Below are 72,089 nucleotides of genomic sequence, written 5' to 3'. Positions count from 1 at the left end.
GAATTTTTTCTTTAGGAATTTAATTCCAAAATTATTTTTTAAGAGTTTTATTTGTGGGAAATTCCTTTTACGAGTTTTACTTGTTTTTGAAGAAAACAAAAAACCTAACTTGATTTGCAAGTATCTCATCCTATAAATATGACTCGAAATTCTGTTTTTAAAAACACACAAGCAGCGACTATCTCTAGGTCTACTTTTCTTCTTCTTATATTTTGTGCGGCGTTTTGCTTCCATCCCTGTTGCTGAGTTCAAGAGTGGGTAACTCAGTCTTATCCTGGGCAAAAATACATATTTTGACCCATGCGATATACGCGTATACCATGCACCAAGTCCCTTTCCTACACGGATTTATTTTTGGGAGAATTTTTTCTTTAGGAATTTAATTCCAAAATTATTTTTTAAGAGTTTTATTTGTGGGAAATTCCTTTTACGAGTTTTACTTGTTTTTGAAGAAAACAAAAAACCTAACTTGATTTGCAAGTATCTCATCCTATAAATATGACTCGAAATTCTGTTTTAAAAACATACAAGCAGCGACTATCTCTAGGTCTACTTTTCTTCTTCTTCTTCTTCTTATATTTTGTGCGGCGTTTTGCTTCCATCCCAGTTGCTGAGTTCAAGAGTGGGTAACTTGCGTTGTGCTAACTCAAGTTATATCGGGCAGTCTTATCCTGGGCAAAAATACATATTTTGACCCATGCGATATACGCGTATACCATGCCCCAAGTCCCTTTCCTACACGGATTTATTTTTGGGAGAATTTTTTCTTTAGGAATTTAATTCCAAAATTATTTTTTAAGAGTTTTATTTGTGGGAAATTCCTTTTACGAGTTTTACTTGTTTTTGAAGAAAACAAAAAACCTAACTTGATTTGCAAGTATCTCATCCTATAAATATGACTCGAAATTCTGTTTTAAAAACACACAAGCAGCGACTATCTCTAGGTCTACTTTTTTTCTTCTTATATTTTGTGCGGCGTTTTGCTTCCATCCCTGTTGCTGAGTTCAAGAGTGGGTAACTTGCGTTGTGCTAACTCAAGTTATATCGGGCAGTCTTATCCTGGGCAAAAATACATATTTTGACCCATGCGATATACGCGTATACCATGCACCAAGTCCCTTTCCTACACGGATTTATTTTTGGGAGAATTTTTTCTTTAGGAATTTAATTCCAAAATTATTTTTTAAGAGTTTTATTTGTGGGAAATTCCTTTTACGAGTTTTACTTGTTTTTGAAGAAAACAAAAAACCTAACTTGATTTGCAAGTATCTCATCCTATAAATATGACTCGAAATTCTGTTTTAAAAACACACAAGCAGCGACTATCTCTAGGTCTACTTTTCTTCTTTTTCTTATATTTTGTGCGGCGTTTTGCTTCCATCCCTGTTGCTGAGTTCAAGAGTGGGTAACTTGCGTTGTGCTAACTCAAGTTATATCGGGCAGTCTTATCCTGGACACATCTTCGCACGTTGGGGTTTAGCATTACTTCAGAGTATACCCGCGAACTAATGTGTTAAGGACAGCTTGTTGAACCTGTGATTCTGCCCTCATCAATTTGTTCGTGGTAGAGTTGTTTGATACTGTTCTTTATATTTATTGTTTGATACATCTGACGTTTCTTCAATTGTTGCAAGATTCCAACAATCTTAACACATTAGTATTCATTGTAACAATGGGAAAGAACGATGTTGAAAGACCACAGAAGTTTAACGGAAAGGATTTCAAGAGATGGCAATCCAAGATGTTATTTTATCTAAGCCATCATGAACTGGATTTTGTACTTGTTCCACATGCTGAATTGATGAATGCTGAAGGTTTAACTGAGGAGGCGATCGAGTATAACAAGAGGTGTAATTTTCTGGCGAAAAATCATATCATGAATGGTTTGGAAGATGCGATGTATGATTTTTACAATGCTAAAGAAAATTTCAGTGCTTATGATATGTGGACTGCGTTAGAAGCAAAGTATCAAGCGGAGACTGCAGGGAGCAAGAAATTTCTGGTGGCGAAGTTTATGGACTTCAAGATGACGAATGATAAACCTGTTGTTGAACAATTTCTCGAATTTCAACAGATCATTAATGAGATTCTTGCTGAAGGTATGGTCATTGATGAGACGTTTCAAGTATCTGCGGTAATTGAGAAGTTACCATCTCCTTGGTCTGAATACAAGAAAAAGCTAAGACATGAAACTGCTATAGCTTCTGTCCATAACCTACAGATACATCAAATGGATGTAAAGACAGCGTTTTTGAATGGTGAATTAGATGAAGAAATTTATATGGAACAACCCGAAGGATTTGTAGTTAAAGGTTGTGAGAAGAAGGTTTGTAAACTGAAGAAATCTTTGTATGGATTGAAACAAGCACCTAAACAGTGGCATGAGAAATTTGATCATGTGATGATTTTTTCTAGTGGTTTTAGAATTAATGAATCTGATAAGTGTGTTTATACTAAACTTGTCAAGGATGCCTGTGTGATTGTATGCTTGTATGTTGATGATATGCTTATACTAGGTACAAACATGGATGTTATTAATACCACTAAGAAAATGTTGAATGAGAACTTTGACATGAAAGACTTAGGCCCCGCTGATGTCATATTAGGGATGAAGATTAGAAAAACTTCTAATGGCTATAGTCTGAGTCAGTCTCATTATGTTGAATCCATACTTAAGAAATATAATCAGTTTGACTGTAAACCTGTTTGCACTCCATATGATTCTTCTTGCAAACTCATGAAGAATAAGGGTGTAGGTGTTAACCAACTTGAATACTCGAGAGTCATAGGAAGTCTGATGTATTTGATGAATTGTACGAGACCAGACATCGCTTATGCTGTGAGTAGGTTAAGCAGGTATACTTGTAATCCAGGGCAGAAACATTGGGATGCACTTAATAGAGTGCTAAAGTACTTGAAGTACACAATGACCTTTTGTTTGAATTACGAAGGGTATCCGGCCGTCCTTGAGGGATTTTGCGATGCGAACTGGATAGCAGACTCAGAGGAGTCTAAGTCTACGAGTGGATATGTATTCACTCTAGCAGGTGCGTCTGTATCTTGGAAGAGTTCCAAACAGACATGTATAGCTCGCTCAACTATGGAGTCGGAGTTTATTGCGTTAGATAAAGCAGGAGAGGAGGCCGAATGGCTAAGAAACTTTTTAGAAGACATTCCTCTCTGGCATAGGCCTGTGCCAGCTATATCTATACATTGTGACAGCAAATCTGCAATAGGTAGAGCTAAAAATAGCTTCTACAATGGAAAGTCTATACATATGCGTAGAAGACATGATTCTTTGAAATTACTAATCTCAACAGGCGTTATTTCCATAGATTGGACAAGGTCCAAGGAGAATATCGCGGACCCTTTGACGAAAGGCTTGTCCAAGGAGATAGTTAGTAAAGCATCGAAGGGGATGGGGCTTAGGCTCAAATAATTAAACTTGCCATGAAGGATACTCAACCTTGCTGACTGGAGATTCCAAGATCAAGGTTTCGAATGAGACAGCTAATTTGTGGTAGTTAAAGGTAAACACTATCAGATAATTTTATTATCTGTCCCTTCCCTATGGTGTTGATGTGATAGTATGACTGCATGTGGAGGATGATTTTTAATTAAGTCTTAATGAGTTCTATAGTTTCAATTTAAGATTGAAGTGGGGGTGTAGCAGTAAACACTCTTGATGGAACTCACCTATCTGAATGAGGAAGTGGGTCGCTTCCTATGAGAATGGATCCAATTATTTAGAGCATTCTGAGAAACAGGATATGTCCAGGGCCAAAATGGACAAAACGGCAAGAACTTAGCAACACTTGGAGGATATCATGCGTGGATATTATTTGAACTACACCAAACGCTAGCAGTTCAAGACATTGCGTTCACTGTTTAGCTAGTAGTTCCGGTAACTTCTCACTAAGCAAGGTTCAAGACCTCATGGACACCTTTGCCTAAATGGTATTTTCCTTACTCTGATTTTTTCGTTTTCCGACATTTCATTCATGTGGGGGATTGTTGGAGAAAATGAGTTTTAATTAAAAAGATTTTATGGTCTTGGTATGGTTTGATCTAATGACCTAAGGGTCTAAGGATACTCACTCATTTTTGGGTGAATGAAGTGGAACCTTTAGTCCCACATTGTGGAAAACTAAAGAGGAGCTCCACTATATAATCATACACTTATGTATGAATTGTAAAACGTGGGTGGAGCGGGTGGGAAAAAATACATATTTTGACCCATGCGATATACGCGTATACCATGCACCAAGTCCCTTTCCTACACGGATTTATTTTTGGGAGAATTTTTTCTTTAGGAATTTAATTCCAAAATTATTTTTTAAGAGTTTTATTTGTGGGAAATTCCTTTTACGAGTTTTACTTGTTTTTGAAGAAAACAAAAAAACTAACTTGATTTGCAAGTATCTCATCCTATAAATATGACTCGAAATTCTGTTTTAAAAATACACAAGCAGCGACTATCTCTAGGTCTACTTTTCTTCTTCTTCTTATTTTTTGTGCGGCGTTTTGCTTCCATCCCTGTTACTGAGTTCAAGATTGGGTAACTTGCGTTGTGCTAACTCAAGTTATATCGGGCAGTCTTATCCTGGACACATCTTCGCACGTTGGGGTTTAGCATTACTTCAGAGTATACCCGCGAACTAATGTGTTAAGGACAGCTTGTTGAACCTGTGATTCTGCCCTCATCAATTTGTTCGTGGTAGAGTTGTTTGATACTGTTCTTTATATTTATTGTTTGATACATCTGACGTTTCTTCAATTGTTGCAAGATTCCAACAATCTTAACACATTAGTATTCATTGTAACAATGGGAAAGAACGATGTTGAAAGACCACAGAAGTTTAACGGAAAGGATTTCAAGAGATGGCAATCCAAGATGTTATTTTATCTAAGCCATCATGAACTGGATTTTGTACTTGTTCCACATGCTGAATTGATGAATGCTGAAGGTTTAACTGAGGAGGCGATCGAGTATAACAAGAGGTGTAATTTTCTGGCGAAAAATCATATCATGAATGGTTTGGAAGATGCGATGTATGATTTTTACAATGCTAAAGAAAATTTCAGTGCTTATGATTTGTGGACTGCGTTAGAAGCAAAGTATCAAGCGGAGACTGCAGGGAGCAAGAAATTTCTGGTGGCGAAGTTTATGGACTTCAAGATGACGAATGATAAACCTGTTGTTGATCAATTTCTCGAATTTCAACAGATCATTAATGAGATTCTTGCTGAAGGTATGGTCATTGACGAGACGTTTCAAGTATCTGCGGTAATTGAGAAGTTACCATCTCCTTGGTCTGAATACAAGAAAAAGCTAAGACATGAAACTGGCGAGATCAACATGGTTGAATTAGGAAAGAAAATTCAAGTGGAAGAGATGCTGTGCACCAAGGATAAGAACGTGTCTTCTGCAAGGGACATGAGTAACAAAGCTCATATGACTGAACACAGATCTTCCAAAGCTGGAAAAGGTGAGAGTAACAATCGTAACTCTAAGCGTGGTCCTCCCAAGAAAGGTATGTTTCGAAAACCAGAGTCTAGCATTACTAAAATTAAGGGTGCTTGTTATACGTGTGGAGTTACTGGACATATGGCAGTTCACTGTAGATATCGTAAGGACAAAAAGGATAGTGCTAACTTGGTTGAAAAGAACAAGGACGAGTTTTCTGCAGTAGTGTCTGAAGTTAATTTGGTGACCAATGTGATGGACTGGTGGGTAGACTCTGGAGCTACCAAGCATGTTTGTGGGAACAGAGACCTGTTCACCTCCTACCAGAGGGTAGGGGAAGGCGAGAAACTCTATATGGGTAACTCATCTGCATCAGAGGTTGCAGGAAAAGGAAAGGTCGGTCTGAAGCTCACATCTGGCAAGACTCTCACATTGAATGAAGTTCTTCATGTTCCAGACATCTGCAAAAATCTTGTTTCTTGTTCTGTTTTAGATGATAAGGGTTTTAAAGTTTCAATTGAGTCTGGAAAACTTATAGTAACTAAGGGCAATGATTATGTGGGTAAGGGTTATAAGACTGGGGGTCTTTACAAACTTAATGCAACCTGTCCTGAAGTGAAATTGAATGATTCTTCTGCTTACATGTGTGTGTCATCGAATGTTTGGCATGGTAGACTTGGTCATGTAAATTACAAATCAATGCATAAACTGGCTAGCGTAGGCTGCATACCCAAATTCACTTTAGATAAAAGTCATAAGTGTGAGATTTGCGTAGAATCTAAGCATGCTAAGAAATCATTCAGGAAGAATGTCCAGAGAAACACTAAACCCTTAGAATTGATTCATTCAGACGTAGTTGACATGAAGTCAGTTCAAACTAGAGGTGGTAAGAAATGGTTTGTCACTTTTATAGATGATTGTACGAGGTACTGTCAGGTTTATTTGCTTAGAGGGAAGGACAACGCCTTAGAAGCCTTTAAGATATATAAACGTGAAGTTGAAAACCAATTGAATGCTACCATTAAAACTTTTAGGTCTGACCGTGGTGGTGAGTATCTAATTCCTATTGGTGATTTCTGTGAAGAACATGGCATAATACATGAAACTACAGCCCCTTATTCACCTCAATCCAATGGTGTAGCTGAACGAAAGAACCGTACCCTTAAGGATATGATGAATGCCATGTTGATTAGTTCAGGATTACCTTCGAATTTGTGGGGGGAGGCTATCCTCTCAGCCAATTACATCCTGAACAGAGTACCCTTTAAAGGATCAGATAAAAGTCCATATGAGTTATGGAAAGGTAAACAACCATCTTATGATTACTTCAAAGTGTGGGGGTGCTTGGAAAAGGTGGCCATCCCTCCTCCTAAGACAAATAAGATAGGACCCAAAACCGTTGATTGTGTTTTTATAGGGTATCCTGAGCATTCTAGTGCTCATAGGTTTATGGTTGTGAGTTCTGAAATTTCTGACATAGGGTTGAATACTATCATGGAGTCTAGGGATGCTGAGTTCTTTGAGAATGTTTTTCCTATGAAACGTGATTCTCGAAAGAGATGTTTAGATGATCCCCTAGAATTTACATCATCCAGTCAGTCATTACCTTTAGAGGAAGATGAACCAGAAATAGAACCTAGAAGAGGTAAAAGGGTTAAAACTATGAAAACCTATCCTGGTTGCATTACATACCTAGCCGAGTCTGATCCTCAGACTTATAAAGAAGCCATGACTTGTACTGAAGCTCCATGGTGGAAAGAAGCTTCAATTAGTGAAATGGATTCCATTCGAGAAAACGGTACTTTTGAACTTGTAGATTTACCTCCAGGGTCTAAGGCCATAGGTTGTAAATGGATTTTCAAGAGAAAACGTAATATAAATGGAACTATTGAAAAATACAAGGCTAGGTTGGTAGCGAAAGGCTATAAACAGATAGAAGGTATAGACTTCTTTGATACATATTCACCAGTAAGTAGAATTAGCTCCATTAGGATGTTAATTGCTATAGCTTCTGTCCATAACCTACAGATACATCAAATGGATGTAAAGACAGCGTTTTTGAATGGTGAATTAGATGAAGAAATTTATATGGAACAACCCGAAGGATTTGTAGTTAAAGGTTGTGAGAAGAAGGTTTGTAAACTGAAGAAATCTTTGTATGGATTGAAACAAGCACCTAAACAGTGGCATGAGAAATTTGATCATGTGATGATTTTTTCTAGTGGTTTTAGAATTAATGAATCTGATAAGTGTGTTTATACTAAACTTGTCAAGGATGCCTGTGTGATTGTATGCCTGTATGTTGATGATATGCTTATACTAGGTACAAACATGGATGTTATTAATACCACTAAGAAAATGTTGAATGAGAACTTTGACATGAAAGACTTAGGCCCCGCTGATGTCATATTAGGGATGAAGATTAGAAAAACTTCTAATGGCTATAGTCTGAGTCAGTCTCATTATGTTGAATCCATACTTAAGAAATATAATCAGTTTGACTGTAAACCTGTTTGCACTCCATATGATTCTTCTTGCAAACTCATGAAGAATAAGGGTGTAGGTGTTAACCAACTTGAATACTCGAGAGTCATAGGAAGTCTGATGTATTTGATGAATTGTACGAGACCAGACATTGGTTATGCTGTGAGTAGGTTAAGCAGGTATACTTGTAATCCAGGGCAGAAACATTGGGATGCACTTAATAGAGTGCTAAAGTACTTGAAGTACACAATGACCTTTTGTTTGAATTACGAAGGGTATCCGGCCGTCCTTGAGGGATTTTGCGATGCGAACTGGATAGCAGACTCAGAGGAGTCTAAGTCTACGAGTGGATATGTATTCACTCTAGCAGGTGCGTCTGTATCTTGGAAGAGTTCCAAACAGACATGTATAGCTCGCTCAACTATGGAGTCGGAGTTTATTGCGTTAGATAAAGCAGGAGAGGAGGCCGAATGGCTAAGAAACTTTTTAGAAGACATTCCTCTCTGGCATAGGCCTGTGCCAGCTATATCTGTACATTGTGACAGCAAATCTGCAATAGGTAGAGCTAAAAATAGCTTCTACAATGGAAAGTCTATACATATGCGTAGAAGACATGATTCTTTGAAATTACTAATCTCAACAGGCGTTATTTCCATAGATTGGACAAGGTCCAAGGAGAATATCGCGGACCCTTTGACGAAAGGCTTGTCCAAGGAGATAGTTAGTAAAGCATCGAAGGGGATGGGGCTTAGGCTCAAATAATTAAACTTTCCATGAAGGATACTCAACCTTGCTGACTGGAGATTCCAAGATCAAGGTTTCGAATGAGACAACTAATTTGTGGTAGTTAAAGGTAAACACTATCAGATAATTTTATTATCTGTCCCTTCCCTATGGTGTTGATGTGATAGTATGACTGCATGTGGAGGATGATTTTTAATTAAGTCTTAATGAGTTCTATAGTTTCAATTTAAGATTGAAGTGGGGGTGTAGCAGTAAACACTCTTGATGGAACTCACCTATCTGAATGAGGAAGTGGGTCGCTTCCTATGAGAATGGATCCAATTCTTTAGAGCATTCTGAGAAACAGGATATGTCCAGGGACAAAATGGACAAAACGGCACGAACTTAGCAACACTTGGAGGATATCATGCGTGGATATTATTTGAACTACACCAAACGCTAGCAGTTCAAGACATCGCGTTCACTGTTTAGCTAGTAGTTCCGGTAACTTCTCACTAAGCAAGGTTCAAGACCTCATGGACACCTTTGCCTAAATGGTATTTTCCTTACTCTGATTTGGAGGCGATCGAGTATAACAAGAGGTGTAATTTTCTGGCGAAAAATCATATCATGAATGGTTTGGAAGATGCGATGTATGATTTTTACAATGCTAAAGAAAATTTCAGTGCTTATGATTTGTGGACTGCGTTAGAAGCAAAGTATCAAGCGGAGACTGCAGGGAGCAAGAAATTTCTGGTGGCGAAGTTTATGGACTTCAAGATGACGAATGATAAACCTGTTGTTGATCAATTTCTCGAATTTCAACAGATCATTAATGAGATTCTTGCTGAAGGTATGGTCATTGATGAGACGTTTCAAGTATCTGCGGTAATTGAGAAGTTACCATCTCCTTGGTCTGAATACAAGAAAAAGCTAAGACATGAAACTGGCGAGATCAACATGGTTGAATTAGGAAAGAAAATTCAAGTGGAAGAGATGCTGTGCACCAAGGATAAGAACGTGTCTTCTGCAAGGGACATGAGTAACAAAGCTCATATGACTGAACACAGATCTTCCAAAGCTGGAAAAGGTGAGAGTAACAATCGTAACTCTAAGCGTGGTCCTCCCAAGAAAGGTATGTTTCGAAAACCAGAGTCTAGCATTACTAAAATTAAGGGTGCTTGTTATGCGTGTGGAGTTACTGGACATATGGCAGTTCACTGTAGATATCGTAAGGACAAAAAGGATAGTGCTAACTTGGTTGAAAAGAACAAGGACGAGTTTTCTGCAGTAGTGTCTGAAGTTAATTTGGTGACCAATGTGATGGACTGGTGGGTAGACTCTGGAGCTACCAAGCATGTTTGTGGGAACAGAGACCTGTTCACCTCCTACCAGAGGGTAGGGGAAGGCGAGAAACTCTATATGGGTAACTCATCTGCATCAGAGGTTGCAGGAAAAGGAAAGGTCGGTCTGAAGCTCACATCTGGCAAGACTCTCACATTGAATGAAGTTCTTCATGTTCCAGACATCTGCAAAAATCTTGTTTCTTGTTCTGTTTTAGATGATAAGGGTTTTAAAGTTTCAATTGAGTCTGGAAAACTTATAGTAACTAAGGGCAATGATTATGTGGGTAAGGGTTATAAGACTGGGGGTCTTTACAAACTTAATGCAACCTGTCCTGAAGTGAAATTGAATGATTCTTCTGCTTACATGTGTGTGTCATCGAATGTTTGGCATGGTAGACTTGGTCATGTAAATTACAAATTTGTGGGGGGAGGCTATCCTCTCAGCCAATTACATCCTGAACAGAGTACCCTTTAAAGGATCAGATAAAAGTCCATATGAGTTATGGAAAGGTAAACAACCATCTTATGATTACTTCAAAGTGTGGGGGTGCTTGGAAAGGTGGCCATCCCTCCTCCTAAGACAAATAAGATAGGACCCAAAACCGTTGATTGTGTTTTTATAGGGTATCCTGAGCATTCTAGTGCTCATAGGTTTATGGTTGTGAGTTCTGAAATTTCTGACATAGGGTTGAATACTATCATGGAGTCTAGGGATGCTGAGTTCTTTGAGAATGTTTTTCCTATGAAACGTGATTCTCGAAAGAGATGTTTAGATGATCCCCTAGAATTTACATCATCCAGTCAGTCATTACCTTTAGAGGAAGATGAACCAGAAATAGAACCTAGAAGAGGTAAAAGGGTTAAAACTATGAAAACCTATCCTGGTTGCATTACATACCTAGCCGAGTCTGATCCTCAGACTTATAAAGAAGCCATGACTTGTCTGAAGCTCCGTGGTGGAAAGAAGCTTCAATTAGTGAAATGGATTCCATTCGAGAAAACGGTACTTTTGAACTTGTAGATTTACCTCCAGGGTCTAAGGCCATAGGTTGTAAAGGATTTCAAGAGAAAAACGTATATAAATGGAACTATTGAAAAATACAAGGCTAGGTTGGTAGCGAAAGGCTAAAACAATAGAAGGTATAGACTTCTTTGATACATATTCACCAGTAAGTAGATTAGCTCCATTAGGATGTTAATTGCTATAGCTTCTGTCCATAACCTACAGATACATCAAATGGATGTAAAGACAGCGTTTTTGAATGGTGAATTAGATGAAGAAATTTATATGGAACAACCGAAGGATTTGTAGTTAAAGGTTGTGAGAAGAAGGTTTGTAAACTGAAGAAATCTTTGTATGGATTGAAACAAGCACCTAAACAGTGGCATGAGAAATTTGATCATGTGATGATTTTTTCTAGTGGTTTTAGAATTAATGAATCTGATAAGTGTGTTTATACTAAACTTGTCAAGGATGCCTGTGTGATTGTATGCTTGTATGTTGATGATATGCTTATACTAGGTACAAACATGGATGTTATTAATACCACTAAGAAAATGTTGAATGAGAACTTGACATGAAAGACTTAGGCCCCGCTGATGTCATATTAGGGATGAAGATTAGAAAAACTTCTAATGGCTATAGTCTGAGTCAGTCTCATTATGTTGAATCCATACTTAAGAAATATAATCAGTTTGACTGTAAACCTGTTTGCACTCCATATGATTCTTCTTGCAAACTCATGAAGAATAAGGGTGTAGGTGTTAACCAACTTGAATACTCGAGAGTCATAGGAAGTCTGATGTATTTGATGAATTGTACGAGACCAGACATTGCTTATGCTGTGAGTAGGTTAAGCAGGTATACTTGTAATCCAGGGCAGAAACATTGGGATGCACTTAATAGAGTGCTAAAGTACTTGAAGTACACAATGACCTTTTGTTTGAATTACGAAGGGTATCCGGCCGTCCTTGAGGGATTTTGCGATGCGAACTGGATAGCAGACTCAGAGGAGTCTAAGTCTACGAGTGGATATGTATTCACTCTAGCAGGTGCGTCTGTATCTTGGAAGAGTTCCAAACAGACATGTATAGCTCGCTCAACTATGGAGTCGGAGTTTATTGCGTTAGATAAAGCAGGAGAGGAGGCCGAATGGCTAAGAAACTTTTTAGAAGACATTCCTCTCTGGCATAGGCCTGTGCCAGCTATATCTATACATTGTGACAGCAAATCTGCAATAGGTAGAGCTAAAAATAGCTTCTACAATGGAAAGTCTATACATATGCGTAGAAGACATGATTCTTTGAAATTACTAATCTCAACAGGCGTTATTTCCATAGATTGGACAAGGTCCAAGGAGAATATCGCGGACCCTTTGACGAAAGGCTTGTCCAAGGAGATAGTTAGTAAAGCATCGAAGGGGATGGGGCTTAGGCTCAAATAATTAAACTTGCCATGAAGGATACTCAACCTTGCTGACTGGAGATTCCAAGATCAAGGTTTCGAATGAGACAACTAATTTGTGGTAGTTAAAGGTAAACACTATCAGATAATTTTATTATCTGTCCCTTCCCTATGGTGTTGATGTGATAGTATGACTGCATGTGGAGGATGATTTTTAATTAAGTCTTAATGAGTTCTATAGTTTCAATTTAAGATTAAGTGGGGGTGTAGCAGTAAACACTCTTGATGGAACTCACCTATCTGAATGAGGAAGTGGGTCGCTTCCTATGAGAATGGATCCAATTCTTTAGAGCATTCTGAGAAACAGGATATGTCCAGGGCCAAAATGGACAAAACGGCACGAACTTAGCAACACTTGGAGGATATCATGCGTGGATATTATTTGAACTACACCAAACGCTAGCAGTTCAAGACATCGCGTTCACTGTTTAGCTAGTAGTTCCGGTAACTTCTCACTAAGCAAGGTTCAAGACCTCATGGACACCTTTGCCTAAATGGTATTTTCCTTACTCTGATTTTTTCGTTTTCCGACATTTCATTCATGTGGGGGATTGTTGGAGAAATGAGTTTTAATTAAAATATTTTGGTCTTGGTATGGTTTGATCTAATGACCTAAGGGTCTAAGGATACTCACTCATTTTTGGGTGAATGAAGTGGAACCTTTAGTCCCACATTGTGGAAAACTAAAGAGGAGCTCCACTATATAATCATACACTTATGTATGAATTGTAAACGTGGGTGGAGCGGGTGGGCAAAAATACATATTTTGACCCATGCGATATACGCGTATACCATGCACCAAGTCCCTTTCCTACACGGATTTATTTTTGGGAGAATTTTTTCTTTAGGAATTTAATTCCAAATTATTTTTTAAGAGTTTTATTTGTGGGAAATTCCTTTTACGAGTTTTACTTGTTTTTGAAGAAAAAAAAACCTAACTTGATTTGCAAGTATCTCATCCTATAAATATGACTCGAAATTCTGTTTTAAAAATACACAAGCAGCGACTATCTCTAGGTCTACTTTTCTTCTTCTTCTATATTTTGTGCGGCGTTTTGCTTCCATCCCTGTTACTGAGTTCAAGATTGGGTAACTTGCGTTGTGCTAACTCAAGTTATATCGGGCAGTCTTATCCTGGACACATCTTCGCACGTTGGGGTTTAGCATTACTTCAGAGTATACCCGCGAACTAATGTGTTAAGGACAGCTTGTGAACCTGTGATTCTGCCCCCTCATCAATTTGTTCGTGGTAGAGTTGTTTGATACTGTTCTTTATATTTATTGTTTGATACATCTGACGTTTCTTCAATTGTTGCAAGATTCCAACAATCTTAACACATTAGTATTCATTGTAACAATGGGAAAGAACGATGTTGAAAGACCACAGAAGTTTAACGGAAAGGATTTCAAGAGATGGCAATCCAAGATGTTATTTTATCTAAGCCATCATGAACTGGATTTTGTACTTGTTCCACATGCTGAATTGATGAATGCTGAAGGTTTAACTGAGGAGGCGATCGAGTATAACAAGAGGTGTAATTTTCTGGCGAAAAATCATATCATGAATGGTTTGGAAGATGCGATGTATGATTTTTACAATGCTAAAGAAAATTTCAGTGCTTATTTGTGGACTGCGTTAGAAGCAAAGTATCAAGCGGAGACTGCAGGGAGCAAGAAATTTCTGGTGGCGAAGTTTATGGACTTCAAGATGACGAATGATAAACCTGTTGTTGATCAATTTCTCGAATTTCAACAGATCATTAATGAGATTCTGCTGAAGGTATGGTCATTGATGAGACGTTTCAAGTATCTGCGGTAATTGAGAAGTTACCATCTCCTTGGTCTGAATACAAGAAAAAGCTAAGACATGAAACTGGCGAGATCAACATGGTTGAATTAGGAAAGAAAATTCAAGTGGAAGAGATGCTGTGCACCAAGGATAAGAACGTGTCTTCTGCAAGGGACATGAGTAACAAAGCTCATATGACTGAACACAGATCTTCCAAAGCTGGAAAAGGTGAGAGTAACAATCGTAACTCTAAGCGTGGTCCTCCCAAGAAAGGTATGTTTCGAAAACCAGAGTCTAGCATTACTAAAATTAAGGGTGCTTGTTATGCGTGTGGAGTTACTGGACATATGGCAGTTCACTGTAGATATCGTAAGGACAAAAAGGATAGTGCTAACTTGGTTGAAAAGAACAAGGACGAGTTTTCTGCAGTAGTGTCTGAAGTTAATTTGGTGACCAATGTGATGGACTGGTGGGTAGACTCTGGAGCTACCAAGCATGTTTGTGGGAACAGAGACCTGTTCACCTCCTACCAGAGGGTAGGGGAAGGCGAGAAACTCTATATGGGTAACTCATCTGCATCAGAGGTTGCAGGAAAAGGAAAGGTCGGTCTGAAGCTCACATCTGGCAAGACTCTCACATTGAATGAAGTTCTTCATGTTCCAGACATCTGCAAAAATCTTGTTTCTTGTTCTGTTTTAGATGATAAGGGTTTTAAAGTTTCAATTGAGTCTGGAAAACTTATAGTAACTAAGGGCAATGATTATGTGGGTAAGGGTTATAAGACTGGGGGTCTTTACAAACTTAATGCAACCTGTCCTGAAGTGAAATTGAATGATTCTTCTGCTTACATGTGTGTGTCATCGAATGTTTGGCATGGTAGACTTGGTCATGTAAATTACAAATTTGTGGGGGGAGGCTATCCTCTCAGCCAATTACATCCTGAACAGAGTACCCTTTAAAGGATCAGATAAAAGTCCATATGAGTTATGGAAAGGTAAACAACCATCTTATGATTACTTCAAAGTGTGGGGGTGCTTGGAAAAGGTGGCCATCCCTCCTCCTAAGACAAATAAGATAGGACCCAAAACCGTTGATTGTGTTTTTATAGGGTATCCTGAGCATTCTAGTGCTCATAGGTTTATGGTTGTGAGTTCTGAAATTTCTGACATAGGGTTGAATACTATCATGGAGTCTAGGGATGCTGAGTTCTTTGAGAATGTTTTTCCTATGAAACGTGATTCTCGAAAGAGATGTTTAGATGATCCCCTAGAATTTACATCATCCAGTCAGTCATTACCTTTAGAGGAAGATGAACCAGAAATAGAACCTAGAAGAGGTAAAAGGGTTAAAACTATGAAAACCTATCCTGGTTGCATTACATACCTAGCCGAGTCTGATCCTCAGACTTATAAAGAAGCCATGACTTGTACTGAAGCTCCGTGGTGGAAAGAAGCTTCAATTAGTGAAATGGATTCCATTCGAGAAAACGGTACTTTTGAACTTGTAGATTTACCTCCAGGGTCTAAGGCCATAGGTTGTAAATGGATTTTCAAGAGAAAACGTAATATAAATGGAACTATTGAAAAATACAAGGCTAGGTTGGTAGCGAAAGGCTATAAACAGATAGAAGGTATAGACTTCTTTGATACATATTCACCAGTAAGTAGAATTAGCTCCATTAGGATGTTAATTGCTATAGCTTCTGTCCATAACCTACAGATACATCAAATGGATGTAAAGACAGCGTTTTTGAATGGTGAATTAGATGAAGAAATTTATATGGAACAACCCGAAGGATTTGTAGTTAAAGGTTGTGAGAAGAAGGTTTGTAAACTGAAGAAATCTTTGTATGGATTGAAACAAGCACCTAAACAGTGGCATGAGAAATTTGATCATGTGATGATTTTTTCTAGTGGTTTTAGAATTAATGAATCTGATAAGTGTGTTTATACTAAACTTGTCAAGGATGCCTGTGTGATTGTATGCTTGTATGTTGATGATATGCTTATACTAGGTACAAACATGGATGTTATTAATACCACTAAGAAAATGTTGAATGAGAACTTTGACATGAAAGACTTAGGCCCCGCTGATGTCATATTAGGGATGAAGATTAGAAAAACTTCTAATGGCTATAGTCTGAGTCAGTCTCATTATGTTGAATCCATACTTAAGAAATATAATCAGTTTGACTGTAAACCTGTTGCACTCCATATGATTCTTCTTGCAAACTCATGAAGAATAAGGGTGTAGGTGTTAACCAACTTGAATACTCGAGAGTCATAGGAAGTCTGATGTATTTGATGAATTGTACGAGACCAGACATTGCTTATGCTGTGAGTAGGTTAAGCAGGTATACTTGTAATCCAGGGCAGAAACATTGGGATGCACTTAATAGAGTGCTAAAGTACTTGAAGTACACAATGACCTTTTGTTTGAATTACGAAGGGTATCCGGCCGTCCTTGAGGGATTTTGCGATGCGAACTGGATAGCAGACTCAGAGGAGTCTAAGTCTACGAGTGGATATGTATTCACTCTAGCAGGTGCGTCTGTATCTTGGAAGAGTTCCAAACAGACATGTATAGCTCGCTCAACTATGGAGTCGGAGTTTATTGCGTTAGATAAAGCAGGAGAGGAGGCCGAATGGCTAAGAAACTTTTTAGAAGACATTCCTCTCTGGCATAGGCCTGTGCCAGCTATATCTATACATTGTGACAGCAAATCTGCAATAGGTAGAGCTAAAAATAGCTTCTACAATGGAAAGTCTATACATATGCGTAGAAGACATGATTCTTTGAAATTACTAATCTCAACAGGCGTTATTTCCATAGATTGGACAAGGTCCAAGGAGAATATCGCGGACCCTTTGACGAAAGGCTTGTCCAAGGAGATAGTTAGTAAAGCATCGAAGGGGATGGGGCTTAGGCTCAAATAATTAAACTTGCCATGAAGGATACTCAACCTTGCTGACTGGAGATTCCAAGATCAAGGTTTCGAATGAGACAACTAATTTGTGGTAGTTAAAGGTAAACACTATCAGATAATTTTATTATCTGTCCCTTCCCTATGGTGTTGATGTGATAGTATGACTGCATGTGGAGGATGATTTTTAATTAAGTCTTAATGAGTTCTATAGTTTCAATTTAAGATTGAAGTGGGGGTGTAGCAGTAAACACTCTTGATGGAACTCACCTATCTGAATGAGGAAGTGGGTCGCTTCCTATGAGAATGGATCCAATTCTTTAGAGCATTCTGAGAAACAGGATATGTCCAGGGCCAAAATGGACAAAACGGCACGAACTTAGCAACACTTGGAGGATATCATGCGTGGATATTATTTGAACTACACCAAACGCTAGCAGTTCAAGACATCGCGTTCACTGTTTAGCTAGTAGTTCCGGTAACTTCTCACTAAGCAAGGTTCAAGACCTCATGGACACCTTTGCCTAAATGGTATTTTCCTTACTCTGATTTTTTCGTTTTCCGACATTTCATTCATGTGGGGGATTGTTGGAGAAAATGAGTTTTAATTAAAAAGATTTTATGGTCTTGGTATGGTTTGATCTAATGACCTAAGGGTCTAAGGATACTCACTCATTTTTGGGTGAATGAAGTGGAACCTTTAGTCCCACATTGTGGAAAACTAAAGAGGAGCTCCACTATATAATCATACACTTATGTATGAATTGTAAAACGTGGGTGGAGCGGGTGGGAAAAATACATATTTTGACCCATGCGATATACGCGTATACCATGCACCAAGTCCCTTTCCTACACGGATTTATTTTTGGGAGAATTTTTTCTTTAGGAATTTAATTCCAAAATTATTTTTTAAGAGTTTTATTTGTGGGAAATTCCTTTTACGAGTTTTACTTGTTTTTGAAGAAAAAAAAAACCTAACTTGATTTGCAAGTATCTCATCCTATAAATATGACTCGAAATTCTGTTTTAAAAATACACAAGCAGCGACTATCTCTAGGTCTACTTTTCTTCTTTTCTTATATTTTGTGCGGCGTTTTGCTTCCATCCCTGTTACTGAGTTCAAGATTGGGTAACTTGCGTTGTGCTAACTCAAGTTATATCGGCAGTCTTATCCTGGACACATCTTCGCACGTTGGGGTTTAGCATTACTTCAGAGTATACCCGCGAACTAATGTGTTAAGGACAGCTTGTTGAACCTGTGATTCTGCCCTCATCAATTTGTTCGTGGTAGAGTTGTTTGATACTGTTCTTTATATTTATTGTTTGATACATGACGTTTCTTCAATTGTTGCAAGATTCCAACAATCTTAACACATTAGTATTCATTGTAACAATGGGAAAGAACGATGTTGAAAGACCACAGAAGTTTAACGGAAAGGATTTCAAGAGATGGCAATCCAAGATGTTATTTTATCTAAGCCATCATGAACTGGATTTTGTACTTGTTCCACATGCTGAATTGATGAATGCTGAAGGTTTAACTGAGGAGGCGATCGAGTATAACAAGAGGTGTAATTTTCTGGCGAAAAATCATATCATGAATGGTTTGGAAGATGCGATGTATGATTTTTACAATGCTAAAGAAAATTTCAGTGCTTATGATTTGTGGACTGCGTTAGAAGCAAAGTATCAAGCGGAGACTGCAGGGAGCAAGAAATTTCTGGTGGCGAAGTTTATGGACTTCAAGATGACGAATGATAAACCTGTTGTTGATCAATTTCTCGAATTTCAACAGATCATTAATGAGATTCTTGCTGAAGGTATGGTCATTGATGAGACGTTTCAAGTATCTGCGGTAATTGAGAAGTTACCATCTCCTTGGTCTGAATACAAGAAAAAGCTAAGACATGAAACTGGCGAGATCAACATGGTTGAATTAGGAAAGAAAATTCAAGTGGAAGAGATGCTGTGCACCAAGGATAAGAACGTGTCTTCTCAAGGGACATGAGTAACAAAGCTCATATGACTGAACACAGATCTTCCAAAGCTGGAAAAGGTGAGAGTAACAATCGTAACTCTAAGCGTGGTCCTCCCAAGAAAGGTATGTTTCGAAAACCAGAGTCTAGCATTACTAAAATTAAGGGTGCTTGTTATGCGTGTGGAGTTACTGGACATATGGCAGTTCACTGTAGATATCGTAAGGACAAAAAGGATAGTGCTAACTTGGTTGAAAAGAACAAGGACGAGTTTTCTGCAGTAGTGTCTGAAGTTAATTTGGTGACCAATGTGATGGACTGGTGGGTAGACTCTGGAGCTACCAAGCATGTTTGTGGGAACAGAGACCTGTTCACCTCCTACCAGAGGGTAGGGGAAGGCGAGAAACTCTATATGGGTAACTCATCTGCATCAGAGGTTGCAGGAAAAGGAAAGGTCGGTCTGAAGCTCACATCTGGCAAGACTCTCACATTGAATGAAGTTCTTCATGTTCCAGACATCTGCAAAAATCTTGTTTCTTGTTCTGTTTTAGATGATAAGGGTTTTAAAGTTTCAATTGAGTCTGGAAAACTTATAGTAACTAAGGGCAATGATTATGTGGGTAAGGGTTATAAGACTGGGGGTCTTTACAAACTTAATGCAACCTGTCCTGAAGTGAAATTGAATGATTCTTCTGCTTACATGTGTGTGTCATCGAATGTTTGGCATGGTAGACTTGGTCATGTAAATTACAAATTTGTGGGGGGAGGCTATCCTCTCAGCCAATTACATCCTGAACAGAGTACCCTTTAAAGGATCAGATAAAAGTCCATATGAGTTATGGAAAGGTAAACAACCATCTTATGATTACTTCAAAGTGTGGGGGTGCTTGGAAAGGTGGCCATCCCTCCTCCTAAGACAAATAAGATAGGACCCAAAACCGTTGATTGTGTTTTTATAGGGTATCCTGAGCATTCTAGTGCTCATAGGTTTATGGTTGTGAGTTCTGAAATTTCTGACATAGGGTTGAATACTATCATGGAGTCTAGGGATGCTGAGTTCTTTGAGAATGTTTTTCCTATGAAACGTGATTCTCGAAAGAGATGTTTAGATGATCCCCTAGAATTTACATCATCCAGTCAGTCATTACCTTTAGAGGAAGATGAACCAGAAATAGAACCTAGAAGAGGTAAAAGGGTTAAAACTATGAAAACCTATCCTGGTTGCATTACATACCTAGCCGAGTCTGATCCTCAGACTTATAAAGAAGCCATGACTTGTCCTGAAGCTCCGTGGTGGAAAGAAGCTTCAATTAGTGAAATGGATTCCATTCGAGAAAACGGTACTTTTGAACTTGTAGATTTACCTCCAGGGTCTAAGGCCATAGGTTGTAAATGGATTTTCAAGAGAAAACGTAATATAAATGGAACTATTGAAAAATACAAGGCTAGGTTGGTAGCGAAAGGCTATAAACAGATAGAAGGTATAGACTTCTTTGATACATATTCACCAGTAAGTAGAATTAGCTCCATTAGGATGTTAATTGCTATAGCTTCTGTCCATAACCTACAGATACATCAAATGGATGTAAAGACAGCGTTTTTGAATGGTGAATTAGATGAAGAAATTTATATGGAACAACCCGAAGGATTTGTAGTTAAAGGTTGTGAGAAGAAGGTTTGTAAACTGAAGAAATCTTTGTATGGATTGAAACAAGCACCTAAACAGTGGCATGAGAAATTTGATCATGTGATGATTTCTAGTGGTTTTAGAATTAATGAATCTGATAAGTGTGTTTATACTAAACTTGTCAAGGATGCCTGTGTGATTGTATGCTTGTATGTTGATGATATGCTTATACTAGGTACAAACATGGATGTTATTAATACCACTAAGAAAATGTTGAATGAGAACTTTGACATGAAAGACTTAGGCCCCGCTGATGTCATATTAGGGATGAAGATTAGAAAAACTTCTAATGGCTATAGTCTGAGTCAGTCTCATTATGTTGAATCCATACTTAAGAAATATAATCAGTTTGACTGTAAACCTGTTTGCACTCCATATGATTCTTCTTGCAAACTCATGAAGAATAAGGGTGTAGGTGTTAACCAACTTGAATACTCAAGAGTCATAGGAAGTCTGATGTATTTGATGAATTGTACGAGACCAGACATTGCTTATGCTGTGAGTAGGTTAAGCAGGTATACTTGTAATCCAGGGCAGAAACATTGGGATGCACTTAATAGAGTGCTAAAGTACTTGAAGTACACAATGACCTTTTGTTTGAATTACGAAGGGTATCCGGCCGTCCTTGAGGGATTTTGCGATGCGAACTGGATAGCAGACTCAGAGGAGTCTAAGTCTACGAGTGGATATGTATTCACTCTAGCAGGTGCGTCTGTATCTTGGAAGAGTTCCAAACAGACATGTATAGCTCGCTCAACTATGGAGTCGGAGTTTATTGCGTTAGATAAAGCAGGAGAGGAGGCCGAATGGCTAAGAAACTTTTTAGAAGATATTCCTCTCTGGCATAGGCCTGTGCCAGCTATATCTATACATTGTGACAGCAAATCTGCAATAGGTAGAGCTAAAAATAGCTTCTACAATGGAAAGTCTATACATATGCGTAGAAGACATGATTCTTTGAAATTACTAATCTCAACAGGCGTTATTTCCATAGATTGGACAAGGTCCAAGGAGAATATCGCGGACCCTTTGACGAAAGGCTTGTCCAAGGAGATAGTTAGTAAAGCATCGAAGGGGATGGGGCTTAGGCTCAAATAATTAAACTTGCCATGAAGGATACTCAACCTTGCTGACTGGAGATTCCAAGATCAAGGTTTCGAATGAGACAACTAATTTGTGGTAGTTAAAGGTAAACACTATCAGATAATTTTATTATCTGTCCCTTCCCTATGGTGTTGATGTGATAGTGTGACTGCATGTGGAGGATGACTTTTAATTAAGTCTTAATGAGTTCTATAGTTTCAATTTAAGATTGAAGTGGGGTGTAGCAGTAAGCACTCTTGATGGAACTCACCTATCTGAATGAGGAAGTGGGTCGCTTCCTATGAGAATGGAGCCAATTCTTTAGAGCATTCTGAGAAACAGGATATGTCCAGGGCCAAAATGGACAAAACGGCACGAACTTAGCAACACTTGGAGGATATCATGCGTGGATATTATTTGAACTACACCAAACGCTAGCAGTTCAAGACATCGCGTTCACTGTTTAGCTAGTAGTTCCGGTAACTTCTCACTAAGCAAGGTTCAAGACCTCATGGACACCTTTGCCTAAATGGTATTTTCCTTACTCTGATTTTTCGTTTTCCGATATTTCATTCATGTGGGGGATTGTTGGAGAAAATGAGTTTTAATTAAAAAGATTTTATGGTCTTGGTATGGTTTGATCTAATGACCTAAGGGTCTAAGGATACTCACTCATTTTTGGGTGAATGAAGTGGAACCTTTAGTCCCACATTGTGGAAAACTAAAGAGGAGCTCCACTATATAATCATACACTTATGTATGAATTGTAAAACGTGGGTGGAGCGGGTGGGCAAAAATACATATTTTGACCCATGCGATATACGCGTATACCATGCACCAAGTCCCTTTCCTATTCGGATTTATTTTTGGAGAATTTTTTCTTTAGGAATTTAATTCCAAAATTATTTTTTAAGAGTTTTATTTGTGGGAAATTCCTTTTACGAGTTTTACTTGTTTTTGAAGAAAACAAAAAAAAACCTAACTTGATTTGCAAGTATCTCATCCTATAAATATGACTCGAAATTCTGTTTTAAAAAACACAAGCAGCGACTATCTCTAGGTCTACTTTTCTTCTTCTTCTTATATTTTGTGCGGCGTTTTGCTTCCATCCCTGTTGCTGAGTTCAAGAGTGGGTAACTTGCGTTGTGCTAACTCAAGTTATATCGGGCAGTCTTATCCTGGACACATCTTCGCACGTTGGGGTTTAGCATTACTTCAGAGTATACCCGCGAACTAATGTGTTAAGGACAGCTTGTTGAACCTGTGATTCTGCCCTCATCAATTTGTTCGTGGTAGAGTTGTTTGATACTGTTCTTTATATTATTGTTTGATACATCTGACGTTTCTTCAATTGTTGCAAGATTCCAACAATCTTAACACATTATATTCCTTGTAACAATGGGAAAGAACGATGTTGAAAGACCACAGAAGTTTAACGGAAAGGATTTCAAGAGATGGCAATCCAAGATGCTATTTTATCTAAGCCATCATGAACTGGATTATGTACTTGTTCCACATGCTGAATTGATGAATGCTGAAGGTTTAACTGAGGAGGCGATCGAGTATAACAAGAGGTGTAATTTTCTGGCGAAAAATCATATCATGAATGGTTTGGAAGATGCGATGTATGATTTTTACAATGCTAAAGAAAATTTCAGTGCTTATGATTTGTGGACTGCGTTAGAAGCAAAGTATCAAGCGGAGACTGCAGGGAGCAAGAAATTTCTGGTGGCGAAGTTTATGGACTTCAAGATGACGAATGATAAACCTGTTGTTGATCAATTTCTCGAATTTCAACAGATCATTAATGAGATTCTTGCTGAAGGTATGGTCATTGATGAGACGTTTCAAGTATCTGCGGTAATTGAGAAGTTACCATCTTCTTGGTCTGAATACAAGAAAAAGCTAAGACATGAAACTGGCGAGATCAACATGGTTGAATTAGGAAAGAAAATTCAAGTGGAAGAGATGCTGTGCACCAAGGATAAGAACGTGTCTTCTGCAAGGGACATGAGTAACAAAGCTCATATGACTGAACACAGATCTTCCAAAGCTGGAAAAGGTGAGAGTAACAATCGTAACTCTAAGCGTGGTCCTCCCAAGAAAGGTATGTTTCGAAAACCAGAGTCTAGCATTACTAAAATTAAGGGTGCTTGTTATGCGTGTGGAGTTACTGGACATATGGCAGTTCACTGTAGACATCGTAAGGACAAAAAGGATAGTGCTAACTTGGTTGAAAAGAACAAGGACGAGTTTTCTCTGCAGTAGTGTCTGAAGTTAATTTGGTGACCAATGTGATGGACTGGTGGGTAGACTCTGGAGCTACCAAGCATGTTTGTGGGAACAGAGACCTGTTCACCTCCTACCAGAGGGTAGGGGAAGGCGAGAAACTCTATATGGGTAACTCATCTGCATCAGAGGTTGCAGGAAAAGGAAAGGTCGGTCTGAAGCTCACATCTGGCAAGACTCTCACATTGAATGAAGTTCTTCATGTTCCAGACATCTGCAAAAATCTTGTTTCTTGTTCTGTTTTAGATGATAAGGGTTTTAAAGTTTCAATTGAGTCTGGAAAACTTATAGTAACTAAGGGCAATGATTATGTGGGTAAGGGTTATAAGACTGGGGTCTTTACAAACTTAATGTAACCTGTCCTGAAGTGAAATTGAATGATTCTTCTGCTTACATGTGTGTGTCATCGAATGTTTGGCATGGTAGACTTGGTCATGTAAATTACAAATCAATGCATAAACTGGCTAGCGTAGGCTGCATACCCAAATTCACTTTGGATAAAAGTTATAAGTGTGAGATTTGCGTAGAATCTAAGCATGCTAAGAAATCATTCAGGAAGAATGTCCAGAGAAACACTAAACCCTTAGAATTGATTCATTCAGACGTAGTTGACATGAAGTCAGTTCAAACTAGAGGTGGTAAGAAATGGTTTGTCACTTTTATAGATGATTGTACGAGGTACTGTCAGGTTTATTTGCTTAGAGGGAAGGACAATGCCTTAGAAGCCTTTAAGATATATAAACGTGAAGTTGAAAACCAATTGAATGCTACCATTAAAACTTTTAGGTCTGACCGTGGTGGTGAGTATCTAATTCCTATTGGAGATTTCTGTGAAGAACATGGGATAATACATGAAACTACAGCCCCTTATTCACCTCAATCCAATGGTGTAGCTGAACGAAAGAACCGTACCCTTAAGGATATGATGAATGCCATGTTGATTAGTTCAGGATTACCTTCGAATTTGTGGGGGGAGGCTATCCTCTCAGCCAATTACATCCTGAACAGAGTACCCTTTAAAGGATCAGATAAAAGTCCATATGAGTTATGGAAAAGTAAACAACCATCTTATGATTACTTCAAAGTGTGGGGGTGCTTGGCAAAGGTGGCCATCCCTCCTCCTAAGACAAATAAGATAGGACCCAAAACCGTTGATTGTGTTTTTATAGGGTATCCTGAGCATTCTAGTGCTCATAGGTTTATGGTTGTGAGTTCTGAAATTTCTGACATAGGGTTGAATACTATCATGGAGTCTAGGGATGCTGAGTTCTTTGAGAATGTTTTTCCTATGAAACGTGATTCTCGAAAGAGATGTTTAGATGATCCCCTAGAATTTACATCATCCAGTCAGTCATTACCTTTAGAGGAAGATGAACCAGAAATAGAACCTAGAAGAGGTAAAAGGGTTAAAACTATGAAAACCTATCCTGGTTGCATTACATACCTAGCCGAGTCTGATCCTCAGACTTATAAAGAAGCCATGACTGTACTGAAGCTCCATGGTGGAAAGAAGCTTCAATTAGTGAAATGGATTCCATTCGAGAAAACGGTACTTTTGAACTTGTAGATTTACCTCCAGGGTCTAAGGCCATAGGTTGTAAATGGATTTTCAAGAGAAAACGTAATATAAATGGAACTATTGAAAAATACAAGGCTAGGTTGGTAGCGAAAGGCTATAAACAGATAGAAGGTATAGACTTCTTTGATACATATTCACCAGTAAGTAGAATTAGCTCCATTAGGATGTTAATTGCTATAGCTTCTGTCCATAACCTACAGATACATCAAATGGATGTAAAGACAGCGTTTTTGAATGGTGAATTAGATGAAGAAATTTATATGGAACAACCCGAAGGATTTGTAGTTAAAGGTTGTGAGAAGAAGGTTTGTAAACTGAAGAAATCTTTGTATGGATTGAAACAAGCACCTAAACAGTGGCATGAGAAATTTGATCATGTGATGATTTTTTCTAGTGGTTTTAGAATTAATGAATCTGATAAGTGTGTTTATACTAAACTTGTCAAGGATGCCTGTGTGATTGTATGCTTGTATGTTGATGATATGCTTATACTAGGTACAAACATGGATGTTATTAATACCACTAAGAAAATGTTGAATGAGAACTTTGACATGAAAGACTTAGGCCCCGCTGATGTCATATTAGGGATGAAGATTAGAAAAACTTCTAATGGCTATAGTCTGAGTCAGTCTCATTATGTTGAATCCATACTTAAGAAATATAATCAGTTTGACTGTAAACCTGTTTGCACTCCATATGATTCTTCTTGCAAACTCATGAAGAATAAGGGTGTAGGTGTTAACCAACTTGAATACTCGAGAGTCATAGGAAGTCTGATGTATTTGATGAATTGTACGAGACCAGACATTGCTTATGCTGTGAGTAGGTTAAGCAGGTATACTTGTAATCTAGGGCAGAAACATTGGGATGCACTTAATAGAGTGCTAAAGTACTTGAAGTACACAATGACCTTTTGTTTGAATTACGAAGGGTATCCGGCCGTCCTTGAGGGATTTTGCGATGCGAACTGGATAGCAGACTCAGAGGAGTCTAAGTCTACGAGTGGATATGTATTCACTCTAGCAGGTGCGTCTGTATCTTGGAAGAGTTCCAAACAGACATGTATAGCTCGCTCAACTATGGAGTCGGAGTTTATTGCGTTAGATAAAGCAGGAGAGGAGGCCGAATGGCTAAGAAACTTTTTAGAAGACATTCCTCTCTGGCATAGGCCTGTGCCAGCTATATCTATACATTGTGACAGCAAATCTGCAATAGGTAGAGCTAAAAATAGCTTCTACAATGGAAAGTCTATACATATGCGTAGAAGACATGATTCTTTGAAATTACTAATCTCAACAGGCGTTATTTCCATAGATTGGACAAGGTCCAAGGAGAATATCGCGGACCCTTTGACGAAAGGCTTGTCCAAGGAGATAGTTAGTTAAGCATCGAAGGGGATGGGGCTTAGGCTCAAATAATTAAACTTGCCATGAAGGATACTCAACCTTGCTGACTGGAGATTCCAAGATCAAGGTTTCGAATGAGACAACTAATTTGTGGTAGTTAAAGGTAAACACTATCAGATAATTTTATTATCTGTCCCTTCCCTATGGTGTTGATGTGATAGTATGACTGCATGTGGAGGATGATTTTTAATTAAGTCTTAATGAGTTCTATAGTTTCAATTTAAGATTGAAGTGGGGGTGTAGCAGTAAACACTCTTGATGGAACTCACCTATCTGAATGAGGAAGTGGGTCGCTTCCTATGAGAATGGATCCAATTATTTAGAGCATTCTGAGAAACAGGATATGTCCAGGGCCAAAATGGACAAAACGGCACGAACTTAGCAACACTTGGAGGATATCATGCGTGGATATTATTTGAACTACACCAAACGCTAGCAGTTCAAGACATCGCGTTCACTGTTTAGCACACCAAACGCTAGCAGTTCACGGATTTATTTTTGAACTACACCAAACGCTAGCAGTTCACGGATTTATTTTTGGGAGAATTTTTTCTTTAGGAATTTAATTCCAAAATTATTTTTTAAGAGTTTTATTTGTGGGAAATTCCTTTTACGAGTTTTACTTGTTTTTGAAGAAAACAAAAAACCTAACTTGATTTGCAAGTATCTCATCCTATAAATATGACTCGAAATTCTGTTTTAAAAATACACAAGCAGCGACTATCTCTAGGTCTACTTTTCTTCTTCTTCTTATATTTTGTGCGGCGTTTTGCTTCCATCCCTGTTACTGAGTTCAAGATTGGGTAACTTGCGTTGTGCTAACTCAAGTTATATCGGGCAGTCTTATCCTGGACACATCTTCGCACGTTGGGGTTTAGCATTACTTCAGAGTATACCCGCGAACTAATGTGTTAAGGACAGCTTGTTGAACCTGTGATTCTGCCCTCATCAATTTGTTCGTGGTAGAGTTGTTTGATACTGTTCTTTATATTTATTGTTTGATACATCTGACGTTTCTTCAATTGTTGCAAGATTCCAACAGTTCCAATCTGAGTTCCCCACACATGACAAGCTGAATTCACCAGCCAAGTTATATGATACACCCATACTATCCTCACACCCTGCGTTGTCACAAAGTCCCTATCTCATACATTAGCTTTCAAAGAAAGAATGACAAGAACATACGTAAGAGATATCAATGCAAATTCTTACCATGCCCCAGACAGTGAATGGAAATCCTCCAAGCCAATATAAGATCACCCCAAGTATAATTGGATGAACAACATAAGTTTTTTGAAGAAATCTGTAGAAGGGTTGCTTCTCTAGATCTCCTACATTGTTTCGTTCTCCACACTGCGAGCACAATCGTCAGATCGAACGAAAAAAGAAAAAGAAAAAATAACAACAGAAGAGAAAGAAAGAGATTCCATACTTTTTCAAGGATAGAATTAGTGTCAAAGAGCCAACTCATATGGCTAAACCAAAAACCCTCAATGGGGTCCTTGTCTGAATCACAAAATTGGTGATGATACCTATGAGTACTAACCCAATCAATTGGATTTCCCTGCACCCAAACACAAGAATGGGCATCACGAAAAAAATGAAATGACAAAACAAAATTTGGTGAAAAGCATTGAAATTTTGACTCACTTTGAGCACCACAATAAGCAAACAAATATCCAAGAAACTTAGGAAGTTTAAAGCTTCTATGAGAAAGATTTCGATGAAACGAGAGAGTAATTCCAAAGAGTCCAGTGATCACATAAAGCGAAACAGCAACCCAAAATGCATTCCAACTGAACATAAAAGGCGCGAAAAGGCAGCATATATGCATTGAGAGCACAACAACAGCAGTTGCAATATCAGCTGAATTCCATTTCCTTGCAAAATAAACACTCCTCATTTTCACTTTCACATCCGATAAAAATATTTTGCCAACATTTTCGTCTGCCGGTGACACTGCAAAAACAACGGTCACCGGCCGTCTCTTTTGCCGGAGATTCAAAGGATTGTATGCATCTGAGATGAAGAATGAGTGAGTGAGTTGTATCAACATTTTTCCTCACATTAGTCCTAATATTACCACTATGGATGAACTTAGATAGTGATTTTTTGATTACTGGTGTTTGGCGAGAAGATGGGGAGAATCTGGAATTGGGTGTTACTGATGTCAAAGCCATTGAATTGAAAATGGTTGGCTTTTCATTTCTGGGTAAGGCAAAATTTGTTATGGTCAGAGAGATAGATGTACTTGAAAATCAAGGACAACGAGGTTTGAGAGAGACACTTGTCCGCTAGCGACACGATTTTTATTTGAATTTGTGGTTATGTTTCTCACCATATATTTCTTACTGATTGTATGGATTAGGCTGACTGACACTTGCACAGACTTTCTGCAGCTTTGAAGGAGGAGGCTTCAATGGCTGTTTCAACTGCTTCAATTATCTCTTCCCCGTCGCAGCGTCTCTTCAGTCGCCGTTCTTATTCAACTTGCCACTCTAGCCCATCAGTTTCGAATCCTTTTGGTATGCCTTCTTTACTAGTCTGGTTTTTATATATTGTTGATGAAATAGCTCTAAATTGAATTTGTTTTCTTAGAGCTAATATTATAGCTTAAACAGAGATAAAAATTGATGTATCTTGAGCTACGTTTCTTTGAGCTGTATTTAGCAAGGTTTTTCTTTTTGTTGCATAACATGTAATTTTGCAGGTACTCTTCCATTGAGAGGGTATTCTCTTGAAAAGAAAGGAGATGCACTCAAGATAACCACCAAAGTCAGTGCCGCCGCTGTTGCAACCCAAACTGAAGAGGAAACTAAAAAGTATGTATTTCAGATGGAACAAGGCAACCTTTACAAACAATTGGCCATATGAAATTTGAACACATATTCATAATTTTGATTGTAAAACCAAAAATCCTTTAACTTTGCAGGTATCAATTACCGACATGGGCAGACTTTGATCTAGGAAGAGCTCCTGTCTTCTGGAAGACCATGAATGGCCTTCCTCCTACCTCTGTATGTTAGCACTCAGAAACCAAGATTTCTTTATTTTGAGTCAACACAATTTTTGTAATAAAAACAAAGGGACTCAGACATTCAGTTAAACTTAGCTGATTCTGGTAATAAAATTTTGTTAATCTACAGGGTGAGAAGCTAACAATATTCTACAATCCCATGGCAAAAGGTTTGGCTCCAAATGAAGAGTTCGGGGTTGCATTTAATGGTAATCGAATATTCAATTCTTGTAATCTACTTTAGTGAACTATGAGATATACAGCTGCCATTGTTTAAATTCCATCTTTCTCTGCTAACTGGGTTTTCGATGTTAATAGGAGGTTTTAATCAGCCCATTATGTGTGGTGGTGAGCCGCGATCTATGCTCAAGAAGACTCGCGGCAAAGCTGATCCTCCATTTTACACCATCAAGATTTGTGTTCCTAAACATGGTTGGTAATGTTGAATCATTTCATATATACCTTAGCTTTGGCTGGCTCTTATTTTTCCTAACTTTTATGGTTATCTCTCCATGTTTTTTTCGGCATGCAGCTATAAGCTTGATCTTCTCATTCACGAATGGAAGCGAGTGGGACGGACCGTACAAAATTCAGTTTGAGAGTCTTAAAGTATGGAGAAACAGGCCCCTGGCCTTCTTTAACGAGGTAACTACTCTTACACTATGTACGCCGTCTCAAATTACTAAATTTAGCTTCAATTGAAGTAAAAATGCTCCCTAATAAACTTATACATTCTAATGATGCATTGCAGGGGTTGGCTGAAGAATTGAGCCGAGACGGTGCTTGTGAAAAAGCAATTTTCCCGGATTCCGATATTGTTCCTACTCGTTGTCGCATGATTGGTAATTTAAATGTTGAAGGGGTAAGTAAGATGATTTAGCTGTATTAATAAATTTCATTTTAAACAACCCAAGCCAACAAACTGTTAAGCAAACCGATATATCCGACTTGTTATGCTAATGGACGTTGTTAAATTATGTACGACAGGGTGACCGCTGCGAGTTGAACTTTGTAACAGGATGCACGGACCCAAGTTCACCGGAATATAACCCGTTAGCAAATGTAGATGACGGATCTTGTCCGCCATATTCAGACTCAGAGTCAGAGGAATAGAATCAAACCTTCTGTGTCTATTATCCAACTTTGCATGTATGTATAGTGTATCATAAATAATTTGATTACATTCATAATTTATACAGTACATTACAACATAGTTAAAAAAAAATTCTCAAGACCTCATCCACAGAAACAGGGTTGCTCTGTTACTGTCTTTATACTCGAGGAACATTTATGTCTCTTTTCTTTATTTTCAATCCTGCAACTTATTAGTTCTTGTGTTTGTTATACGGAATAAGAACTAGTGCCTAAACGATCCATAGGTATTCGCATATTACAATCACTTGGCTCACGATATGCTTACTTTGTAATGTCCATCTTGTATATATATATTCCTTACTTGGTGTCTTTGATTTATATGCATCACAAACAACTGCCATTGTGCAGCTTTGCTGAGAATGGTTACGATTTCGGCCACGTTATGGCCGAATTATAGTGGACATGTACTAAAATATTGCTTTTAACGGCCAAGTTATGGCTGGCCGGCTATCCTTCGATGTAAACCCCCAAGTTTTTCCATCTTGTTTGCACATTTTCCTATCACATTGTAGTCCCAAAATAAGTATTTATCCAAATGTGTTCATCCCATTGGAATTACCCCGATGGACGCGACAATAAAATCTAGAACGGAAACAACCGTTTCTGGTTGACACTGTAGAATCTAAAAGCATCTCCAATGCAAAGGGTTAAGGTCTTAAAATTGCATGATGCATAGGATTTAAGATCTTATCTACCAAATTTTCATCTCCAATACAAGAGTGGAGGTCATAAATAAAGATGACATGACTAAGTGGGGGTAAAGGAGAAAGTCTTAATAAGACTTTCTTCATGACCCTCGGTCTTAAGTCCACATCATATGTTGTCTTTAAATTTAAACAAAAAGTGTTAGATAACACCTTGGGGATTGGAGATGAAATTTAGGTGGAGATTTTTATATTTATTTATTTTTGTCATGTAGTAAATGACCCACAGCTAAAAGGTGTTAATAAGAGCTCCACATAGGATGACCTTGACCCCTAGCATTGGAGACGCTCTAAAAGCAACTCCAATTGGCATAACAAACAGTCAGATTTTCCTATTATACACCTACAGTGGGGTTGGAAGACCATTAAAACGGATGAGAAAACCTCCAAACACAAGGGTTTGTTCATTGCGTCTCTGATTGAACCGATCGACTCAATCAAGAACGACTGGTTCCAACAAGGCCGATCGGTGTGTACTGAGTCGAGACTCGATTTCCACAGAGCCGAAGCTCGTACCATACTTATCCGGCCGGTTCCTGCTGGGCCGACAACGGCTAATTACATCCAACGGCTACTAATTCACTCCCTATAAATTCAGTTGATTTCAACTCCAAAACTCACACCTTCTCCACCTTCTACACTTAGAAAATTCTTATAATTCATATTCAATGTCTCCTTCAACACCCCCAAAAATTTATAATTTCACTTCACTCACACCTTCTTCACCCACTTTATAATTTCACTTTCTAAAACACATTCTTAGATAAGATGGCAAGTCAAGAAGATACACAAAATTCTGCATCACAAAGAGTTCGCGGTCCGAATTTCAGTTTAGAAGAACATGAAGAAATCTGCAGAGCTTATGCATCATTCTAATTTGAATGTTAATGGAAAGGCTGAGGTATACGATGGAGTCGGTGTGAAAAAAACAAAAAGGCTCAGAAAGAAAGCTCAAGATGATGCACAATCATCAAATTCAACTTCGGCCGAGTTCAACCTTCAAGGTTATTTTGAAAAAAAATAAAAGAATGATATGGATAAACTAGTTATACGTAATAAAATGGCTTCAGAAATGAAGAAATGTCGTAAGGCAGTTGAAAAGAAAAACTTTAATGCACACATGCGAGGAATTATGGGAATGGACTTTTCCAAGATGAATTGGGCACAACTTCGATACTGGCAAGATGAATTTGATGCAATTTAAGCACATAAGGCCCAGCAACGGCCAACACCAGATGACGGATCTTCTTCTGATGAATAAGACGCCCATAAGGAGGATATCAATAATGTCATCACATTGGCATGGTTTTTTAAATTCATGACTTAGTTGTTAGTTTAACTTGTTATGTGTAATTCTTTTAGTTTTTTTTTTTTCAATTTAATCCTTACTTGCAATTTAAATTATCAGAGTACACGAATCAAAGTACATGAATTAAACTACCGAAATCAAAGTACACAAATCAAATTACACTAAAAAAAAAAATTGTAAGGGTTTCTTCTTCCAAAATCATCCCACAAGTGAGCAGTGAGATCCTCCTTTAGTCTTAAATGTAAACCTATGTTTTGAATTCTCTCTTCCACCAATCTATATTCTCGTGCAGGCACACCCCATGAGGGTTGAACATCTTTCCTCATATCTTTATCTGGATAATGAACCCAGGTTTTATCCCGTCGAGTTTCTTCAATTACCATATTGTGCAAAATGATGCAGGTGAGCATAACTCTATTTATTTTTATTGGTTTAAAAGAACGATATGGTCCACAAATTATATGGAACTTTCTCTTCAAAACTCCAAATACTCGTTCCATATCCTTCCTACATGCCATATGTCTTTTGTTAAACAACCATTGAGCACGGACATATTCTTCATTTATAGGTATCTCATCGTAAGCTTGAATTAAAGTTGACCACGCCAGATAAATTCCGCGCGCCAGAAAATACCCCATGTTATACTGATTGTCGTTGATGGTGAAATTGGCAGCTGGAGCATTTCTTCAATTCTTCGAACAACATAGATTTGTGCAAGATATTGATGTCGTTGTTGCAACCCGGAAGTCCAAAAAAAGCATGTTATATCCAACAATCATAAGAAGTTGTCTCTTCCAAAACCACAGTTGGTTTTGTGTAATGTCCCTTGTACTAACCTTGCCAAGCATACGGACATCCATGCCACATCCAATGCATGCAATCAAGGCTACCGAACATTCCAGGAAAGCCTCTCTCCCCATTCTGAGTTAGTAGTCGATTGACATTATCTTGTGTTGGTTGTCATAAAAAACGTGGACCAAAATGGTTTACTACAGTTTCGCAAAACATTTTGAGATTATCATATGCAGTTGTTTTTCCCATGCGAATGTACTCATCCCAAGTGTCCGCTGATAGACGCATTTATGTGTCTATTTTCATATCTTTTGTGTATTTTGTTAGTACCCATTTTTGCTTATTGTGGTGTTTTTATGTTTGTTTAGGTGTTTTTGGAGAAATACCCCTTGTGTAGAAAGAGTTGCTCAATAAGTAATGTTTTACACCCCGGAGAAATACACTGAAAGGCACCCCAGAAATGTACCGGAAACGTCCCAGAAATGTCTCGGAGGATCCCAGAAAAATTACTATTTCCACCCAAATTACTATTCGCACCCCAGCACTCTGGATAAGGGGCACCTTCTTCTCAAATTCAAATAAACTTTTTGGCGGGAAAATTGGTTCATCAACTGGCAGAATTTAAATCGACAAAATGAAGGTGTTGTGGTGCGATTCAATGGCTCAAACTTGGTAGGAAGATGTGATATAGCTTAAGGAACACATTGTGGGCATCGGATTCGATCGGAATTGGCTGGAAATCCTGGTTTGAGTCACGATCTCAAAACAGAGCAACGTGTCATGTAACACGAGTTTGATTGTGTGTTTGCCATGCATGGAGTGTTTTGGAGAAGTTCGATGACTTTGGAGGCGTGGGGAAGGTTAACTAGAGCGTGCAGGATCAAATTTTACGTGTGTAGAAGCCAAAAATGGAAATTATTGTTAAATATGGGCATCGAGCAATGAGGGATTAAATGGAGAATATACGCAAGTAATGGTCGGATATTTTGGTCCTAAAACACTATAAATACAAGGAAAAAGAGCTTGGAAGGGTTGGAGAGTTTTGGGGGAGAGTTTGGAGTCGAGAGAATCAAAAGAAGAGGTCGAAATCATCAAGAGAAAACTTGACAGAAATACACGTTGCTGCTGCTCTGAAGAACAAGGAATCGGCCACGGTTCCTTCATCCGATTTGCAACATCATATTTTAAATCTGAACAAAATGATTATAGATTTTTCGTGGCTTGTAGTTGTAGTGATAAGGGGTATCGTTAAAACTCGAACTTGTGAAGGTAACTTTTTTCTAGATTTAAATAAATAAAATTACATGCACAATATTAACAAAATATGGGAGAGAATTTTTACTGGGGATCAGGATTCCACCATCCACCAAAATTTATGTGATTCAATAACAATTCTTATCATGCAATTCTAAACAATATAACTCCAATCAAAGGAAATTGTGATTCTAATCATTGCCTAAATTAGATTTTGAAAACATCCATTGTTAATCGCAAGCATGAAGTATCAAAAGCAATTTACTAAGCATACTCCATCAAGAGAAAACACAATTGATTAATAAAAATCATTTACTCCATATTTATTCGGTGCAATTAATCATAAAAGAGTTGCATAAATAAATTTAAATAAATTTTACCACATAACTTTTGAAAGAACGGCTTCCCTCGTCACCCCTGGGATTGGATTTAGCTACTCATGATGAAAAACCTCTCAAAATGATTCATTGATGCTCAAAAGTTGTTTACAATCAAGAGAAAATGTAAATATAATCGGGTTTGGAACGCATATAAACGTTACACACTGCCATTACAAGAGCGACAGAAATGAAAAGTTGTTCCCTGGTTGAATGCGACCAACAGCTGAGTGTCGCAGACGCTTGCGAAGAACGACTGCTGCTGCAAGTCTGTTCTTCCCGTTCTTCCTTTCTCGCACCAGCAGAAACTTTCTCTCTGGATGTTTTTTTTTTCTTTGATTCTCTCGACTCCAAACTCTCCCCCAAAACTCTCCAACCCTTCCAAGCTCTTTTTCCTTGTATTTATAGTGTTTTAGTACCAAAATATCCGACCATTACTTGCGTATATTCTCCATTTAATCCGTCATTGCTCGATGCCCATATTTAACAATAATTTCCATTTTTGGCTTCTACACACGTAAAATTTGATCCTGAACGCTCTAGTTAACCTTCCCCACGCCTCCAAAGTCATCGAACTTCTCCAAAACACTCCATGCATGGCAAACACACAATCAAACTCGTGTTACAGGACACGTTGCTCTGTTTTGAGCTCGTGACTCAAACCAGGATTTCCAGCCAATTCCGATCGAATCCGATGCCCACAATGTGTTCCTTAAGCTATATCACATCTTCCTACCAAGTTTGAGCCATTGAATCGCACCACAACACCTTCATTTTGTCGATTTAAATTCTGCCAGTTGATGAACCAATTTTCCCGCCAAAAAGCTTATTTGAATTTGAGAAGAAGGTGCCCCTTATCCAGAGTGCTGGGGTGCGAATAGTAATTTAGGTGGAAATAGTAATTTTTCTGGGATCCTCCGGTACATTTCTGAGACGTTTCCGGTGCATTTCTGGGGTGCCTTTCAGTGCATTTCTCCAGGGTGTAAAACATTACTTATTGAGCAACTCTTTCTACACAAGGGGTATTTCTCCAAAAACACCTAAACAAACATAAAAACACCACAATAAGCAAAAATGGGTACTAACAAAATACACAAAAGAGATGAAAATAGACACATAAATGCGTCTATCAAATACCCCCAAACTTATTATTTGCTAGTCCTCGAGCAAAATTTATTCTTGAAAAGTGACCGAGTTAATCTCGGGTGGGTTTATCAGAGGTGTACCCACAAAAACCAATACTCCAGACCCTATCTATCTACGCAGAACCTTGGAAAGCACTAAAGAACCTCCTTGGTTGGCATACAATTATTGACTCTAAGAGGAAGAACCCTGATGCGAAATTCCAATTGTTGTACACGAGTTTGCACTCAAGCATACTAAAATTCATATAAGTGACAGAGCTCTACTAAGATAGTTTCACGATGGACATCATACTCGGAGTCAGACTAATCACATGAAAAGATTAAGAAGATGGAAAGAAAAATGTAGATGGTTGAAAAGCGAACGGTGTTTCCCATATCTGTCTGAAGGCCTCTGCCAAGATGAACCTAACCTAAATGACTGAGATACCGGTCTGACTAATATTAACACACTGGCATATACAAGGGAACCGGTGGTCAATAACTTAAATCTAGATCAACAAACTGGAAAATACAAGGGAACCAGCAGTTGACTACACATAACAATAACCATTTTTTATTATTATTATTTTTTTTTTGTTAACTTAACGGCATGAATAGATCTTTTGGATCCAAGCGCATGCTTCTTGTCAGCAGATAACACGATAGTTCCCACGGGTCCTGCATTCCACGCTTGCTTAGGCGACGGAAACAGGGAGAACACACACATATTGCTATCCAAGTGTTAGTATTTATTCCGATTGGTCTAACTGGTCCGGTCTATTTTTTTTTTTTTTTTGGAAAAGGTAACTCAGTCACTCTATTTCACCCTAGCAAAGGTAACAACTTGAATCGTGTGCCCCACCAAATCACTTGAAACAAAAGAAAACTAAAAATAGAAAGTGAAAAGGACTCGACAAGATATGGCGAAACTATCATGTTAATTCTAACACCTGAGCTCTGTGCTTTTATGAATAGACTCTATAGATGTTTCCATCTAGTCAGATTGGTTCCTCATCTCCTAAAACAAAAATGTTTCCATCCACTTAGATTGGTTAGTGCTATCCTTAATAGGCGTAAATTTCTAGGCTCTGGAGTTTATTTATTGCAACTAAAAAGTTTCTCCCATACCCCCAAACTTAAAATTAACATTGTCCTCAATGTTCTAAAGATGAAATTAAAAGCATGAACAAGGAGAGACAGTTACTATATGAAGAAAAAGAGTGAAGGAAGGAATTACCGGGTTGCATGAGATTGGGTTACCTCCCAAGAAGTGCTAAGTTTAAAGTCTTCAGCCAGACATCGGAAGGAATTAGTCACCTCATAGAATCATATAGAAGTAGTCGGAATAACTGTGGGTCATCTGGATCAAAAAGTATTACCCACAAGAAGAGGAAACTGCAACAGACCAAAAAGATGCCGAACATACCCTTGTTTAAGACAACTACATCTAGTTGTGGCTCAGGTTCAGGTTCTATAACTGGGTCTAGATAACAGGTTTTCATCGGTTGGATTTCCTCAAAGCTAAGATCCGGTTCAGGTATTAGAGTCTGGAAAAACTCAACTAAGAACTTATAAGCACATAACAACAACCTGAATAACTGGGGATCCTCTAAGTCAATCAGATCTGACTCACACAGCTGATCACAATGAAAGAGGTGGTCTTCCTGAAGAAAATGTGTCGACCCTAATATCCTAAAGTGATTAGGTTTAGTCTCAAAACTTAATAACCAACACATCTTAAAATCAAAAGTTCCCACAATTGGTTGAAAAGTTTTTGGTGGGAAAACAAAGTCAATCTTGGTATCATAGCCTGGGTTAACCACATCAACCAGATGATGGGTTTCTAAAAACTGAGCTTCTTTCTGGACATCATTAGGTTCGGGAAAACGTGTACGAAGATAATCTTGTAAGATGGTTGAGGCACAAATGTCAAGTCCTACAGGAGGGTACTTTTTAAGAGTTAAAGCACACAGAGAATGATAATCACCCCCAAACTTAGAGTTTTCTGTGTCTCTAGGAAGACTAGTCACAATTTCCCTAATTTCTAGGTCATCAGATTCCTGGAAATGGTCAATAGATTCTTCTAAGTTGGGTTCATCCTCACTCATTTCTACGATTTTATCATCTTCTAAGACTAGTGTTTCTAAATCGCTAGATTCTAAAACAGTATTCTCAGGGTAAACTCTTTCCTCTAAACCATCATCACAATCATATAAAGGATTATCAGAGAAAGTTTCATATAAAGGCTCATTAACTAAGGTGTTAATCAAAGTTACTTCCTCCGATCCATTAATAAGTTCATCAAATAATGGATTGTCCAATACTCTGTAGGCTAAAGGATCATGAACTTCATCGTCTAAAACGGTGGTATCTCTAGTCAGATCCACATCCTTTTGAATAGGTGAATAATCATTAAAATTATTGGGATCTGAACCAGAAATAATATTATCATTATGAAGCTCAAATGGAGTAACTAGTTCCGGATCACTATGCCTACAAATGTATGATTCTTCATCAATATTATCTTCATCATAATCATCATGAACCTCATCTAAAGTAGTGTCTTTTATTCTAACCTCGTCTTCTAGATTGGGCAAATATTCACTATTGATATCAAGGGTAGAATTGGAAACACTATATTGGAAATTAAGACTATCTTGAGCAGTTCTGTTCTGGGCCTCGAATAAAAGCTTTTGAATCGACTCACATGACTTCCTTATGGTATCGTGTATAGAAGGTTCACTCATGGGTGCATTTTTTTTATTCATTTCTAAAACAAACCTATTTGTATTCTCAGTTAATTGTTTGAGAGACTCTTCTAGAGGAAGAACAGGTTCAGAAGGATCATAATAGGGACTAGTTTTCAATAGTTTGATTGTATCCCCTAGAGACGAAGAACTAGTACTATAATCTTCTTGCTCGTAAGACTGATGCATGTGTGGATATTAATTGGGCTCACCATGGTATGACCCATATCCTTCCAAAGGATGGCGTTCCCAACCACTATTCCCAACATGGTCATAAAAGGATGATGTCCATATTCAAATTCAGGTCGATACTCATTGTATTGGCTTCTATCATACCAGTTCGACATTCTTAATTGCAAGGGAATTCTACACAACACAAACAAGGCTGACTCGACTCCACCAAAGAAAACCTAAAGATTTCTAGCAAACAAAAAGCATGATGGCTCCACTTAGATTGTTTCTAGACCAGCTTCTATCTTTCAAAAGGGAATTCGTTGCAATTTGAGCAAACCCCTCTGGAATCAATCCGAGTCAAAATAAGTTGAACTGAGGCGAGGGAAGCTCAGTGGAGCTTTGATACCCAAGGCCTCACCGCTATCACAAGGCGGCGCAGTCACGCATTCAACTCACAGAAACCATCATGAACTTTGGAGTGTGCTTAAAGAGCAACCAATATTTTTCGAACGAGTTTCCTATTAAGCTCGTTACCTTATCGGTCTCGTTCTCTTCCAAATTTTAAGCTTGGGTTCGCGTTAGGTTTCGTTTTCCTAAGGCGGGCAAGAAGGGAGCGGTGATGAAATCTGAACCCTTATCTTGTATTGGCCAGGCCTTGCCCTTTACTAGGAATTTAAAAACAGTCCAAATTCGTCCTCAATCAATGAATCACCTTAAGGAATGCAGTAACTCGCTTACAGGAGATTCGCGAGTGTTTCGATGGACTTACCTCCCGTACCAGACGGGGGATGAACCGTTGAAGTCGACTCGGGCCACGACTCCTATGTCAGGTACGAACCCGAGGGGCCGAGACGATATAGTAATCGTCGTCCTTCCCTGCAAACAGTTTATGTATAATTTTTTTTTTATTATTAATAATAAGACCCTTCCGTAGGGTTAAAAAAATGTCCAAAAATCCAGAATAAAGTCCAAATAAAAAGTCCAAAAAAAATTACAAAAATGATAAAAAAAAAAATCCTATTTACAAATTCTAAAAAAAATAAATAAAAGCTATATACAGAAGAAAAAAAATAATAATAATAAATATTAAATCCTAAAAAAGAAAATTATGTCTTTTTTTTTTCCTTCTCCCTTAGCTTTTAGCTTTTACCTTTAAGCTTTTTGTTCCCAAGTCCTTAGTATTCCACTTCGAACCTGTAAATCAAAGACATAAAAAGAAACGTAAAAAGGAACAAATAAAATAATAAAAAATAATAAAAACCTAAAAATTCTACCTAAGCACAAATCCGCGTCGGCGGCACCAAAATGATTATAGATTTTTCGTGGGTTGTAGTTGTAGTGATAAGGGGTATCGTTCAAACTCGAACTTGTGAAGGTAACTTTTTTCTAGATTTAAATAAATAAAATTATATGCACAATATTAACAAAATATGGGAGAGAATTTTTACTGGGGATCAGGATTCCACCATCCACCAAAATTTATGTGATTCAATAACAATTTTTATCATGCAATTCTAAACAATATAACTCCAATCAAAGGAAATTGTGATTCTAATCATTGCCTAAATTAGATTTTGAAAACATCCATTGTTAATCGCGAGCATGAAGTATCAAAAGCAATTTACTAAGCATACTCCATCAAGAGAAAACACAATTGATTAATAAAAATCATTTACTCCATATTTATTCGGTGCAATTAATCATAAAAGAGTTGCATAAATAAATTTAAATAAATTTTACCACATAACTTTTGAAAGAACGGCTTCCCCCGTCACCCCTGGGATTGGATTTAGCTACTCATGATGAAAAACCTCTCAAAATGATTCATTGATGCTCAAAAGTTGTTTACAATCAAGAGAAAATGTAAATATAATCGGGTTTGGAACGCATATAAACGTTACACACTGCCGTTACAAGAGCGACAGAAATGAAAAGTTGTTCCCTGGTTGAATGCGACCAACAGCTGAGTGTCGCAGACGCTTGCGAAGAACGACTGTTGCTGCAAGTCTGTTCTTCCCGTTCTTCCTTTCTCGCACCAGCATAAACTTTCTCTCTGGATGTTTTTTTTTTCTTTGATTCTCTCGACTCCAAACTCTCCCCCAAAACTCTCCAACCCTTCCAAGCTCTTTTGCCTTGTATTTATAGTGTTTTAGGACCAAAATATCCGACCATTACTTGCGTATATTCTCCATTTAATCCGTCATTGCTCAATGCCCATATTTAACAATAATTTCCATTTTTGGCTTCTACACACGTAAAATTTGATCCTGCACGCTCTAGTTAACCTTCCCCACGCCTCCAAAGTCATCGAACTTCTCCAAAACACTCCATGCATGGCAAACACACAATCAAACTCGTGTTACAGGACACGTTGCTCTATTTTGAGCTCGTCACTCAAACCAGGATTTCCAGCCAATCCGATCGAATCCGATGCCCACAATGTGTTCCTTAAGCTATATCACATCTTCCTACCAAGTTTGAGCCATTGAATCGCACCACAACACCTTCATTTTGTCGATTTAAATTCTGCCAGTTGATGAACCAATTTTCCCGCCAAAAAGTTTATTTGAATTTGAGAAGAAGGTGCCCCTTATCCAGAGTGCTGGGGTGCGAATAGTAATTTGGGTGGAAATAGTAATTTTTCTGGGATCCTCCGGTACATTTCTGGGACGTTTCCGGTGCATTTCTGGGGTGCCTTTCAGTGCATTTCTCCGGGGTGTAGAACATTACTTATTGAGCAACTCTTTCTACACAATGGGTATTTCTCCAAAAACACCTAAACAAACATAAAAACACCACAATAAGCAAAAATGGGTACTAACAAAATACACAAAAGAGATGAAAATAGACACATAAGAACCCCATGCCTCGAATCCTAAGGGCTGCGGTGACCTTTTGTTCAGGACTAGGCCCTCGTATGTTTCTTGCATCAAATTGATAGTTAAATTTAGGGTTTACCCGACAAAAGCTCTCTGATAACCCGCATGACCAAGTGTTGTGGCATTCGGTAGCGGCATTGAAAATCATCATCATAGTAGACACCTTCTATTAAGAAAATAATCACGTATCATTTGTTGGTGACCTTCCTCTAGAAATCTCCACGTATATCTTCTTCTCGATACAGTTCCTGGTCCTGGATCTCGTGGAACTTGCCAAGTGTATAATTGTAGTATTGCGTTAATTTTGGATCTCTCATCGTCTGAATCTGTATCCATTTGATCCAGCTGCTACATAATCGCTTCTTGTTGATGGAAAAATGTATTCGCTAATAATTGAGTTTCTTCGTTCTCCATATCAGGATCCATGGTGAAGGAAACTAATGAAAACAAGAGAGATATTTAATAAATTGGAGTAAAAAATGAACATTAGAGAATGATATGTATTTGAGTTTACAATCGGTGGATTGAGTGTGTTTATATAGGTGTAAAACTAAACATAGAAATTGGGGCGAGTGGAATAATAGCCGTTGTCGAACCATACAAGACCGGTCTGCTCATCCTAGGACGAGTGTCGGCTCAATATGAGACGAGCCTCCGGCCAGGCTGAGCCGACCGGCCTCATATGGCACACTCGGCTTATTCTGACTCGATAAACAATCTTCCCACCGCACAAAACTCAGTTTGTCCATCCACCTAGCACCACAGACAACTTTATTTGCATAATCCCATTCGACTTGCTCTAAGGCCATAAAAACAAAAATGCGGAGGATTAGATTATTTTATGATTTAAAATATTCACTTTCACGGGGAAAAGGATTTTATAGAGTTGATGATAATATAAAATATGATACAAAGATTTTGGTTTAGACATTCCTATACATATGCTTAAATAGATTTGGGAAATTCAAATTTAGTGTAAAAATGGAAGAAAGTTTAGCTTCAAGATTCGATTGCTGTAAGTAATCAATCCGCCATTGGATCTCCACGAGATTCAGTGGATCTTCTGCTCTAGTTATTAGAACAGAAATCATGTTCTTTCACTTCTTATTAATCGTCATTTTCTTGTGTTATCATACATCCAGTGAATTGATAACAAGGTTGCCAGGACAACCCAAAAATGTTCCATTTAAACAACATTCTGGTTACATAGTAACAGATGCTGTCCAAGGCCGAGCTCTGTTTTATTATTTCGTCGAAGCTAACTCAGTTCACCCACTCTCGCATCCACTCACTTTGTGGCTTAATGGAGGTCCCGGCTGTTCTTCTCTTGGTTTCGGTGCTTTCATGGAACACGGCCCGTTTCAACCAGACAAGAATGGGTTCTTAATCAGCAACAAATTTTCATAAAATTTGGGTAGTAAATTACACACACTTCAAACTTCAAATCAATGCTTGAGTTAACGGATTTTTCATTTGGGCAGAATCTAATATGTAATGGAAACTGCAAGATGAAACTTAGCTTATATAAAGACAACTCTCTTTATTGATGTTTAGAAAATCTCTCAAAACTAAACACAAGCTCTAATCTTGCTCATATGATCAACCACAACTTTGGTGATCATATATATATAGAACTATGAATTCATTTTCCTAGTCCTATTACCTTATTACATGTCTTTCCTTTTCTTAGAACTAGATGACTTCTAATTCCCTTAGGATTACATCAATTTCCTAATCTTGTCCTAACCAGCTTGTTAGTGACTTCTATGTTGAAGTTTAACCAACATTCTCCCTGTTAAGCTTCAACCTTACCCGTGACATATCTTGTACTCCAATCAGTTGTCTCATTTCTTAAAACTTGATCCGAGCTAATGCCTTTGTCAATATATCTGCTTTCTGCTCAGTTCCAGGTATGTGTTCTACGTTAATGACCTCCTTCTCGATGCATTCTCGTATGAAATGATACCTTTTGTGAATGTGTTTCGTCTTCCCATGAAACACTGGATTTTTAGTGAGTGCAATTGCAGACTTATTATCAATCTTGATAAGAACTTTTTCAGGTTCTCTTCCTTTGATTTCACCCAACAGTTCTTGAAGCCATATTGATTGTTTAGTTGCTTCTGTTGCAGCCATAAACTCAGCTTCACAGGATGAGAGGGCTACAGTGTCTTGCTTCTGTGAACACCATGTAATAGGTGCTTCTCCTGGATAAAATATATGACCAGTTGTACTTTTTCCATCATCTTGGTCAATATTATGACTGCTGTCACTATACCCAACAATTCCTTTTGATCCTCCTCGACCATACTTCAATCCATAGGTGATTGTTCCTCTTAGATATCTCAATATCTGCTTTATTACATCACCATGAGACTTGCGTGGACTCTGCATATAACGGCTTGCTACTCCCACAGAGAAAGCCAAGTCTGGTCTTGTGTGTAACAAGTATCTAAGGAATCCAACATTTCTTCTATAACTCGTTGGATCAATCTCAGCTTCTTCTTGTGCCTTTGAAACTTTAAGTCCAAACTCCATTGGTATCTTAGTTGGATTACAAGTTTCAAGTCCTGCTTCTTTCAGAATTATCCTTGCATAAGCTTCTTGTTTAATCTGAATCCCATCTAGCTTATCAACTAGAAACCAAGTCTTGTTTCTGTTGATTGAGATAATTTCTTCTCTACATGCTTGTGTCCATTTAGTCGAGACCTTTGCTTCCTGAAAATTCCTTGGTTCATCATTAACAGAAAGTAGCATAATCTCACATTCTTCTGCAGCTTGAAGAACATAATCCTCCAGATAATGTGGCTTTTGTATCTGTCTTGTTGATTTTCGCAGTGGAATGAGTTGAGTTATTTCATCGATCTCTTCTTCTTCTACTTCTTCGTTATTCTCAGTGGTTTCATTATTCTCTTATTCTTCTTGATTAACATCATTGTTTCCATTGGTATTGATGATTATGGGTCCTTCGCCTTCATCAATTACTTGACCCCATCTCATGTGAAACATTCCTGGATCCCTACTTGGTCCATCATTAGTTTCTTTCCAGTTCCAGTTTGCTTTTTAATCGAATACCACATCTCGACTCACTATCACTCTTTTCGTTGTTGGATTGAATAATCTGTAAGCTTTGGATCCAGGCTCAATTCCTATATTCACAAGAGTCTGAGATCGATCATCCAGTTTCTTAAGAGTTGCAGAATCAACCTTTGTGTATGCTTTGCAACCAAACACTCTTAAATGATCTATATTTGGTTTTCTCTTTCGCAAACTTTCATATGGAGTCATGTCTTTCAGAGCTTTCGTAGGTATCCTGTTTATTAGGTATGTGGAGTGTCGTACAGCTTATCCCCATAGATAATTAGGTACCTGCATAGCCTTTAAAGAACTTCTTGTCATCTCCATTAGAGTCATGTTTCTCCTCCCCACCACTCCGTTTTATTGTGGTGTATATGGTGCTATGAGTTTCCTTTTGATTCCATTTGACTCACAGAACTTGTTGAACTCTAAGGAAGTGAACTCTCCTCCTCTATCAGTTCTAAGCATTTGGACCTCCTCTTTTAACTCTTTTTCTATCAGATTTCTGAAAGCTTTGAATCTGTCAAATGCTTCACTCTTTTCTTTCATAAGAATAGACCACATATATCTTGAGAAGTCATCTATAATAAAAATAATATGTATTTGTTATTTGCAAGGGTTTGTGGTGTAATAGGACCACATAAATCAGCATGAAGAAGCTCTAATGGTTTTGAAGCTCTGAATGTTGTTGCTTTTGGGAAACCTTGACGAGTTTGTTTCCCAACTAAACATGATTCACAGATTTTTGCTTCATCATTTATCTTTGGTAGTCCTCGAACCATCTTGTTCTGAGACATTGCCTTTAAAGTTCTAAAGCTTATGTGTCCTAACCTTGCGTGCCACTTCCATGTCTGATCTTCCAGTCTCGTATTCATACATAATGGCCTTCAAATCATGAGACTTATCTTGTAGAGTCTATTCTGTGAGTGTGAGACTCTAACTAAAAGTCTTCCACTTGGGTCATGAACTGTTAGATAATCTTTTCGCATTCTAACATCACATCCAACTTCTGTAGCTTGTCCTAAACTTAGAATGTTGCTTTGTAAGTTTGGGATGAAGTAGATGTTTGTGACAAGCTTCTGTTCTCCGGTCTTGCTCTGAAATAGAATTGATCCTTTCCCTTCAATTTCTACAGAAGATCCATCCCAAACTTCACTTGTCCTTTGATTTTCTCATTGAGTTCAGAAAAGTAGTGTTTCTTACCAGTCATGTGATTGTTGGCTCCATTATCTAAATATCAGATTCCTTCTTCTCCATCCTTTGATTCGTAGTTCTTTGGTATTAGTTTCCCTTCGTTTAAGAATACAACTTCGTGCACGAAAAGAGATGTATCTGCTTCCCTTGTTTCATTCTTGTTTGTTTCTTCCATCTTTTGTATTCTTTCAGGGCATACAGAGGAGAAGTGTCCTGGTTTATCACATATGTAACAAATAATGTTCGATCTATCCTTCTTTTCTTTCCCTTGGTTTTGATCATTCTGACTTGTTGTTCTATCTTGTGAGTTAAACCTTCCTCCCCTTCCTCGGCCTCTGTTTCCTCTACCACCTCTTCCACGACCTCTTCCTCTCGTCGCAGAGTTTTGTTGGTAAGAGTTTGTGTACAAGAGTTTTCCTTGAGTTTCTCCATTGTTTTCTTCATCAAGGATTCTCTCTTCATATGCTTTCAATCTTCCAATTATATCTTCATAGCTAGTCTTCTTTAAATCTAAGACTTGTTCGAGAGAAGCTATGATATGAATATACTTGGATCTTGGTAAACTATTGAGAAACTTCTTTACCAGTTTATCTTAATCAATGGATTGTCCAAGTGACGCAACTTTTGAGGCTATCTATGATAGCTTTCCTGCAAAGCTATCAATAGTATCAGTGTCTTTCATCTCCACTCTTTCAAATTCAGACATTAAGGTTTGCAGACGGGCTTCTTTAACTCGATCAGCTCCGAGATTACGTGCCTTTATTGCATCCCAAATTTTCTTTGAAGTTTCCTGTTCACCAACTTGTAGAACAAGACATTATGGTATTGCTTGAAAGAGTAATCCAATGGCAACATTGTTTTTGTCTGGGTCCAATGTACCAGGATCAATTGTTTCCCAAACTTTGTAGATTTTCATCAGTACCTTCATTCTCATGGCCCATACTGTGTAGTTTGTGGCGTTGAGGATTGGAACTTGTATTGATGGTGGCGTGAACTGTTTTACACCCACAATGGTGGTTTCATTTTCCATGGCTCAGAAACAAGCTCTGATACCAATTAATGGCAACTGCAAGATGAAACTTAGCTTATATAAAGACAACTCTCTTTATTGATGTTTAGAAAATCTCTCAAAACTAAACACAAGCTCTAATCTTACTCATATGATCAACCACAACTTTGGTGATCATATATATATATATATATAGAACTATGAATTCCTTTTCCTAGTCCTATTACCTTATTACATGTCTTTCCTTTTCTTAGAACTAGATGACTTCTAATTCCCTTAGGATTACATCACTTTCCTAATCTTGTCCTAACCAGCTTGTTAGTGACTTCTATGTTGAAGTTTAACCAACAATATGTTGTATGTGGAATCTCCCATTGGTGTTGGATTTTCGTACTCGAATACAAGCTCGAATTATGTAATGTGGCACGATATTACAACTGGTGGGTGTCTTCTTAGTACTTGAATCTGGCTTTAATTCGGTTCATGTACTAATTAAATTGTTTTTGGGTTTTGAAATACAGCTGCAGATAATGTAAAGTTTATTGTAAATTGGTTAGAAGAATTTCCAGAGTTCAAAGATTCAGATTTGTATTTGGCTGGAGAGAGCTATGCAGGTAATCAAAAACAAGAAATTTTAGATCCCAAGATTCAAATGCTTCCATTTTGTTGATATTCGGAGTTTCCGACTGCAGGGCATTACGCCCCACAGCTTGCAGCATTGTTACTGGAGTATAACAAGCAACCAAACATCAAACCAATTAACCTTAAAGCCATTGCGGTAAACACTAAGAACTTTGCTTTTCGGAATTTATCAAATTTTATGATTTTACCAAAGTAGAATAAAAGATAAAGATAAGCCATCTATGATTTGTTTGTAGCTTGGGAATCCACTTCTAGACCTAGACATAAGCATTAATGCTGCTGATTACTTATGGTCTCACGGAGCTATTTCAGATGCGACCTTAAAGTTGTTGAAGACGGTTTGTAATGATTCGAGGTTCGTTAGAGAGCATGTTCATGGAATAAGGACTCAGGGATGTAAAGATGTTTTTAATATAGTTGGAGATGAAATTGGTGTTGATATTGATCGAAATGATTTGCTCTTACTTCAATGTCTCTCGTCACCTAATTTGTCCAGTGCTAGAAGTGTCAATTCTGAACAGTTTAAATCCAAAGGAATGCTTGCAGCTATCCATGCAACGGTATGTGTTGCTCTGGTCCCTATATTCACTGCTCCTTGTTCGATTCAGGATTGTTTTACATTATACCATAGGTTTAGAGCTAAGTATGAGCATGCATGCTTAAGAGTTTTGAAAAAGCTTGACAGGAATGGAAACATTGGCGACCCATGCCTAGCTGATAGAATATTCAGCTATCTTAACAAACCACAAGTGCAGGAAGCTCTTCATGCCAACACTACCCACCTTTCCTCTTCTTGGGACTTCTGCTCAGGGTCTCCATCTATCTGTCTCGCTTTCTCCATGTAAAACATACTACTTCGACTTTCTTTCTTTTAACATCGAGTGCTAAATACCGTGCAGGCCTCTTGTCTATCAACAAGATAACCTGGACATGAACCTTATACCTCTTGTCTCAAATCTCATTAGAGACGGAATTCCAGTCATGCTGTACAGGTTTGTCATCAAGACCATATTTACCGTCCCTTTTAAACTCTATCTACTTTTAGACTTATCACGTTGAGAGAAACATTAACTAGTTTCCAAACTGTATTTTCAGTGGAGACCAAGACACGAAAATCCCATTAACACAAACAAGGATTATTGCCAATATGCTTGCTCAAAACCTGAACCTCACTGCCTTCACAAAATATGCCCCGTGGTTCAACAAGAAGCAGGTACAACTTAATCCTGAACAGTTTTGCGGTTTCATACTTTAGATTGTACACAATGCAACTATTGTTGATCATATTGCAGGTTGGTGGTTGGGCTCACTCGTTTGGTGCAATAAGAAAAGATGGAATGAATGTCACCTATCTTACCTATGCCACTGTTAGGGGTGCAGCACATGAAGTTCCACTTACATCTCCCTCACAGGCTCTTACATTGTTCAAGGCATTTCTAATTGGAACTCCATTATTGCCTTCATCTATAGCTTAGGGATGCATTTTAGCAGCCACTTGAGAGACACGTTTTATCAATTGAGCTAGACTCTTACTGATCTTTCAAGTGTCAAGGAGAATTGTTCAGTTTCATGATATTATAACCTTGCTTATTTGAGGCCTATGGAAGTGGAAAATTTCAACCTAATGAATTAGCTACAAGATAACTGATGAGCCCAGTTAGAGCGATTAGTCTTTTTGTGATGATATCGTTTTCTTTTGTTAGAGCGATTGCCTGTGGGCTGTCAGCTAAGATTTGCCTGCAATGTTGAATGGTGGTTTCCATGTGCCAGTGTACGATTTTTATCGGGTGACTGAGCTTTCGCCTGAAGAGATAATTGGACTCAAGACTGACCCAGCAGCAAAGCGGAACAAAGATTTATCATCGGTCAGAAGAGTAAAAAAGGCATAGCCCATGGAGTTTTCATGTTTTCTGTGTTGATAATCAAGTCAACAGTAAGAACTGAGAAGGGACAAAACTAAATTTACAGATCCCAACCAGCATATGGAGAAAACATACATAGACCCAGAACTAATGTATATACAAATCCCAACCAACATATGGAGAAGAAAATACATAGACCCAGCAACTAATGTATATGGATTATGATGCGCTCCAACGGAGCCAATTAGTAATAACAGGATACAAGAATGATGAAAGAGTTTACTGTAAATTTATAATGCAATTCCTGTAAATTTATAACAAATTCACTGTACATCCAAAAACTGTAAATCTATAATACAATCGATTTCCTAGCGGTCCTTGTGTAAGATATCAGACATACATTTACTAGAAAGATGTTTCAGTATATTGGGCAAACAAACTTATTTTACCTTTGATTTTCTTCTTGATTGGATATTAACAGTTTACTATACCGTTGTATGTGCTCAATCTAAACCTTACCCTTCGCATTTCAAGGCTTCTGCGCAGAGAACATGATGAAGGATTGCTGTACTTTACAGGTATAGTTAACAAGGCCACAAGATGTGCACAAGTCCTCTATCTCTTCCTCCGTAAAATTGTTATATGTGCTATTTGTCAGCCCCAAACTCTGGTCATTTGTCACAAAGTAAGTTAATCAATACAACAACAACCAACCTTTAGTTCCAAACAAGTTGGGGTAGGTTAGAAATGAAACCCATGTCTGAAGTCACCAAAGACCAAAACAGAAAGATAAAAGTTAAGTAAAAGATAATCAATACCAGGCACCAAATTCAACTTGAATGAAGCTGGGTGTCGAATTGTCGACCTAGTTTGTATGCAACCAAACATTACAACAGCTCATTTGCTGGAGTGTAATAACTTCCGAACAATCTACACATTCCCTAGCCAGTGATTTCTTCCAAAACTCTGAAATGCTTACCGAATTCTGTTTAAGCTAAGGAAAATCACCCCAATGACAGATTGTTTTTGCTGGTTTGGTTTTAAGGGCAAGTTCTATGAAACTAATTTGGACCAAGGAGAAGGGTAATCGCTTCAAAGAAAAAATATGCAGACCCTAAGTCATAAATAACCTTAAGCCTTACAGTGACAGGGTGCATAATTTGTATATTTCTTTTCTGAAGCAAACCTACAGAGAAATAATTTGTCTATGCAGCGAATTAGTTAACTTTAGTCCTTGTTCAAGTTTTCCTTCAATCTTCAAATGAACTGTCTTTTCAAGTACATCTCTCTGATATGGTGCTTTCGGCAGTGTTAAGTGGTTCACTAGTTGAATGTAAACTAGGAGGGTATGGCACATCCAACACTGGCATATCATAACAAGGCTCAGGTTGGTGAGGTGTGAGAACATGAGGAACGGTGCCTTTAACATGCATGCTTTAAGGCAAAGTATTTCCATAAGTAATACTTTTTTATGGAAATAAAGTGCTCAGTGAGAGATATAGTTACCTGTCTGAAGGGTTTCAATATCTGAGAAGAAGCCGAATTGCCAAAAGAAAAATTCAAAAATGTGGTTCCTACAAAGACTCCACCGCTTCGCAAGATACGACTTATTTCAGCAACCTGGCAAATATGAGCAAGTCATGCAGACGTATGAATAATACCAAACGACTATTCTCACCTTTAAACTGAATGAAAATTTGACAATTCAAACCAATCACCATAAAAATAATTGAGAACTGGAAAAAGAAAACTTTGTTCCGTTGTAACCAACTCGAAAAAAAAAAGTAACATACGCAAAGCAATGCCAAAATGAATGGATCCAAGACTGAAAGATCCTAACTGAACTCAGAAGTTCAGAACCCATTTTATGAAGTAACAACAAAAGTTATTTGCATGCTTCTTGTTAGAGGCAAATGTAACATGCATAGGTCCACATATGATTTGTTTTCAGTTTTCTCAATTACATAACAAAAAGTTTTTCAGAAAAACCTACCCCCAGAGTCCTAGACTATGGCAAGGAAAAATTACTTGAAAATTTTATAGGTAGAACGAAAGCTCAACACTTGACTTGTGCGCATAGTCAGTTAGCAGAGTAGTTTAAGTACAAAACACCTAGGATTCAAAAAACTAAAAATTATAAAATTTTAGCTTGAAACAGATTCGAATACCTTTAATTAAAGAAAAGATTGCACAGCTGATGTAAAATTGGAAATACAAGAGGACACTCATTGGAGCAACTATGAGGAAGCAACTGCATATAATGCTCTGAAATTCTTCTGAAAAGAAAATTGAATTGAATGGTCTACTTCTCAGGCTCCGAGATTCTATCTGGATAAAGAGAACCAATCTATGAACTTCACCAAACTACTAATCTTTTTGCGCTAACACCAAGAAACTGTGGACTAACTCCAATGATGATCTCACACCACTCGGTAGCACTTATTGATTACAACCTTCAAATTTAGGCTTACAGTATTTCTTCCTGTTTCCTGATGCCTACTTATAGTACTGCTTCACTTGTAGCAACACATAAATTTAGTACCAAAAAACAATACCAGTATTATAAAGAAACATCCTCCTTATTAACTTTACTGAAGACAAATATCCAAAAGGTAAACAAAAACATGTAACCTGATCTCACCTAAGAAAAAAAGACTATGAAATTTTCAGCAAAGAAATTTGGTAATGAATGAATTACTCACTGCATTGGAAGGAGATGGCCAGCAGTGCAACGCTGCCCCAGCATGGACAGCATCAACTGAACCTGACGAGAAGGGTAGCCTCGAGACATCAGCCCTAACAAGTGCAAGATTGCTGTTCATAACCCAAATGAACCAAATATCAGAGACCCATAAGTGATAAGAGTACAAAGAAAATTATTCCATCCAGAATTGTTAATATTTGAATCTGATTCCATAAAACAGAAAACATACGGGTTTGATATCGTCTCATCTTTTATTAGTAAATCATAACATTGGCGAAGCATGTTCTCAGAAAAATCCAACGCAATAACTCCAGAATAGGTTCCAGATTTCGCAAATTTTCTCGAAAATAATCCACTCCCGCAGCTGACATCCACAAGGAGTCCACCTTCTGCAGGCTTGAGGTACTCCTGAGCCATTTTGAACTATATGTGACAATGAGGATAAATGATTAGCTTGTGCCCTGACAGGACCCTACCTTTCAAAGGCAAAAAACTATTTTACACCTATCACACGTGAGGTCATATACAATAAAATAACTTAAATGTGGAGAGTAACCAACAGAAAGGAAAATCATAAAATAGAGTAACCAAAATTAATCTGCCAAGTCTATTTTTTTCCGGCAAAGAACATATAATACATGGAAGATAACTGATATGTACACCAATAACAAATGCATACCTCAGATCAGTTATAGTAGAAACATGAAAATAAGAAGCTTACCTCTTCATCAGGCCCGGGAAAGCCACTCCGGCTAAAATTTTGACGCCACCCTCTTTCGTACAAGAATGAAACAAGTGGGTTCCTATAATACACAGGAGAATACAAACAGCAAACAGTAACATGATTTATGATGCACAAGTCAATAGTACTAGATCATCATCAGTTTATTTTCTGTGTTGAAGGAAGTTCATTTGGTCTAGCGTCTTTTGATAACACCCTACATGTTTACCCAGGTTAATTATTATGCACAATACTGTAGTCAGGTCGTTCGCATTTACTTCTTCCATTATTCCTCGACGCGTTCAGTTAGGCTACTTAGACAGGTCAATCCACACGGACCACACCCCTTGTTCTTGATGATAAGGATATTGAAGGCGGGACAAATTGCACGGGAATTGCTAAAGAAAGAAAAACTTTGGGATGATGGAACTAAATGTGGTTACTTGGATGTTCACCGCCTATAAACTTTATGAACTATAATATCTCCATATTCCATACCTAAATAGCTCTGTCCTAGTTGGATATGACTCGGTGTAGTCTTTGCTTCCATTTGTAATGGTGAGATCCAGGTAGATATCTTTGCTGGAATACGACTTGTTGCATTTCTGACACTTGAAAGCCGATCTATATATTGCTGGCCTGCAATTGAATCAACTTTAGACATCCAAGAAACACACATAAATAAGTAATCAGATTTACATACTAAGCAGTTGAACATACAAGTTTAAACCCGGAGGTCCCTTCCTTGTTAGTGGCTCAAAACAAATTGGGCATGAGAAAGAATCATTTCTCGACGCACTCTCTTTTCGGATACTTAAATCCTAGAGGAAAAAAACAACAGTGATTGAATCAGGATTACAGAAATCTTGTCTCAATTATTCAAGTAAACTTACATCATCTTGAACTAGCTTAACAAAATATCCCAACCTAATTAAACCTTTTTATCCTTTTCCTTTTGGAGGTACATCTTTCAACTAGAAACTTAACCTAGCCCAAAATCCATCAAACAAAAGAATGCCAAAATGAATCCAAATTGTAACCAATTCAACTAACAGATTTGATTTGTATCCAAATTGGTTTAATCATCAAAATGAAAAACCCCAAACAGCAATCATTTCTGGTATTATGAAGCTAACACCACACACCATTCTAAACTTTTAATCATGATAAAAACATTAGAATCAAAGAATGAAAAACGATTCAAAGGCATAACAGATGGACAGAAAAATACCGTTTGCAGAGGAACTGTGGAAGAAGTTGATCGAATTTTGGAGGGAGACTTTCTGGTGAGCACTAATAGAGAAGTGGAAGTGGAAATAGAAGAGGAAGGGTATGTTGGGAAACCTATATGATTGAATGAGTTTATACTGTGCAGTGAAGCGGAAGCCATGGAAGCAAATCCTACTTCTTCTTCTTCTTCTACAGTCTACAGATGTTTCTTCTGCCACGACATCTAGCAAAAAAAAAAATGGGAACTGAAAAAATTTCATACACAGAAAATTAAAAGAAAACATAAATAACTTGCGGTAGATATTAGTTGTCACGTGGCGGTGTAATTTGAAAAACGGGTTTCCGGGTGAAAAACGTTTTTCTTTCAAGTTCCTGGCCACAGTGTATTTCAAGGCACTTGACTGTGGTTACAGTCTTTTTTGTATGCTTTTCGTCTAGGTTATTTGTTTCCGCCGGCCGTATAGGTTAAAGAAGAAATTCTCGTGTATCTCCTCTACAACTCCGCCGTCCGCATCTAGGTAATGCTTCATTCAATCTGCAACACCTTGACTTATGTTTCCCTTAATTTCTATCTACGAACTGATCGTAGGGTTTTCGTTTTTTCATTTTAGGTTTTAATTATTATTTTTTTAGTTTTTATATTTTTTGTGTGAATATTTGTGGTAGACTCATCTTTTTTTTTAATGAATATTCGTGAATGAGCCCAGCCAAAGACAGGAACCTTGCAAAAGACAGAAGATGGAAGAGTAAGGAAAACAAGAATGATAGACCATCAAAAGACTTTTGTCTTGGCCTATCCTTGGCTCTACCACCAGCGCTCTATGGGTGCTTTCATCTCCGAATTTGAGAAATTGGATTTGAATATTACACGTAAATATGATTTCCTTTTAATAAATTTTTTTTTTTTTAGTGTTCTTTTCATGTCATCTTAATTAACGCTTTAATATGCTAACATGTTATTTATTTTTTGTTGTTGTACAAGAGATGAGATCCATGGTAGTGACTCGGGATTTCGCTCGTGAGCACCTTGTTAATATTAAATGGGATTCCGAGGCTTTCTCCGAAAGCGTACCTTTACCATGTGCTAGTTGGGTTGAATGCATAGCTCATGGTCCTGTTACTGCTATGATTGTGGAGGGAGATGAAGCTGTTCAAAAAGTTTGTGAGTTATCCAAGAAGCAACAACTACCCTTCCAAGTTGTCGAGTAAGCTTGAAACTCATTGCTATTTTCAGTTATTTCATAATCTCTTTTTTGTTGTCGAGTAGCCTGCTTATTTATAAGTTGTGTAAAAATATTTCTAAGGTGATTGCACTATGCTATATATAAACTTCTCGTTATATAAATGTGATTTTGTTCAGCATCATCACCATACAGATTCACGCCTGTACAAAATCCATGTCACAAAATTATTGCTATGCCGAAGCTTTAGTCCTGCATAATGAGAATTGCAGGAAATCCATGGTGTGCAGAAATGAGGCTGTATAGTGTGAACATTGTAAAAAATAGAGACTGAGGCATCAGTGGGGTAGTTTCAAGCGTCACAATGCAAAACTCCGGTTTCTACAAGATCATCGTGTTTCAGTTTTTCTCTTTTAGCATGTTGTACTAATCTTTACCTTACTTAAACATGCAATTTGCTGGAGACCTTTTGTATTTGACATTTAAGTCAACCTAGATTTGAGCGGGGACTCTCCATTTTTGGGCTTACCAAAAATCATCACTGTCCATATATACATGATAAATAAGAACCAATTTTTGGGATCATGTTTTTTTTTTTTTTGTGGGGACCATGATTTTATTTTAGGCAAGACATTATAAGTAATCTTAAGTCATCCCTTATTTAAATGTTTTTCTTAATACCAAACTTACTCTCCTTAATTAAATGTGTTAGTTTAATAATTAATTAGTTATTAGTTAATGATTAGTAATGATTAGTTACCATTAAGAAGTTCTATTACAAAAAAAAATTGAAATTTTCTTTGCGAGAAACTTTAAATTTTTTTGCGATTAGGTTTGGTTACCCAAATTTATGACCAAAAACGAACTTAATGATTACTGATTAGTATGATTAGTAATCATTAGTTACCAGTAAGAAGTTCGGTTAAAAAAAATTGAAATTTTTCCTTGCGATCAAACCGAACTCTAGATTTGGTGTGACCATTAAATAGTTCGGTTATAAAAAAATTTAAAACTTTTTACGATCAAACCGAACTTAAAGTTCGGTTAAAAAACATTTTTTGCGACGTAACCGAACTAAAGCTCGGTTGGGAAATGTTTTTTGCAACTAACCGAACTATTAGGGTTCGGTTGGGAAATGTTTTTAGCTACTAACCGAACTATTAGGGTTCGGTTGGGAAATGTATTTTGCTACTTGGGAAATGCTTTTTGCGACATAACCGAACTAAGGTTCGGTTGAGAAATATTTTTTTGCGAAATAGCCAAACTGTTATGTTCATCATTTCCATTAGGTTCGGTTAGTTCGACAAAGTTTTTCACATAATTCCTAGCCGAACTTCTCTCTGCAACTTCCATTTTCAACTCATTTTGATGGTTAATACTCATTTTTCAATCGAATGAGGAACGTCAAGCAAAGAGAGAAGAAGAAGAGGATAATTTTTTTTTTCAAAACTAAAAAATTTAGATTCCCCCTATTTTTGATTTTGATTTTGATTTTGGTTAATATAATTAATTTAGATTAGATATATATGATTAGATTTATATAGTTATTAGATTAGTTTTAATTTAAATTAAAGTAAAGGATAAATGTGTACTTACCTAACTTTAGGACACCCCTTACAAGTATAGCGAGGTTGGCCTAATAAGACCATGATCCAAAAAAAATCATGGTCCCTAAAAAATGGTTCATAAATAAAGCACTCTCTTTTAAGTGATTATGAAAGCTACCAATTCAAAGAGCTTGGTTTCTATGCATATATATATGCATAGTGAAGCACCCAACCATGGGAGTTTACCGACCTTTGAGATCTAGATAAAGAAATTGGGATGTAAATGAACATTGAGGGAATATAATAGCCAACAAGCATAAGCAAGGACAAGATCTAAAGGTTAAGTCTCCAAATCCAAAGCGAATGAGTAGTTTACATGACTCACAGGAGGACCTTCATTTTCTTGCATGTTAAATTTTAGTGGCATAAAGCCTCTGCCTTTTATGCATCATATATCTCCATTCTATGTGACAGGAGACAGACGGTCTACTCCAGCAACTCACATGGGCAGATGAAACAAGAAGATATTGAACTATGGTAACTATGGCTGGGTTCTGTTAATTTTATGGTTTTGGACGTTAAATTTTAATGGCATAAAGCCTGTCTTTTTCATTTAGAGCAGTGCTGTCCCACGCAGCTGCGCGGGACTGCTCCACAAACAAACACATTATTTGTCGTTGGATGGATTCAGAAACCGTTAGATAAAAATCATTTTAGATTTTTAGTCAAGATATAGCTGGCAAACTTGTTTAATTAAATGTAGGTCCCTTTAATTTATAAGCATTCTGTACTGTATCCTTTTCTTTCTTAGTAATTAAATGCGTAATTAAATACAGCTGGCATCTTGTTTTTCATTCTCGTCAAGAAGTGATGTCCGGACTCCATTGGTTAAGCGCTTATTCGACTGGTCAAGCTTTATGGCTTCTATACCTTTTAAATGTTGCAATCGAGCTGGTCTATAAAAATTGGAAGGAACGAGGAAAAGGAGAACTGAAAGTGAACATCTCTACCTCTGTTGCTGATCGAGCTAGACTTATAATGAGAGCCAGAGGTAACTTAAGATTGATATTGAATGCTAGCCTTTTCCCTGACATGAAGCTTGCTAACATGGACAAGAGAGGTGTAACTTCTGTTTGCATTAATTCTTGTACTGGTGATGAGGGGAAAGATGTCCTTTCTACTTTTGCATGGAAGTTTAGGGATGCGTCAGTAGTAGAAGAATTCCGTGCGATTGTTACCACACACAAAGGTAAGAAGGCCGCACCTTTAAAGACCCCCGAGAACTCCCCAACAGGAAGTATAGTTTATGGTGATACATTTTCATGTCCAATTTTGTTAAAGAAAGACCTGAATTCGGACCAAAGCTCTTCCTTGCATGATCTTCTTGGTAAGCTATCTCTTTCTCTTGTTTATGGATGGTGAAGCTGTTGTACAGGCCAGCCGGAAAGCCAATTTTTCTGGCCCCTTAACTGATATCTGTAAGCATCAGCTCCTTCATAAACCTGATTTAAAAATACTGAATTAACCAGCAAAATTTTCCTATAGTGATGTTCATAAACAAAAAATCGCAAAGTACCCAACATGAAGACAATTTAGATTTTTTTTCTTAAGTTCCCAAAACTAAATATGATTTTAGATACGTTTGTCTTGCGAAACCGACCAAAAAATATGTAACTGAATAATCCATGACTGCTAAATTTATAGAAACTATGAACTGCATGACTTTCTCTTTAGTTCTTTTTGATAACAAGCATCTGCCTTCCGTCGTCGGTAACGAACGTGGGCTTGGATGGAAGCATATCAATGATACCAGCATCATCATTCTTCAAGAACCTAGGCTTCTCTCTCGGAGGAATCTTACTTCCATTCAAATAGCTAAATCTTGTAGCCCATATAAGAATATATGGATTAGTGACTATGGGCAATAGCATAAACCTCAAACTAAATATATCAAAAGAATATTACCCAACTATGACCAGTAAGATCAATATTAAGATCAATTTTGTTTGGTTGGTGTCGGATGTCAGCATTTTCAGGTTGATGACTGCTTATTTCAGTGAAATTTCCCTTGTTTGATGCTGGAATATATATGCGTAGTTAGCAGGTATAATACTAAACAAAAAGAGGTTGATTATAAAAAATGATTGAATAATAACTATGCACATACATTTTTTTTCTTTTCTTTTGTTGCTTGTCTTGAGAGTTGGTATTAATCAATGCAACTGATTTGTTCTTTTTCCTTTTTTTCGGTTGTTTATCTTGAGAGTTCGTGATCTCCAATTCAACTGTTGGCAACCTGCATGTATAAAAAAAGAGTTAATGTTTTACATAGTGATTACTAATTCTAATAACTTAATTTATTACAGTATCTTGGTGAACTTCCTGATCCTGTTTTCCCCTTTGTTTCCTTTACTTTCGTTTTCTATTGAGCGCATCAACTCATGACTTCCTTCTACCAGGTTTGCCTTTACGCTTTACAATTGGTGGTTCTTTCAAGGGTCTTCGAAAGTTTGGCTGGTTTTCTACAATTTCTTCTTGTCTTGTAATATCCTCATACTGTGTAACGTCAGGTTGTCCATCTGGGTTTACTTGGGAGGATTTTATAGCTTCCTCGATTTCTTTTAAAGCTTTATGTAACGCTTGTACTGCCACGTTGTACACCGGGATTGATGTCGAACCTTTAACTGCAATATTGATCGCATCTTGGCAAAATTTACTGTATCTAACTGTAACCATATCCTGACAATCAGCTACAATTTCTTCACCTTGGTCAAACACCACCGGTCCAAATTTAGCATCTTTGGTCCACCGTTTTAGAACATGTTGAGTTGGAAGATTTTGAACATTCTCGACTACGAAAACCTTTAAGATGTGTCTGCACAAATAACCAGCAATCTCGTACAGTAGACAACTGCATTGAGCACTCTTGTTAAAAGAGTCAAATATCACTGTCCGGTGTTTATGCGCATATCCAACTCTAGATACATGATAAGTAGACAATGTTCCACTTTTGTTCACTCTTTCATGAGAATAAGAAAAACATTCAGTTAACTGTTCTTGGAATTTAGTAAAAATTATCTTTGTGTACACCAAAGCTGCTTCCTCCTCAATACACATTCGAAATCTCAAAACTGGTTTTGTATATATTGTTTCATAATCCATATCGTTCTCTGCCTCTTTTCTTGCAACTACTGCTTTTACATATTGCCGGAAAAATTCACACAAAGGCATATCTCTTCTTAAAAATCCATCAAAATAAGAGTTTATACTCTCACTTCGTTGTGTTGTATACATATCAGCACAAAATACATCACGCGTGTACAATGATGCCCAATGTTCACGTTTGTTGTACAATGTTGATAACCATTTATTTTTATCTAAATTGTGATTTTTAAGCATTGTAGCCCAACCTAGCTCAAACTGTTCAACCGTTTGGCAATTATTGAACTCCGAAACGAATTCTTTGCTCACATTGGAAAAAAAAATTCATAGCATTTCTACATATATGCCATAAGCAATATCTATGATGCCTACCTGGTAGAACATGTGCAATAGCACCTCCAATAGCCGATTCTTGATCTGTAAGAATAACTTCGGGTGCTTTGTCGTGCATTGCCGTCATCCATGTTTTCATTACAATTTACCCTTGTATCAGCTTGGTTCCTTTTCCTTTCTTCAACCGGCTTAGCTCTACGATCCCGTACCCCTTGGCGACTACAACAAAATATACGCCGTATGACTTCGAAAGGCTCAACTCTAGACTTGTTAGGGGTGTGCCGACGAATACTAAATCCAATATTACCTGCATAACGGTTGTAGAAATCATAGGCTTCATCTTGTGATTCAAATTCTTTTCCGATAAATGGGTGAATACTGTTGATCTCTTCTTCCGATAACTCTTTTGTGTTATTTGGTGGAACTATTTCATCATTAAGCTCGTCATTTTTTTCTCCATTAACTGGAATAATGTTCTCATTGTTTCCCATACAGTTATGTGTGTCTTCTTTATAAATATCTTCCTCCTCTTCATACAAAACTTCATTGATCGCTTAAAAATCTGTATATTATCATTGAGTTAATTATGGAACATTACTGAGTATAACAAGTACAAATCAAATTAGTAAAAATATTTATTAAGTGAATTACTGATTAATTATTATTTACACACAAATCCTAATTTATATATTACAAAAATAATTAGGGTTTTGGTTTTTACAATCCCGTAGGATTAAAAGCATAATAACCCAATTACTAAAACGATAAAAAAAAGAAAAAAGTTAATCAGATAAAACCACAAGACTAAGAAGTTTCTTTGAACTTATATACCTTTATGTTGACTTGATTCTTCCAAACTATTGTGAGTGTTCCATTCACTAAAACCAAAATCATCCAAGAAACTAAGATCAAACTGGTTTTTTAAATTTCGTCGAGGACTCATTGCTACAAACCCATCAACAAAAGATATCAGAAGAAGAATACGAGTTTTTGATCACATAGAAGATGAGTATTCTCTTAAGAAACTTTTGGTATTCTTAATCTTAACAATTAACAGTATTAAGTCTTTTGATGAGGATGGTTAAGGGACCTACTTCTAATAACCTAAGTTTTGCCAACTATATTTAAGTTGAAAACTAAACGGATTTTAATCCAACGACATTGGGTGATGATCGGACGACGGATAAGGCATTTGCTTGTGGAGCAGTCCCACGCAGCTGCGTGGGACAGCACTTCTCTTTCATTTATCTCCATTTCTACGTGACATGAGAGAGACTGTTTACACCAGCGATTCAGGGGATCAGGCGAAAATTGATATTGATTTGTGGTTTGGTTCCACTGACTTTGACGAAACCATTGACTTCGAGAAAAGAGCTCGGGAAAGTACAAAGGTGGTATTTGTGCTTCCAGGGGGAGACATACGGCCCAGTATAGCAAGTTAGAGATGTATGGAAGCTTGATGCCTCCTGCAAGATACACGAGTAAGTTACTGTTCAGGATACCGAGCATGTTTCAAATAATTTTTTGCTGAAGGGCTACACGTTAATGCATAACATTTGAAGAGTTTCTGGATTTTGTCGCAGAACAATATTAACTTGACTTGCTTGCTAGGTAATAAGCGATGTCATAGTTTGCTCAGCTTTCACAATTATATTCACTTTACTTGCTAATAAGCGATGTGTCTTAGTTTGCTTGGCTTTTATAAATGGTAGAATGTGAATTGCTATGTCAATATGTGATGGCGTGGCAAATATCTGAGGGTGTGATCCTATCCTTTTGATATAAATAAAAAGTGATTTAACTGTTTTGCCTTTTACCTTTGCTTGCAATTGCATAGTTCTTAGTTGTGCACTAAACAAACCTCGTATCCTGCAACAATCCCATTTATTTATTTCTTTTTAGCTTGTTGTGGTAAGAAAACGTACTAGAATCCATGTTTTACTTTTCAAGGATAGTACGGGTTATTATTGCTATTTTTGGTTAATGTTTGAACTTTAACCTCATCTAAACATTTGTCCGGGTTTATATTTATGTCTGACAAGTCTGTGAGTCTTTGACACAACAAAGTCGAGTGTCTTTAACACTTATGTCTTACTGAGTCACTGTTCTAGGATAAGAATCAGTGATGATGCTTACATCTTTGTGCTATATATATGGCATTTATGAATCTAGCTACCCAACACTTATGAGGGACACCGTTTATTCAACAAATTCTTTTTTATGCTTGTTTGTATATGTCTTGAATTTCTGTACTTTATTTGACATTCATTTCTTCATAAATGGGCACAATTATCCCCTATATCCATTTGAAAGCAATGTGATATTCATTTAATAACCATCTTGCTCACATAAAATTTTCCTATGAAGAAGCTCCTACTGATAGACTTTTATGCTGGATATAAATTCTCATAGTCTTCATTTTTTCAGTCCTTCAATTTATCTTATGATTGATCCTCGAAATCATACTTCTCTTTCAGTTGGTAACCAATGTTTTATGTTTATCTCTTCATTGTTAGCGAAGCACTTTGTGGGTATCTTTCTTTATGTGGTTGGATGCTCAAAATATTAAATCACACTGCGATTTGTCCACTCGTGCTGGAATATGTTTACCTTTATAATTGCAATTTCCTTGAATATAAATGAAAGAATGGTGTTCTATTTTTTTTATTTTGGTTTACTTATTTTCTTTTGATTGCTTCTTCGATCTGTTTATTTCATTATTAGATTATGCCTTCAGGCTAAATTTGTTATGGATATTGTGGCATGTATAAATTGTTTTTCAATTTTGTAGAATCTATATTAGGCATAGCATGGGGACAGTTCCTAATCTTCAGTCTAGAAATGAAAATAACCTAGGTTGGCAGTACATATACAGCCGCAGTAGTTGAGATCCAAGTTATATACGTAATACTTGCAGTAAGTAGTTTTGGTTTATGTTGGGTATCACCTTTTGCGGTAACTCTTAATTTTATTTTTCAGGGACTTTAAAGACAATTTTTTCATGGAAAAGATGTGTGTCTTATTAATCAAGCCTTTAGCTTTCGATAAGCATTGTGTTGGTGAAATTTTGGATGCTATTGAGGCCAACTGTTTGGTTTTAAAAGCTGTGCTAGTAACCCTGCATCTTTGGTTTTATTTTAGCACATGCTTATCATGATAAAATTGGTTACATTGCGAAACTAAATTTTATGTTAGGTTTAAAGCTTGTGAAAAAGGCTAAACACCCTAGCAAGGCATGGGATGCTGATTCTGTTTCTTATGGAGATGAGTATGGTGTCTCCGTGGTTGTTTTTGATTTGGAATCAAGTTTTAAGATTGTGCCGGGAATTCAAATATTATTAACTTCGGGAATAAAAGGTTTGAAATTGGCAGGTAAGGATTTTGAAAGATCATGATTTAATTTTGAATGAATGTTGTTCTTTTAACAGTTCCAGTGGCTTGATGTTTGTGTTAAATTTAAGACTTATTGTTGTTAATTTGTATGCACAGCAACTTCTTTTACAAAAGTGAGCAAGGTGAAGGAGTATTAGAAGCTGCTTTCGATTTTTTCGATTATGGGTTTAATGTTTGGGCATTTGAAAATGATTGCATGTTGCATGGTTATATGTTTGGGGCATCCTTAGTTGGTCTCACCTCGCTGCTGAATTAATTTTATATATGTGTTCTCGTTCTGACTATTTTTGTAACACCCCGAGTTTCGGAACAGGGTCAAACCCATATGGAGATCCGAACGCGAAGCGTTACGGGTCGGAAAGAGACTTATGCATATAGTTTATTATATATATTTATCACAACATACACACCAACATGAGTTTAATTGAAAATAAAATAAACCGACTAACAACATCCTCAACATAATATTTAGATGTGATTACATTCAAACAATGACAAGAAATAAAACCATCAACAAGTTAACTAACTTCTAAATTCCAATTCTTCCATTTATGAAATCTGCAAAAGATGTCAATTGGGGTGAGATGACAGCTCAATAGAATGCACCCCCATTCTCTAAAGATGTGAAAACGAATATCAATCAATCAAAGAGGACATACAACAAAAGACTTTGCACAACTTCAAGGATTCAATTATATGTTCGATTAACAAACTCGCAACATCAATAATATTTCACAGTAATCCAATTTACGATTCAATACATCATTGATAACAACACATTTTGAATTTCAACGCATGAGTTCATAACACCAATTGTGTTTCCAACAATTCATTTAATCTGGATTTCAACACATGATTGATAAATTAATATTGTCACAACAAGCCATGAGTTTACAATACCAAAATAATCATCAAAAAGTCATTCATCGATGACTCAACACATTTATTCACGTATTAATATAGTCACAGGGAAATCATGAGTTCACTAATCATCCATTTGGGATTTAACACAACAATTCACAACTCGTCCATTTAAGTTTCAACTCATGAGTACATAAAACCAATTATGTTTCTAATAAATCATTTAATCTATATTTCAACACATCTCACCAACAAATCTTGAGTTCACGGTACGAAAACCTTGGTTCGCACACCCACCTATCGTTTATCGTCACGGACAACCTCCATCGATGGTCAGGAACGAAAGTTCCTATGGGGATCATACCCATATGCTCTCGGGGATCATTACTCGTTTCATTCACTGTACGAAAACCTTGGTTCGTACACCACCTATCGTTTATCGGCACGGAAAGCCGACATCGATGGTCGGGAAACACAAGTTCCCATGGGGATCATTACCCATTTAACTCTCGGGGATCATTACCCGTCGTTATCATGAAACATGTTCCATATAACGGTAAAACATGAACTCATTTACTTATATAAATCATTTTTACAAACAACACAAGCAATCATGGGTTAACATATGAAAACAACATGAGTTTCTTTCAAGCATTTATGCAAACAAGTTAACTGCAACCATTTTACATCATACATTTCAGGATGATTTCTTTATCTGATCTTATTGAAATTTCAAGACAACATACATAGTTCAATAAACAAACACATATCAAAATTTCACAGTAAACTAATGGCTCAATCAAAAGATAATAATTTTATATTATCAATTTAAAATATGGGCAGATTACATGTTATTAGCAAACAATTCATGGTAAATTTATAATAACCTAAAATTAATCCAATCCAAAGCACACTGATAGATAAATCATAAATATACAACTTTTGTTAAGGATTCAAATCATTTTAACATCATTAAGACTTCCTAAGAATGTCAAAAACATAGCAAAATGGAACTGTCCAAAATTTTATAAACTATCACCAAAATTCAAACAAACATTCAACCGTGAATTTACGGTGGATTATTGATGAGTGCCAAATATTGTATATATTTATCCCTTTTTGTTGGCATTTAACTCATCTTTTGATCATTAATTCTACATTTTATCCCATATTCTGTATTTTCATTGTTTTCAAGAATAAATATTTTTCTTACTTAATTTTGCATTTTTAGGTAATAAATAAAGTCTGGATGACTTGCGGAGCGGAAAAGAGCAGAAAAGTAGTGAAAAGCCGGGAGAAATCACGCAAGGAAGCCGCGAAGAATGGTGCGCACAACCTCATTTTCTACACACAAAAACGCCTCCGTTCTCAGCCATCAGATCAGTTCTCAGAAGCATCCGATGGTCGCTCCTTCATAGATCATCAAAATCTGAAGTCTCTGCCAAACACCACAGCGCTGAAATTCCAAGCCTTCAGATTAGATGGTAGTTGAATCCAACGGTCGCTCCCTTGTTGTTCATCAAATCTCGATACTTTCGCTTAACACTACAGCACCTAACCTCGATCTTCGCCGTTAACTTTGTTGTATTTCACAATCCAACGGTCGAAGTGATTCATCTCTCATACCACCGTTAGATCCACCTACCATCTTCACATCCGACGGATCTCCTCGCTGCGCATCAACTTCAGATGATCCCGATCAACACCTTAGCCATCAAACCCATCGACCCAAACAAACACCCACCTTCTTCTTCCCCAAAACTCATTTCCCCCAAATTTCTCTTCTTCCCCCGACATTTGCAGAGACACCATGTCCTGCCACCACCATCTCTTCCATCACCACCTCCACAACCAGCCGACCAAGACACCTATCGAACCCCCTAGTCTATCTCTCTCCCTCATAGCTTCTTCTCACATAGGTGCTAAGATTAAGAGAGGCAGGCTTAGGGTTTCGCTCCAAGATAGGGTTGCAGTGCAAAGAAGACGAAGAATAGGGGATTTCGAGCAGCGTAAAGCCAGTACAAAGCATGGGTTGGGTCGAAATTATCCAATTGGTATGTCAAATTTGATTTTCCCCAAAAATCAATTTAGGGTTATCAACATTAGGGTTTGTAGAAATTTTAGGGATTTGTAAAACTATAAAAGGGGATGTGTAGGAGATGTAAAAACTGTTCTTGGACTAGCCAAGTTTCCCCCTATTTGGGTTAGGTTAATTCCAATGTTAAATTGCACTGTTAGTTTTTAATGTGATGCTCCTGTTAACTTTCATTGCTCCTGTTAGTTGCATTTTCACTCTTAATTGCATTTGTTGTCATGTTAGTTTGCCATGTTATGTTAGTTTGCCATGTTACTCAATGTTACTCACTGTTATGCTCACTGTTATTTTGCCCTGTTAGTTTGCCATGTTATGTTAGTTTGCCATGTTACTCAATGTTACTCACTGTTAGTTCACTGTTGTTGTCACTGTTAGCTAAATGTTCATTTGTTGTTCCAATTCACTGTCTTGTGATGATTAGTTTGATGGAATGCTAGGCTAGAAGCCTTTAAAGCACTGTTTTGATTGAGCAGTGGGGAGAAATTAGTGCTCATAGCAAGCTAATTTTCTTCCCACTCCATGTAATTGCTTAACTCTATTGCATTGTGTTATTTGAGTAGTGGGGAGAAACTAGTGCTCACTAGTGACAATGAGCAAGCTAGCTCTCTTCCCACTCTAAAAGAGTGCCTTAGTTTAGCTCCATGTTAGCTTAACCATTTCCCCTGCCTTTGTGTCATTTTTACTTTGCTCCTTTGTGTTGTGTTCACTGTTTAGTTTTCATTAGCTTTGTTTTCTTGTTTTGCATTGTTTTTGCCTTGTTATTTGCTTCCCCTCCTGCTGCTGCCACTCCTTGCCTTGTGCTGCTGCTGCAGTACTGCTCCCTTTTTCCCCTGCTGCTGCCTCCTGCCTCAGCTGCTGTTGCTGCTGCCAATCCACTTCTGTGGCTCTTGCACTGCTGCTGTTTGCTTTGCTCTCCACTGCTACTTCAGTTCCTGCAGCCCAAAGCTCACTTCAAAAGTTGAGCCCAATCCAATCCAGGCTTAACCAAAGGCCCAGGTTTTGACTGAAACAAAAGCCCAAGGTTTAGTTCACTGAGGCCCATTGCATTAAGGCTCAAAGCCCAGTTTAGGTTAAGGTTAAAAAACCCAATCCAATTAACTGTGGGCTTAATCAAAAGCTTAAGTTTAAGGCCAAAGCCCATTTACACTTCAAAGATAACTGAGCCCAAGCTCAGTTCATTTTATTTTTGACAAACCCACTAAGCCCAATTCATTCAAAGGGCATTCAAACCCATTAGTACTCAAAGCCCAATTTAAGCCAAAAGGCTTCTAAGCCTAAAGCAAACTAGAAACCCAATTAGCTAAAACACTTCCGAAACACACCCAATCTCTGTGGATCGACCCGTACTTGCACGAGCTACAACTGACGACCGTGCACTTGCGGTATTACTGTAGGCCACCATTTTATTGTGCTTCATTTCTATACACCTTTCAAGGCCTGCCAAGTTTCTGGCGCCGCTGCCGGGGATAATTTTTAGGACCTTTTAGAAGCCTACCAAGTTTTTGGCGCCGCTGCCGGGGATTGGTGCTGTGTTTTTCTTAGCTATTTTGCATTTCATTTCATAGCATTTGCATCTGCATCTGCTTCATTTCATTTGCTGTTGGACCTGCTGATTCTGAACCTGTTTTTCCTTTGCTGGGACGCCACCAAGGAAAAGAACCAAAACCCAACTGGGTTTTTGCAACAATATCAGAGCAGCTGGGCTGTGCTACAAAGGTAAGCCTAAACCCATTTCATTAAGAGAACCCAACCTGTGGGCTTCCAAATTTCTTTAATTGTGGGCTTGTAATAATTAACCCAATTCTTTGGGCTTTTTATTTTTCTATTTTGGGTTTGTAATAATTTATTTGTGGGCTTGTTGTTTAATTTGTGGGCTTGTATTTATTTTGTGTGGGCTTGTTTAAATTTTTCCATTGGACTTGTATTTTGGACTCTGGGTTTAAACCCAGCTGAGCTGATAACCGATTGTGGGCCGCAGCCTTCCTTCCATTTCCTTAGAGGCTTGCACAGTGGGCTTGCTCCCATTCAAAAACCAAATTTTACTTTTACTTTAAAAAAAAAAAAAAAAAAAAAAAAAAAAAAAAAAAATTCTTTGCTCCCAATTTTAAACCAAATTTCTTTTATATCCCACCAAAACCAAATTTTTTCCCAAAAATCCAAACCCATCAAAAACCAAATTTTTGAAAACCCTTTAAAAACCAAATAGTGGGCTTTGTGTCATTTCAAAATGGACCAACCTCATGCTCTCCATGAATACATGTATCCATCAATACAAATTCCATTATCATGTATTGTCTTACCTCAAACCAATAACCCTTTTAAAATAAATGCAAGCATGATACAAATACTTCCTATATTTCGAGGGTTCGATTCTGAGAACCCCTATACTCATGTGAGGGAGTTTGAACAAATTTGTCGGACTATGCAACCTGATCATTTGTCCGAAGACTCTCTGAAATTGCGTTTGTTTACATTTTCTTTAAAGGAAAGGGCCAAAACATGGTTTTACGGTTTGAGACCACAATCAATCACCACTTGGGAACAAACTAATCAATTTTTCCAAAAATTTTTTCCACACCATAGGACCATCGCTATTCGTCAAAGTATCAATTGTTTTGTCCAATTGGATGAGGAAACTGTTTTTCACTATTTCGAACGTTTTAATGATTTGTTGAGTGAATGTCCGCACCATGGAATTGAGAAGTGGAGACTTGTCGTCATCCTCTATGAGGGACTAGACTTTAACTCTCGAACCATGGTTGAGTCTATGTGTAATGGTGAGTTTATTGATAAATCTGTGGATGATGCATGGAATTTTTTAGCCGAGATTGCAGAAAAAACCCATCAATGGGAATCCGTTAGGGAAACAGGAACAACACCACATGATATGAGTCACCCTCATGAATTAGAGTTTTATTCTTGTAATAGCTCCGACCTTAGGATTGAAAATTATCCTAGATTGCAAAATGCCTATCATGATGATGATGATGATTATGATGTTATGTTAGAAGAACATGTCTATACTGAAAATGTTATGGAACCTTTGGGTTCAAATACATTAGGCTTCTCTGCCCCGACCTTAATGCATGATATTTCTTCTAGTATTCCATGTGATGTTTCCCCTGATGTGCCGATACATAAGAATAAATCTGTTGATGATGTTGATAATTCTGATTGTAATCTTGCCAATGTGATTGATGATAATGAGCATGATGTGACATGTGTAGATGAGTTAGAAGATTTTGATTTGATTGATAATGATATGCCTATTCTCCTACATGAGTCACAATCTGTTGGCCTTCCACCCAACCTAGATTTGGTTTGTACCCATATTGTAAAACCAATTTTTCTGAAAATTCCTAATCTAGGATTGGAATTGTGTGCTTCCCAAGTCCTCTTGGACTATTTTGCTTCAAAATATAACACTTTTAAAGAGCCACAGTTGGAAATTGCATGTTTGCCCATCCCGAAAACAGTCCATTATGAGTTAGACCTTTTGAATCCTGAACCCCTAAAATTAATAGATTTTGTGCTTAAAAGTAAACCTGTTGAAAAATTTTGGTTTAGGGGTAATTCATTCGGTTTTTCACTTTCACTCCCATTTAAGTCCAATTTTAGTGTTTTGAAACTTTCTTTGTCTCTACACTTTTTCTTTTGGGTTGATCCTCAACTCTTTAGATTGTTAGTGTATGGTGAATTTTTTGTATATAATCCAGTAGATAAATTTTAAAAACCATTTTGTTCATTTTGTATATATTTTTCTAATCCAATATGATCTCGGCTGAAATATGTTGGATTTTTGCCTTGAATAAACGGAGTTTTAATTCTGCTTTCGCCGAAATCGGGTATTCTCTCTCCTTTTACTCTACTCAGCATGTCCCTTTCCATATGTTGCAGTTTAATTCTTTTCATATTTTGAAACATTGAGGACAATGTTTAGTTTAGGTTTGGGGGTATAGAGTAGATACCACGATAATTTGCCATAATTGAAAACGAACTCCTTCTTCTTTTTGAAAAAATTGAAAAATTCCAAAAAAATTAAAAAATCAAAATTCAAAAAAAATTTAAAAATTGAAAAAAATCATAAAAATGGAGCTCATCTACCTTGAAATGTTGACTCTTGTGCAAATATGTATTTTTATTAGGAGTCTTAGTCTAGATATTTAGGCACCCTGATTCTAGCACAATTCACATAGTGATAAGAAATTTGCACGCGCACGATCTACCAATACATGTATGGCCTCGATCTTCAAGGTGTTTGATAGGAAGTTACGATTGCCAATCACTTTAGAATACTGAACGAAACTTGACTAGCTTGTTCTTTGGTTGGTTG

General features: G+C 37.4%; 3 protein-coding genes and 1 pseudogene across 3 annotated transcripts; 2 read left to right on the top strand and 2 right to left on the bottom strand.

Annotated features, from left to right (window-relative positions):
- Positions 1-29,575: 29,575 nt before the first annotated feature.
- LOC113348987 lies at positions 29,576-31,604 on the top strand. Its single transcript, XM_026592906.1, has 8 exons — positions 29,576-29,741; positions 29,927-30,038; positions 30,149-30,233; positions 30,363-30,441; positions 30,551-30,664; positions 30,765-30,877; positions 30,984-31,094; positions 31,220-31,604. Exons 1-8 carry the CDS (start codon positions 29,636-29,638, stop codon positions 31,343-31,345), a joined length of 846 nt encoding a protein of 281 aa, XP_026448691.1. The 5' UTR covers positions 29,576-29,635; the 3' UTR covers positions 31,346-31,604.
- A 12,232-nt stretch (positions 31,605-43,836) lies between these two features.
- LOC113351862 lies at positions 43,837-50,142 on the top strand (annotated as a pseudogene).
- Positions 50,143-50,796: 654 nt separating this feature from the next.
- LOC113348986 (uncharacterized methyltransferase At2g41040, chloroplastic-like) lies at positions 50,797-55,433 on the bottom strand. The gene is made up of 8 exons (XM_026592905.1): positions 55,186-55,433; positions 54,675-54,775; positions 54,453-54,593; positions 53,955-54,036; positions 53,463-53,656; positions 53,232-53,343; positions 52,036-52,149; positions 50,797-51,196 (listed from the first exon to the last, which is right to left on the bottom strand). The coding sequence occupies exons 1-8, from the start codon at positions 55,342-55,344 to the stop codon at positions 51,059-51,061; spliced, it is 1,041 nt and encodes a 346-aa protein (XP_026448690.1). The 5' UTR covers positions 55,345-55,433; the 3' UTR covers positions 50,797-51,058.
- A 4,209-nt stretch (positions 55,434-59,642) lies between these two features.
- On the bottom strand, positions 59,643-61,534 carry LOC113351861 (protein FAR1-RELATED SEQUENCE 5-like). The gene is made up of 4 exons (XM_026595777.1): positions 61,447-61,534; positions 60,359-61,373; positions 60,080-60,208; positions 59,643-59,853 (listed from the first exon to the last, which is right to left on the bottom strand). Exons 1-4 carry the CDS (start codon positions 61,532-61,534, stop codon positions 59,643-59,645), a joined length of 1,443 nt encoding a protein of 480 aa, XP_026451562.1.
- Between the last annotated feature and the right edge of the window lie 10,555 nt (positions 61,535-72,089).

The sequence above is a fragment of the Papaver somniferum genome, chromosome 2 (genome assembly GCF_003573695.1).
Source record: "Papaver somniferum cultivar HN1 chromosome 2, ASM357369v1, whole genome shotgun sequence".
In the NCBI taxonomy this organism is placed as follows: Eukaryota; Viridiplantae; Streptophyta; class Magnoliopsida; order Ranunculales; family Papaveraceae; genus Papaver; species Papaver somniferum.
The sequence above is the reverse complement of the archived record's forward strand: the minus strand, read 5'-3'. Positions and strand labels throughout refer to the sequence as shown.

What these genes read in the sequence shown, in the direction of transcription:
- LOC113348987 (XM_026592906.1), top strand. Translation starts at nt 29,636, where the DNA reads ATGGCTGTTTCAACTGCTTCAATTATCTCTTCCCCGTCGCAGCGTCTC. An exon ending in ATCAGTTTCGAATCCTTTTG is followed by an intron (nt 29,742 to 29,926) that starts GTATGCCTTCTT and finishes GTAATTTTGCAG; the next exon opens with GTACTCTTCCATTGAGAGGG. An exon ending in ACTGAAGAGGAAACTAAAAA is followed by an intron (nt 30,039 to 30,148) that starts GTATGTATTTCA and finishes TTAACTTTGCAG; the next exon opens with GTATCAATTACCGACATGGG.
- LOC113348986 (XM_026592905.1), bottom strand. Translation starts at nt 55,344, where the DNA reads ATGGCTTCCGCTTCACTGCACAGTATAAACTCATTCAATCATATAGGT. An exon ending in GATGAGACGATATCAAACCC is followed by an intron (nt 53,344 to 53,462) that starts GTATGTTTTCTG and finishes GGTTATGAACAG; the next exon opens with CAATCTTGCACTTGTTAGGG. An exon ending in GGCCATCTCCTTCCAATGCA is followed by an intron (nt 52,150 to 53,231) that starts GTGAGTAATTCA and finishes CATATTTGCCAG; the next exon opens with GTTGCTGAAATAAGTCGTAT.
- LOC113351861 (XM_026595777.1), bottom strand. Translation starts at nt 61,534, where the DNA reads ATGACGGCAATGCACGACAAAGCACCCGAAGTTATTCTTACAGATCAA. An exon ending in TATTGCACATGTTCTACCAG is followed by an intron (nt 61,374 to 61,446) that starts GTAGGCATCATA and finishes ATGTGAGCAAAG; the next exon opens with AATTCGTTTCGGAGTTCAAT. An exon ending in GGCAAACCTGGTAGAAGGAA is followed by an intron (nt 60,209 to 60,358) that starts GTCATGAGTTGA and finishes TTATACATGCAG; the next exon opens with GTTGCCAACAGTTGAATTGG.